The sequence below is a fragment of the Salvelinus sp. IW2-2015 genome, linkage group LG19 (assembly GCF_002910315.2).
Source record: "Salvelinus sp. IW2-2015 linkage group LG19, ASM291031v2, whole genome shotgun sequence".
Lineage (NCBI taxonomy): Eukaryota > Metazoa > Chordata > Actinopteri > Salmoniformes > Salmonidae > Salvelinus > Salvelinus sp. IW2-2015.
Genome location: NC_036859.1, coordinates 16,081,233 through 16,153,321, shown reverse-complemented (window position 1 = coordinate 16,153,321; position 72,089 = coordinate 16,081,233). Strand labels below are relative to the sequence as shown.

Here is a 72,089-nt window from a genome sequence, read left to right as displayed (position 1 = left end):
TGCGGTAACACTCCACTAGGTGTCATCATTGGCATATCAAACATTAACCATGATTCTAACCTTAATCATGTCCACACCCTGGCTCAACTACTTCAGTCTTCAAGTATTGACGGACCTCAGCGCAATGAAAAATGTAACCGTTATTTACTGTACCTCTAACTTAGGTGGAAACTCTTGGCAGTGAGACTTTCTAGCCTTGCAATTCATGTTTTACCAAGGACCTTGTTGTAAATGATATCAAGCATATTGAACAGGTTGAATAAAGGTGTGTGATATTGTGCTGAACCAATGTGAAGATCTGATTAGGCTTATATGTTCAAAGTTTGGTACTTTGATTTTCTTAATTATTAGCCAAAATATTGAGGCATTGAAAGAGAGCGCCCTAATGAGGTCGTCATTGTTTGTGTGAGTCTGTAAGTTGTTGGTCGTATAAGTTTGTATATGGAGAGCGCCCTACTTCTCCACACATTAAACTCTATACTCTAACAGCTGCCAAGTCTGGCCAGCCCTTAATCTGAATTACTAGCTCCCAGATCAAAACATGATAAAGAGGAATAAACAGATGTTCCTTTTTTCTCTTGAGTCTTTGAGGCAGTGTTTCCTGTCCCAGACAGACACACAGTCATGATGACTCAGGACACTCACAAGACTATAAAAGTAGTAAGCTTCTTGGGGTATGGTAATAGCATTCAAGTCTTACCTTGCATTTTAAAACCAGAAAACATCTCTTTCATCCAGTATCATCATTACAGCATGGAAAACTGCGTGTTTGTATTTTGGTTACACCTACTGGTTACACCTACTCCCTAAGTCTGGAGTGTTCATTGTATCTAACCTGCTGAATACGATTAGCACTCCCATGAAAGAAAGACTACAGATACTGATATTCATAGGACAGCACCGTTTTATTTTGCGACAAAGAATGTATTCTGAGGTAAATGTTACAAAACAACGGTTTTTGACAATACTGTATTGTTGTTTTATTGACATTGATACAGCGTGAATTGGAAAACCAATGACGTCATTTAAAATACTCACATAATTGTTATGTTTCTAATATCACTTATGGTCTTCAAGACATAATCGAAACACAATGAAACGCAGTAGTGGTAGTTTTTAGGCTAAACAGCTATAATATATCTTGACGCGACGATAACTCGTCTGCGCCTCTATCCTTCCTTAACTATTGATCATTTAAAATGACTGGTGGATAACATACAGACTGCTGTGCTGCTTCTGCCCGGCATCCCTCAGTGGCGGACATCATGGTGCTGCTGGACATCCTGCTCCTCATCTTCCAGCTCGTCTTCTTCGTACTCGCCAATCTCGTCAGCGGTGGCGTCCTGGTACTGCTGGTACTCAGACACCAGGTCGTTCATGTTGCTCTCAGCTTCTGTAAACTCCATCTCGTCCATACCCTCTCCGGTGTACCAGTGAAGGAAAGCCTTACGGCGGAACATGGCGGTGAACTGCTCAGAGATCCTCCTGAACAGCTCCTGGATGGCCGTGCTGTTGCCGATGAAGGTGGCGGACATCTTGAGGCCACGGGGCGGGATGTCGCAGACGGCCGTCTTCACGTTGTTGGGGATCCATTCTACGAAGTAGCTGCTGTTCTTGTTCTGCACACTCAGCATCTGCTCGTCCACCTCCTTCATGGACATGCGCCCGCGGAAGATGGCGGCCACGGTGAGGTAGCGGCCGTGGCGAGGGTCGCAGGCGGCCATCATGTTCTTGGCGTCAAACATCTGCTGTGTGAGCTCGGGCACGGAGAGGGCACGGTACTGCTGGCTCCCCCTGCTGGTTAGAGGGGCAAATCCGGGCATGAAGAAATGCAGGCGGGGGAAGGGCACCATGTTGACGGCCAGCTTCCGGAGGTCAGCGTTAAGCTGACCAGGGAAGCGCAGGCAGGTGGTAACCCCGCTCATGGTGGCCGACACCAGGTGGTTGAGGTCTCCGTAGGTGGGCGTGGTGAGTTTGAGGGTACGGAAGCAGATGTCGTAGAGAGCCTCGTTGTCAATGCTGAAGGTCTCATCTGTGTTCTCCACCAGCTGGTGGACTGACAGGGTGGCATTGTAGGGCTCCACCACCGTGTCTGACACCTTGGGTGAGGGCATGACGCTGAAGGTGTTCATGATGCGGTCGGGGTACTCCTCGCGGATCTTGCTGATGAGCAGGGTGCCCATGCCAGAGCCAGTGCCCCCTCCCAGGGAGTGGGTAAGCTGGAAGCCCTGGAGGCAGTCACAGTTCTCAGACTCCTTCCTGACTACGTCCAGAACAGAGTCGACCAGCTCGGCTCCCTCTGTGTAGTGGCCTTTAGCCCAGTTGTTACCAGCTCCGCTCTGACCTGAAAGAACCATGGTGAACCTGTGTTAGAGACATAGCACCTTTGTGTGCTAATACACATCTACAGTTGAAGTCAGAAGTTTACATACACCTTAGCCAAATACATTTAAACTCAGTTTTTCCACAATTCCTGACATTTAATCCTAGCATAAATTCCCCGTCTTAGGTCAGTTAGGATCACCGCTGTATTTAAGAATGTGAAATGTCAGAATAATAGTAGAGAGAATGATTTATTTCAGCTTTTATTTCTTTCATCACATTCCCAGTGGGTCAGAAGTTTACATACTGTCAATTAGTATTCTGTAGCATTGCCTTTAAATTGCTTAACTTGGGTCAAACGTTTCAGGTAGCCTTCCACAAGCTTCCCACAATAAGTTGGGTAAATTTTAGCCCATTCCTCCTGACACAGCTGGTGTAACTGAGTCAGGTTTGTAGGCCTCCTTGCTCGCACACACTTTTTCAGTTCTGCCCACAAATTTTCTATAGGATTGATGTCAGGGCTTTGTGATGGCCACTCCAGTACCTTGACTTTGTTGTCCTTAAGCCATTTTGACACAACTTTGGAAGTATGCTTGGGGTCATTGTCCATTTGGAAGACCCATTTGCGACCAAGCTTTAACTTCCTGACTGATTTCTTGAGATGTTGCTTCAATATATCCACATAGTTTTCCTTTCTCATGAAGCCATCTATTTTGTGAAGTGCACCAGTCCCTCCTGCAGCAAAGCACCCCTACAACATGATGCTGCCACCCCCGTGCTTCACAGTTGGGATGGTGTTCTTCGGCTTGCAAGCCTCCCCCCTTTTCCTCCAAACATAACAATGGTCATTATGGCCAAACAGTTCTATTTTTGTTTCATCAGACCAGAGGACATTTCTCCAAACAGTACAATCTTTGTCCCCATGTGCAGTTGCAAACCGTAGTCCGGCTTTTTTATGGCGGTTTTGTAGCAGTGGCTTCCTTGCTGAGCGGCCTTTCAGGTTATGTCAATATAGGACTCGTTTTACTGTGGATATAGATACTTTTGTACCCGTTTCCTCCAGCATCTTCACAAGGTCCTTTGCTGTTGTTCTGGGATTGATTTGCACTTTTCGCACCAAAGTCCGTTCATCTCTAGGAGACAGAACGCGTCTCCTTCCTGAGCAGTATGACAGCTGCGTGGTTCCACGGTGTTTATACTTGCGTACTATTGTTTGTACAGATGAACGTGGTACCTTCAGGCATTTGGAAATTGCTCCCAAGGATGAACCAGACTTGTGGAGGTCAATTTTTTTTTTTCTGAGGTCTTGGCTGATTTATTTTGATTTTCCCATGATGTAAAACAGATAGGCACTGAGTTTGGAGGTAGGCCTTGAAATACATCCACAGGTACACCTCCAATTGACTCAAATGATGTCAATTAGCCTATCAGAAGCTTCTAAAGCTATGACATAATTTTCTGGAATTTTCCAAGCTGTTTAAAGGCACAGTCAGCTTGGTGTATGTAAACTTCTGACCCACTGGAATTGTGATACAGTGAATTATACGTGAAATAATCTGTCTGTAAACAATTTTTGGAAAAATTACTTGTGTCATGCACAAAGTGGATGTCCTAACCGACTTGCCAAAACTATAGTTTGTTAACAAGAAATTTGTGGAGTGTTTGAAAAACAAGTTTTAATGACTCCAACCTAAGTGTATGTAGACTTCTGACTTCAACTGTAGCAATACATATCAATTAGAATGAAAAGTCAGTTAACCAGTTAACAAGCAAATGCATCGGGCATATTATTTGTCAGTTTCCACTGAGAGAGACAATTCAATTTTGTTAAGAGTGGATAATTACAGTGGATAGAAACAGCTTAATTGAGCATGATCAAGAGTACCATTACCATGATCTAAAATATTATCGTGTAGAAGTCTGCATATACAATAGGATGTGAATGTAGACTTACTATACTTTATGCAGTAGAATTGGCAAGGTGTCGTGGGTGGATTTTATTTAACGCTATATCCCCATCTTGATGAGCACTGCAACAGTAGCAGTCTATGCCCTGTTTTCTGCTGCACAATGCTAGCTGTCTGTGCCTGACACAACCGCTCGCCGACCATGCATCCCCTTACTGGCACATTGCTGAACTGTTGCAGAAAAGTTGCACATTGAACACACTGTCTATCTATGTCAAAGTTAAACTAAGCTTGGATTCAGAGGACATGACAGTGAATGCTGACACTGACATGCTGTGGGTTGAGGATGGAAGTGCTGACAGGACATGATGATGACCCATTGGGCAAGACAGCACAGACAGATCTGGGACCAGGCTGGGCAAGATTGCATAAAACAATCCGGAACCCGGTTAGATAACCACTACTCACCAAAGACAAAGTTGTCTGGTCTGAAGAGCTGGCCGAAGGGCCCTGAGCGGACAGAGTCCATGGTGCCTGGCTCCAGATCCACCAGGATGGCCCGGGGGACAAACTTGTTACCTGTGGGGGAGGAGAGGCAGGGACATCATGTTTAGGGAGGGAAGGAGGATGGGCTCTCTCTCTCTCTCGCTTTCTCTCACTCACTCACTCAGCCTCCCTTGCAGACTGCAGCACAGAAAAACTGCTAGCTCCAGTTCAAGGAGGCTGAGCTAAGCTGAATTCATTCAGACCAAGATGGCATCTCCCAGTAGACATGACACATTTTCTCTCTTATCGTCATATCATCTTATCATGCTGCTATGCGGATTTCTCTATGAGTAGATATTAATCAGAGCCACGTTAACAAGAGAGGTCAATAGTGCTTAGCATTGCACGCACAGGAAATAGGATCGGTGCAAACCACAGGACATGTAGGCCTACTATAGGCCCCAGAATCTGCAGTCTGGCTGGTTTGCCATAGGAGACTGACTGTTCCGTATGAGAGAGAGACAGAAACAAAGGATGGGATTCTGCATGTCCATGACCTTCAAATGCCTGGGCAATAAAAAAAATCTGACCAACGCACAGACAGCAGGCAATCGTTAGGGTTGGGTTGGTTTTACAGAGACTGCACTCACTGCAGATATATACATGCCACCCCCCCGTGACGGGCTCTTAAGAGATGGAGAGAGAGCCAGAGAGAGAAAGAGAGGGAGAGAGAGATGATGCTGCAGAGAAAGAGGTGATACAGGGAGAGAAAGAGAGAGACCGGGAGGGAGGGAGAGATTGACAGGTCCCTGCTGCTGTCCTCATTTCCCCTGCCCTGCCACAGGGCCCACTGCACCCAGACAGATATTATGATCACAATGTCACATTCTCAATTTAAATTTGGCCTACAGTGCATGAGTTTTGCAAGTCAAGAAAGTTCTGCAGTTTTCATCACCAGGGAATATAGTTTTCATTCTGAGTTTATTTGGGGGAAGGCCAAAGCACACAGTGTACAAAACATTAGGAACACCTTCCTAATATTGAGGTGCACCCCCTTTGCCCTCAGAACAGACTAAATTTGTCAGGGCATGGACTTTACAAGGTGTCAAAAACGTTCCACAGGGATTGCTGGCCCATGTTGACTCCAATGCTTCCCATAGTTGTGTCAAGTTGGCTGGATGTCCTTTGGGTGGTGGACCATTCTTGATAAACACACGGGAAACTGTTGAACATGAAAACCCAGCAGCGCTGCCGTTTTTGACACACTCAAACCAGTGCGCCTGGCACCTACTACCATATCAAAAGGCACTTAAATATTCAAAGGCACTTAAATATTTTGTCTTGCTCATTCACCCTTTGAAAGGCACACATACACAATCAATGTCTCAACTGTCTCAAGACTTCAAAAAATCCTTCTTTAACCTGTCTCCTCCTGTTCATCTACACTGATTGAAGTGGATTTAACAAGTGACATCAATAAGAGATCACAGCTTTCACCTGGTCAGTCATGGAAAGAGCTGGTGCTTCTAATGTTTTGTACACTCAGTTTACATTACAGTGCTTATGGTTGATTATTTTCTTAGACCTGTTGTTTAGATGCATGCAGAGATTACTTAAAGACCAATCTAGATAGTAAATATATATGTATTTACCTGATGCTTCATTGTAGTACACGTTTATCCTCTCCAGCTGCAGGTCACTGTCACCTTGGTAACTGCCGGTGGGGTCGATGCCATGTTCGTCACTTATCACCTCCCAGAACTAAAAATGGGACAGAGAATAGGTCATGCAAACGTGATGCTTCATAGTTTGACCTAAGAGATCTGGCTATAACCTGATCAAGACATGGAAAAGTACTGGACGGTCGTTGTGCGTAGTCTATCGCTATGGCGCAGCTCCTTTGGCGACAGCCTGACGCGCCAGCCCCGCAGGTGCGCGACACCACTGCAGACCCTTTGGCTCCTAGCCCAAGTCCAAAAGCAACACACCCATATCATCCTAATGGCATCTTATATTTGTAAATAAATGAAACACTACATTTCCACGACACATTAGTACAAAAACATGACCCCAAAATACTGGATGGCTGATTTTGTTCTCTTGGAAAATGTAGTGCGATTCATTTTGGGACAAAAGCATGCAGGTCTCAAAATTGTAAACATCTAACAAAAAAAGGGATTGCTCTATAATAACCTCTGCGTCTAGACAAATATACACATAACACCTACCTTCGCACCAATCTGGTTCCCACATTGCCCGGCCTGGATATGAACAATCTCCCTCATGATGATGCCTTTTGGGTGCACGCAGATAGCAGCCTTTTAACAACAGTGTCCTCAACCTGGTTGCGACCACTGTGTTTCTCGCCGCTCAGCAGTTGTTACATTCTTATGGCGATCGGTAAACCAAGGGAGACTCATCATGTTGATGCTGATTGGGTGACGTCACACCTGTGCTGCATCCCAATTTTGCGCACCAGCCTATCAGCGGGCACCGGTTTGATGCAGTGGACGGGATGAGGATCCTGCTGCATCACTCTCCAATGACATCACCCTGTCCCGGGCCAAAATGCGGGTTGTTGCCAAGCACTTTTGATCTAATACGTGGCGCATAGGCCTAGCTGTTAGTTTCCAAATTAAGGAAATACAGCTTAATTGTCGATAAATACGTCCCCTCTCAATATAACCTAGGCATTGCCCATGTACCTTGCAGTCCTGAATCTGCTTCAGGTGTAGCCTATATATTGTCCAATAGAGGTCAGTTTGGAGCTTTGCAACTATACCGTCCACAACGTTCCCATCAAAGACAGGTTACTTATTTGTTCTTATTAATCACTTGTTTAGCAGAGACAGGAAAATCCTTCACCTAGGAGCACGTTAGCCATGTATTGCTTTATTGTATGACATCACACAACAGGAAGTTGTTAAAATCAGAGTATTCCAAGCAGAGAAATCTTTTGGCAGCATGAGTGAGTTATTTTGGTAGGTAGTATGGTCTTAACATTTAAAGATCAAATCAAATTGTATTGCTCACATACACATTTTTTATCAGATGTTATTGTGGGTGTAGTGAAATGCTAATCAATACAACTATTTACTGAATCAAATTTAGGGGATGACTTTCCAGCACAGCAGTACACCAACATGAATCCACAATTCATTAAGAATGTGAATATTGATAAGTGATTCATTACATACAGAATTGACACACTTTATGCCCTTGTCATTTCATTATCTTGGGTTAGAGGACATCAAGTGGTAAAAATAAATAAAACGAGAACCTTTCACACAAACACCTCAAGATTCAAGAGGTGGCTTGAAAATTGTCTGAATACCAATTAACTCAACCAAGACCCAGAATGCATCATTGATCAATAAATAGTGAAGTTTATTACGACACATATGGCTTATATACAAATGCATTATTCAAGTTAAAACAAAAAAGGGAAAATTTAAAACTGGTAAAATCCATGTTTTTACATTCATTCATTCATTCAAATCATGCAAAAACAGAAACTGTTATATCAGGATTATTTCTCATTTCCGCAACATAGTTTGGCTGCAGTGGGGACAATTTAGGATGATGTGAGTCATTTGATCAGTTGAGAACCATTTCCAGACCCCTGTATAATAGCAAAACCTATCAATGCACAGCAAATCATAGTCAGTTTACATAACATCAGCCTGCTTTTCCATCTCTAAATGCCTTTTCTTTACAACTGTATACTCAATGTATTATATTGTCCATCTACTTGTACTGTTTTAGTATAGCCACTTTCCAAGCCATCACCCCACTCTACCCATAGAAATAGAATGAATCATTATACTTCTGACTAACCATACACCATTGCTGGTGCGGATGTTGCTATTACATATGAAATCTGAGACTGTAATGTAAGGTTGCAATGTGTTGCATTGTGACATTTTAAGATAAGAGTGGTTGCAGTTCAAGAAATGTGGGGTGAGAAGTATTGCTACAGCTGCAGACAATATACTCCAACATTTGTACGATTGACCTCTTATGTTGTTCCAGTGTCAATAGACTATCGTGCGTTAGTAACACCATCCTCACATCACAGCTAACCAAATGTACTAATCTGACTTGACAGGAGTACAGGAGACATTATGGTTTGAGGCATGAAGTCTATTAGATATTAAAAGAAGCTAAGAGACTCATACAGGGGTGTAATGAAGTTTTACTTGATTCACATATCCTTTCTCCACCGTGCTTGAATTTTCTGGACAAGGTGTATGTAGTATTAGGAATGAAGACCACAGCAACAAGTATATCTTCTTTAACAGTGTGCTTATTTACCAGGAAATAACCAGAGAATAAACAGAAAGTAGGTTGTTATACTTTTAGTATTTTTATATCCATAGAACTACATGACGGTGTGTGTTGTGATGACTACTGTATGATTAGTGTACAGTAGAGTGATCAGTGGCTGCTATTGCATGATACATAATACTTTGGTCACCTCCAAAGCCATTGTATTTTCCTGTTTAAATATATATTAAACACACTGTAAAAGACTGGACTCCATGGCATTTGAAAGGGACAAGATGTCAAAGATAAAAAATAAAAAAAAGCTCTACATCACAATAAGTGATGTTGTATTTGTAAACAGTGGTCTAACAACAACACAGATCTCATCACAATCTGATGCAATTGCCTGACCAGTGAACTGACAGCCACCATTTTGTTTGCCCGGTATGTACTATTGTCAATAGTCAGTCAATCACAGACGTTGGTAAAACAAGACGTTGACACTAGACATTTGGGTTTTTCAAAGAAAAAGAAAGCTCTTCATATATTTTTGTTTTAATTAAAATAATCAGAGACATTTGTTGTAGTTTTTTCCAATAATGACGACAACATTTCGCTATCATGTCTGTATTGATTACAATGAAAGTAATTCAAGTAAATGGTAGTTAAGTTTTGAAGTAAAAAACGAACAAAAACAACGAGGGATAAGCCTACATTTCAAAACGCAACAGAATTTGAGTCAATATCACAAATATCAATTTTGCATACTTTGGTGAAGTTTAAATATTTTCTGGTATATTATTTGGGAAATATACTACAAATATTTTTACGGCACCAAATATGCTAATTACATGAAGAAAACACACAAGATGGTGGCAATGACAGATGCATTTGTAATGAAGACAAAATCCTTTTGTCATTCATGTGTCCATTTCAGAGAGATAGCTCAAGTGTTTTTTTAGGTAACATTTGAACATCACCTCTTTGTTCCATGGAAAAGTTCACATTTTTGTTTACATGCTGTCCCCGTAGCGAAGATTAAAGTGCCACTTACATTCACACAAATAATGTTAACAGTGCCGCCTATCTTTATACACTAAGGACACCCCCCCCCCCCCCCCCTGAAACAATAGCAATATTTTTTTGTTTTTGTGATCAAGCGCAACATCAGTAGCACAACAACAAACTACGCAATTTGACCTAGAGTATCACATTAACAAGATCCAATTGCATACAGTACAATTCATGAACGTTTTTAAGAGTGGAAACAAATGTCCCATGAAACATTGATATAGTCTGTAAATTCTCAAATGTTTCACTTACAGGACCGTAACGTCAACAAGCACAACAAAGTCCTAAAGTGCCAACAGACCTCTCACTTATACCACGTCACCGGTACAGCTCTCCTTCTCTCAACATAAACAGTCCATTGTCCTTTTAAACGTATGAACATGTCTCTTCAGTTCACGACATTCTCTTTCTCTAGTACCTTTTCATACACCCATGCTTGTATAACACTAAGGACTGAAGTCTTGAGATGTTTCGCTTGTCATTTTTAACTCATTGCATCATACATTAAAACACCTCCAATACTTGGGGCAAAACTTTATTGCCCTTCTTTTGGTTTTTCATATTTGGCAAATTGCTCTTTTCCCTACACAGATTCCATTCAGTTTCTGAGAACTCATTTCAGCGACAACAAAAACAATTGGGTGACACTCTAAACTCGGTTTAGATATCTGGCACTGTTGACATTCAAAATTCTGCATTGTATTCTTAAAGTATTTTTTTTTTCTACATAAGGCAAATGTACATCAAACACATTGGGCGTACATCTAAGTCTGCAATTGAGGCAAATGTACAGTCAAATGGTTTTTAGTGGTATGTATAGCATCTCCAACTAAGCATTGGGATAAAGTGTCAGAAGAAGTCAAAGGGAGTTTTGGCTGGTAGTATCTCAGTCTAAAATGACACATACAGATTCCCCCAACAACAGCTGTGTAAAACGCTGATGATGTCACTTATTTACAGTTCCACACTGTGGCAGAGTAACCACTCATTACTGTCACCGCAGCACAGTCCTCCTGTCCTGTTTTCTGGCTGTTCCCAGTAAAAGGTGTCACAGAGATACACTCGTCCCCATATCAAGCTGTTCCCTCTCCTGTCTGTCACCTATATTCTCCCTACAGAGCAGCCAAAATGTCTGAGGCCTGATCAGCCAGTTAATGACTCCATACATGTGACCTGGATGTCCAGGGCTTCTTCCTCCACGAGGGAGGGGCACACCTCCTTGTTCCAGAGGTAGAGCCTTGGATCATGACGACGCCACCCCGTTGATGACGCGGTTTTCTGAGATAGTGCAGTCCATTATAGGGAGGATACCCGAGTCTATGGGGGAGGAGATGGTGCAGTCCATTATTGTGGAAGCGGTGGCCGCCTCTGTGGTCTCAGAGTCTGTTACGTTGGGGTGCTGAGAGTCTATGACAAGCGGAATGGTAGAGTCCAATGAAAGGGGTTGAACAATGTCTGTGATGGGGAGAGTGGTAGAGTCCACAGTGGGGCTGTGAACAGTGTCCATGACAGGGGGCATGGAAGAGTCCACTGTTGTGGGGATATGACCTGAGTCATTGGGTGGTGGTGGTAGTGGGCGGATGGGGGGGTGAACAGGGGAATGAGCTATGACAGGGTAAGCGGGAGAAACAATAACATTATTAACACATGGGGATGAAGAGTCCAACTCTGGAGTATGGACAGAGTCTGTGAGAAGGGGAATGGTACGGTCTGATGTAGGGGGAAGAGGAGCGGGGAGTTTGTCATCTAGAGAGTATATGATCGGGTCTGTGGTTATGTGGTCAGCAGAATCAATAGGAGTCGTACAGTCCACCATGGGGGGAGGGAGAAAAATGTCATTGATGACAGGAGTAGGGGAGGGTGTTGGAGAGGGGGGTAGAAGGTCAAGTACAGGGGGAGTGGTAGAGTTCAATGTAGGGGTGGTTTCTATGACAGGGGGAGAGTCCAATGTGGAGGTAGGGGGAGCTTCAATTACTTCTGGAGCATCCAATGAAGTGGGGGTGGATTCTATAACAGGTGGCGTGGAAGGATCTACTACGGAACTAGGGGTGGTTTCTATGACAGGTGGAGTGGAAGGATCTACTACGGAACTAGGGGTGGATTCTACGACAGGCGGAGTGGAAGGATCTACTACGGAACTAGGGGTGGATTCTACGACAGTCGGGAGTGAGGAAGATCTACTACGAACTAAGGGGGTCGTATTCCTATGGATCAGGGAGTGGAAGGATCTACTACGGAACTAGGGGTGGATTCTATGACAGGGGGAGTGGAAGGATCTACTACGGAACTAGGGGTGGATTCTATGACAGGGGGAGAGGAAGGGTACAATGCGGAGGTAGGGGTTGAATCAAGTACTGGCGGAATGGTTGATTCCAATAAAGAGATGGGAAGAGTTTCAGTGACAGGGGAAATGGTTTTGACCAAGATGGATGTATGGGTATCTTCTGTGAGGGGGTCAGTGGTAACGTCTTTAGTAGGGGAGGGAGCTGTCTCGTCATCAACAATGAAAGTGGATGAGGGGGAAACAGAATTAATGAGGGGTATATCAGTGGAGTCTTCAGTGGATTTGCCATCAGACTCATGCTGGTGTGACCTTAACGTCCTAGTGGAGGGCGCCGAAATATCAATAGCCGATGGTGCTGTGCGGTCAACAGCGGAGGACGCCGTGAACTCCATTGTGGAGACGGCGGTGGCGGCCGCCTCGTGCAGCGGCGTGTCATGGACCCGGGTGTAGTCCCTGTTGCTCTCCAACTGGGACAGGAGGAGGCGCTGTTCGCCAGGCTTCCTGGGGGGCAGCAGGGGCTGGCGGGTGTAACACTCCCCGTCGGCCAGGGTCTCGGGCAGGGGCTGGTAGCGCGTCTCGGGGAGGAGGAGAATGCAGATGATGCAGATGAGGGTGCAACAGGCGAAGATGATGTGGTGAAGGAAGTAGCCCTTCTGGTTGTGGAGCTCCATGATGGGGGCGGTCAGCATGCCGAAGCCAGCGCTGGCGAGCACCAGGCCCAGACCCCCACCCCTACGGAGAGAGACAAGGACCATCATGTCAGTAATCACTTTTTAAGCCTACACGTCTAAACCAAATCTCAAACCCACCCTTGCCCCCTACTCTCTAAGCTCTCATGTAGATTAGAGAGGATACAGACCACCACCCCATACAGAGATAGTGACTTCCTAACTGATGTTCCTTGTCTATCTCTGAAGAACATGGCTACACCTGATCCCAAACCAACCTCCAAGCCCCACTGTCTTTAAACCATATCCATCCTGTAGAAAACGTGTGCCCTGAAACCTCTGCCATTTCCAGTGCAATGTTCTACTTTGTTACATTCCAAGTCTATTCAATTTCAATGCTTTCTTTTATATTCACATTCAAGCCCCTACTATTCTCATTTCCTTATGCAGACGCACGTGGTCTGTGTTACTGACATGTCCTTGCCATTTTACGCCCACAGCAGCAGAGACTGCTGCAATACCATGTAACAGCATCCTGCCAAGGCAGTAACCTCATTTCTCTCCTGTCTGCTCTGTGACTGGCCACCAGGTGGCGATCCACAGTCACTCTTCAGGCAGTACAGTGCACCATACCTTACATAACACAACACAGCATCATGATGATGATGATCCAAAGCTGTGTCAGTTTGTCAAGAGAGGGAAAGGCTAATTCAAAACCAGGCTGATCTGTAAAAGAGACCTCGGTCTCAGCATGACTCCCTGTCAAAATAAAGGTTAAATAAATTAATAATAATATAAAAAATATGGATATTGAACTACACCTTTATTATGGTTGTGCATATAACAAGAGATCCACGATCAAACACTCATTTTAAGTGCTTATAGCAGGGTAGTAATATTCTGGTGATATCCTGGCAGGTCAGAGAACCATGAACCTCTCTATTGAGATCAAAGACTGCGACTACATTCTATTAATGATAGTGCTCATCATAAAACACAGGCTATTTTCCCTTCACACTACGTGATGACAGCAACCTTCAAAACTCCACACCTTTACCTTCCTCCAATTCCAGATGTGTATACAGTATGTTTTTCATAGCTTGACAGAGTGAATGTTCTGTAAAATGTTATAAAATTAACCAGACACTGGACCCAACCCATCTCTGAATAAAAGGGGAAGAAAATAGAACCCTGTTTTTGATTTCCATTAAGCTTTCTCCTCAACCCTGGCCTGCACATATCCTGACTGACAGCCCCCTCCGAAACCTATCCCTCACCTCCCCCTCGTCCCCCCTCTGTGGTACGCTCCAGTGGTCCGTTCCGAGCCTGTGGGTGGACTTACCTGATGACGGTGGGAGTGATCTCAGCGCAGAAGAAGATGCTCAAGTTGCTGACAGCGTGGGAGGAGAACATGCCGATGATGGAGAAGGCGATGGAGAAGTTCTTATTCAGCGTATCCGAGCGCTCTGTACAGACAGACGACAACACACGAGTCAGCCATTAAACACGACTCAGTATTAAGTTGAGATGTGTGTATCCGAGTACTCTGCATAGCAAGAAAACAAACATAATAAATATCCAGCCATCATACAGAGAGAATACATTCTAATGTACTGTAGAAAGGTGAGATTAACTCAAAAGAAAAATACTATATCTAACCCTGAATGAATGATTCTCATATGAGAAGGCTCCGTGCACTGATGAACAGTACCTAATACATTCTCCTAAGAGCAGGTTGTTATTGAAGTAGTAGGATGATCCTATTAAACGTACTTAGACTGTTACATAATTCCCATGAGGGTATGTTGTTGTGCATCCTGTATGTTGTCCATCACCCTGACCATGTTATCCATTTAACTAAACTAGCCATGAAGGATTACGCTGACATTTATCTGTCTGATCCTCAGCTAAACAGCAGCAAAACAATCCTAGAACTCACACGGTGCTGCTGAATGAAACATGTTAAAAATTGACAGATGATCATCTGATAGTGGTCTCATTTGAGTTTGTTGCTGAATGAGACATGTTTAAGTTGCCAGAAGAGCATCAAACTGGTCTCAGATTAGTTTGTTGCTGAATGAGACAAGTTTAAGTTGCCCTAAGTGGATAATCTGAGGCAGAACTCAGATCAGTTTGCTGCTCCTCTCTAATCCTCTGGCTGTCAGACAACAGGCCACGCTAATTTTGCTGCCAGGTGGAGGATTAGGGATAGAGAGAACGGAGAGAAGAGAGGAGCTAGATAAACACACAAGGGGAAGAAGAGGGCTAGAGGCTAGTTAGGTTAGCTAGGGTCAATGAGACCGAGCCAAACAGAGAGGATCATCAGAACAAAGCAAGGATCAGGAAGTGAAACACAGACAGGAAGACTTCTAATAGTTGTAAGAAGTTACATGAAGACCAGGCAAGATCAAAAAATGTTCTGATGAACGATGTCGATAAAACCATTTAACGTACTATAATACCATGCAGTAGTGTGGTTATTACACAGTCAACATCAGGTTCATTTGTTATAATGGAGTGTAGTACTACCAAGTTGTACAACTAGCCTACTGCTGGTTCCATGTGTTAGCTGTAATGTTTCACTGTGAAGGACAAGCAGGATGGATCTGAATGTGTGTTTATGCAGTAAACAGAATGCAGCTAGCTTGTCCTTGAGAGATGTATTTATTCCTTGATGCCTACGGGCGTTCTGAGCCACAGTCACATGGTGCCTGTGTTTGAACTGTCACTCATCATAGTCGGCAAACAGAAATGACACGCCATGGTTTGCGCTATCGGGATCTGACTGAACTCTGCAATGAGTTTGAGTTTGTTGTTCTTAGGGAGTGGGTGGGAGAAGGGGAGAGATAGGACAAGTCACAGTATTTAGGTCGCAGTGATAGTGAAAGCCCCCTTGTTTTTCTGCTACTATGTTGGAACACTGACATTTTCTAAGTGTCCTCCAATCTTACACAAATGTCAGAGTTCCTCCAATCTTTGTCTAATCATATCAAAGAAATCAAGTTAAGACATCTGCAGCTAGCCAGCTATCATAATGTGTTTCTAACGGCTTGAACCACATTTAAGACAGTAGATTGGTTATCAATTTATTGTGGAATTCTCTCATCTGCCTAGGATCTTGTTGGTTTTTTATCGAGCAGTTACAGTATTTCCAGTAAGCGGATTATAATGGAGTAAACAGTTCAGATCTAGAATGATGGGCTATTGATTAGTTAAGAGTCTAGTGTAGAGCAACTGCAACCAGGGAAATATGGGCTGAGTTCCCACAAGAATGAATAGGAGAGAAATCGATGGTTGTACTGTACCTATATTCAGATGTACACTGTATTTCCCCAGTACTATAGGAGCCAAAGGGAGAGAGAGGAAAACAGAAACAGGTTAATATGTAGTCAAATGAACTCTCTCTCACACACACACACACACACTGCCCACAGTGAGATTTCCAGTCACAAAAACACACACTGGTTACACCATAGCAATAACAAGACAATATGTTTGCTGTTTGAATGATCTCAAGGTGTATTTGTAGGTCTAGGTTAAATATATGTTCCCTCAACATTTAAGCAACTCTTTAAAAAGTACTAGATTTCGGACAACATCCGTCCTTGTTACACAGTAAAGAGACCACCTCCCACAGACCTACATTCAAACTCAACATCAAAACAACTATACAGTAGCTAACTATAAAGACTATTTCACCTCCACCCCCTGGAGGTCAGAGCCCCTGAGCACATGCCTGCGTACCCGGATGTCGGTAATTTGGTGATGATTAGGCCTACTAGCTGGCTAGACTACCTTACCTAGCAATGTTAGCTGCCACGGGCTAATTGATTGACTGACATAAGTGGAAAACTGCTGATGCACTACCACATTTCGAAATGAGTTAGAAAAGTAGAACCCACAACAGAAAAATATGTTTTTTGGTCAGGGGCCCCCTAGTGGCCACGGGGCCTTATACGCAGTGCATAGTTTGCTTATAGGAAGAGGCACCTGTGTGTGTGTGTGTGTGTGTGTGTGTGTGTGTGTGTGTGTGTGTGTGTGTGTGTGTGTGTGTACTATACCATATGCGTATTATACTGTAGGCTACTCACAGTTGAGCAGGCCTAGCTGCAGCAGTGATGCCAGTGCAGTGATTATCATGAACATGAGCAGGCCACCCCTCCTCCCCATCAGGGACACTGCCGGGCACAGTGCAATGCATGATGCCACTGCGATGCCCGCCATGGTGTAGTAGTCAGCGTAGAAGTTGTGGAACATGGTGGACTCGTGGGTCTCGTGGTGGTCCATCATACTGCGGGCAAAGCAATGGTGGATCCCATAGCCCGTCAGTCTGGATATAGGGAGAAAGGAGAGCATGAGGAGGGAGAGAGAGAGAGAGAGAGGAAAGGTAGATAATGAAAACAGGGATAATGGGTGTGTGGTAGTGCAAGAGAGGGGGAAAGAAGTAAGGAGATGAGTGTACAGAGGACAGAGAGAAAGAAAGAGGGATATTGGGAGAGAGGACAAAGAAAGACCATATGAGTTCAGAAGAATAAAACAAGAGGAAAGTGAATTTCTATGAAACAAAACTAAAAGCACACAAACCCTCTTGCTCGTCTCCAGTTCTCTCATAAGAACACAGCTCATGAAAAATGTATGGTCAGACTACAGCCAGGGACACTGTGCACTGAAATAGCCAGGGCTGTGTCTAAGTCTGCTGTCTACAAATGACTGGGTTACGTGAGTGAGGTGAAGCTTGTTCTGAAGGCCAATGGACAGAAAGACCGGCGGACAGATGGACAGACAAAAATACAGACAAATGGACAGGACTGCAAACAGCACAGAGACAGGAAGACAGAGGGATGGACAGACTGATGGATAGACAGACAGACAGACAGAGACAGGCATGCTAAAAGCACAGACGGCCACTGCTGGTTGATGCTGCATCGAGCTGACAGGTCAATAGTCCCATAATCACGGCACACCGGTTTATAGGTAGTTTCAGGAGCCAATGCTAACGAGTGTTACCACAATGACTGGAATTCTACAGGAATAGCCAGCATGCTAGCTGTTATGCTAGCTGTTCCCATAGACTTCCAGTCATTGCGCTATAGCAGTTGCGCAAATGGAAGTGAGAAACTTCCTTCAAACTGAACGCAGAGACAAACATGTTATCCACAAGTTCATCTGACTCTTGGGAAGTAGACAAAGGGCCTCATTGCCAAAATCCAGAAGTATCGCTTTAACACCCAGAGTCGTCTGACTGGCAGCTGCGTCATGGACACACGCACACAATACTACATGAACTCACACAGGAACACACACAAACAAAGATACTTACGAGTTCACGCAGAGGACCACAATGTTTTTCCACAGGTTCCTTGTCCCCACCATCTTCACAATACATGTCTTTTTGGGCTTCTTCTGAAGAGCTTTCTGCAACTCTGAAACAACGTAGAGAAATCAGGTAAATATGACCACAATGCACTCATCTACAGGCTGTACACAGCCAACCAAAGGGCTTCATCTAAGTCCACGTGAGGATAAGAGACTAAGGACACTTTCAGCTGCAAACTGATTCATACCAAGACATTTTATCACTTATCTCTGTTAGAAAACATGTATGACAGGGGGAAAGAGTGAGTGGGGAGGGGACAAGTGAGTGAATAAACAATTGAAAGAGGAATGTTTTCAGAAGACAACGCCCCAGGACAGCGCAGATCATAGCATGGGGCATGGATGTTTTGAAGTACGAGGTGTTGCTATGAAAACAAACCTCTGATTTCTTCATGTGCACACACACGTATGCACGTGACGGGCAACATTCCAAGTTTTTACTTAATGTTTCGCTCTATACAATCACGGAGCTTTGAAGTCATCCTTTGGCCTAGCGGCATAGCCATAATCCCTTGTGTAAAATTGGCCCTCAAACGGCAGGCCCTTTTCTGGGGTTAGTTATGTTACATTCAGTATGCTACATAATGTGTGTGTCATCTAATCTTTATCTTGACAGGGAAGATATATTGAGACCGAGGTCTCTTTTCAAAACGCGCCCTGTATAATAGAATATAAAACACAGTACCAGTCAAAAGTTTGGACACACCTACTCATTCAAGGGTTTTCTTTAACTATTTTCTACATCATAGAAAGAAATAACACATATGGAATCATGTAGTAACCAAAAAAGTGTTAAACAAATCAAAATATATTTTATATTCTTCCAAAGTAGCCAGCCTTCGCCTTGATGACAGCTTTGCACACTCTTGACGTTCTCTTAACCAGCTTCATGAGGTAGTCACCTGGAATGCATTTCAATTAACAGGTGTGCCTTAAAAGTTAATTTGTGGAATTCTTTCCTTCCAAATGCATTTGAGCCAATCAGTTGTGCTGTCCAAGATAGGGTTGGTAAAAAGAAGATAGCCCCATTTGGTAAAAGACCAAGTCCATATTATGGCAAGAACAGCTCAAATAAGTGAAGAGAAACAACAGTCCATCAATATCTTAAGACATGAAGGTCAGTCAACCTGTAAAATTTTAAGAACTTTGAACGTTTCTTCGAGTGCTGTTGCAAAAACCATCAAGCGCTATGATGAAACTGGCTCTCATGAGGACCACCACAGGAATGGAAGACCGAGTTACCTCTGCTGCAGAGGATTAGTTCATCAGGAGTTACCAGCCTCAGAAATTGCAGCCCAAATAAATGCTTCAGAGTTCAAGTAACAGACATCTGAACATCAACTGTTCAGAGGAGACTGAGTGAATCAGGCCTTTGTGGTCAAATTGCTGCAAAGAAACAACTACTAAAGGACACCAATAAGAAGAAGAGACTTGCTTGGGCCAAGAAACACAAGCAATGGACATTAGACCGGTGGAAATCTGTCCTTTGGTCTGATGAGTCCAAATTTGAGATTTTTGGTTCCAACCACCACCGTGTATTTGTGAGACTCACAGTAGGTGAACGGATGATCTCCGCATGTGGTTCCCACTGTGAAGCATGGAGGAGGTGGTGAGATGGTGGCTACCACAGCATTCTGCAGCGATACACCATCCCATCTGGTTTGGGCTTAGTGGGACTATCATTTGTTTTTCAACAGGACAATGATCCGACACACCTCCAGGCTGTGTAAGGGCTATTTGACCAAGAAGGAGAGTATCAGATGACCTGGCTTCCACAATCACCCGACCTCAACCCAATTGAGATGGTTTGGTATAAGTTGGACTGCAGAGTGAAGGAAATGCAGCCAACAAGTGCTCAGCATATGTGGGAACTCCTTCAAGACTGTTGGAAAAGCATTCCAGGTGAAACTGGTTGAGAGAATGCCAAGTGTGTGGAAAGCTTTCATCAAGGCAAAGGCTGGCTACTTTGAAGAACCTCAAATATATTTTCATTACTACATGATTCCATGTGTGTTATTTCATAGTTTTGATGTCTTCACTATTATTCTACCATGTAGACAATCGTAAAAATAAAGAATGAGTAGGTGTGTCTAAACTTTTGACTGGTCCTGTACTGTAAACTAATAACTAAATATAAATAAGTAAACAAATACATAATCAGTGCAGGCTCCTCAGAGGAGGAAGGGGAGGACCATCCTCCTCATTGAAATGTAATATCAATAAAAATAGTGAAACAAAGTTAGCCTTTTTAGATAAAACTATACTAAATATATTAATGTGTCACCAAATAATTGATTAAAACACACTGTTTTGCAATGAAAGTCTATGGTAATTTCAACAGCACTCACTGGGGTAACACCATGGTGTAGCCAGAGGACAGCTAGCTTGCATTCTCCTCTGGCTACATTGACTTCAATATAAGACTAAGGAGGCTCGTAGGCCTCACCCCCTTTCATAGACCTACATGGCAATTATGACCAGTTCCGTTGGACGATCTCCAACCAATCAAAGCTTTTGCAGTATGAAGTGATATGTTGTCATCCAATCATAGGATTAGGATCAGAGAATGAACCTAGTGCGTTTTATTGGGGTTGTGCTGCAGAGCATTATGGGGGGGGTTCTATGTGTTGAGAAGCTTAGTGAGCTGGGGATGTTATGTTTGTTCCTTGTATAATGACAAACCAGGGCATAGGTTTAACTTCTTTTAATGAACATATACCAACCCCCCCGCATAGCCTGCTGGGTGACGTAGTCTAAATGTTATTAACACATAACATATCTTCCTTCCTTTAAAAAAAAAACTACTTTTCTCTGTAACTACACATGTCACATCACATTTGTTTACTCAACCTGCATAACACGCAATTTTCAAATAACACACATTTCTTTCCCCCAATATTTTTACATTGCTCTCATCACTTTGAAAGGCAATGAACATATTCTGATGTATTTTTCCCCCCCAACTAAATATAGTCTGTCCAACAATACTCTATTGTGGCTCTATTTCTTTTCACATAAACAAAACATTCAGTCCAGGTGCCCATTTAAAAAGCAATTCTCAATAAGCCTTTCAGGGGCTCTAACAGTCCTTTTTGATCATTCATTACATTACTTCTCATACTCATGGTTCGCAGTTTTCCTCACCCAAATGGCCCTCGTGTGTTTTCTGTAGCATTTCTTTGCGTAGTGTCATGGGAATGACAATCTTGTTGCCTTTGAACACTGTCATCCACAATGGTGAGCTCTGCTCTGCACATCCAGTAATCCTGTATTCTCCTTGGACAGTTGTTTTTCTGTGCAGGCCATCCTATCAGTGTTGTTTCTTTCAACTCTATCATTGTTTGGTCAGCTGCGGTCTCTCTTTTGATCTGCTCCATTCTCTCAGAACACACAGGAAGGGATGCTACAATCATGTCGACGTAGGCCTGAATCTGTGTTTTTCTGTGTGTCGAAGCTCTCTGTCAACTGCTCGAGAAAGAATGTCGGCAGCAAACATTAACTTTCTCGGGGTATAGATCATCTTCACATCATACTTTTGCAGTCTGATCAACATTCTCTGGATTCTCATTGGACAATCATTCAGTGGCTTAGACATGATTGACACCAATGGTTTGTGGTCGGTTTCTACTTCGAAGTGTTGTCCGTAGACGTATTGGTGAAACCTTTCGCATGCGTATGTGCTCGCCAGTAGTTCTTTCTCTATTTGTGCATACCTTGTCTCTGCGCCTGTCAAGGCTCTGGACGCATAAGCGACGGGTTGCCATGTCTCGTCATGCTGTTGCAGAAGAACTGCTCCCAGGCCAAACTGTGACGCGTTTGCAGAAATCCTTGTGCTTTTCTCTGGATCATAGAACCTGAGCAATGGCTCTTCTGTGATTGTCTTCTTTAGGTTTTTGAAGCAGTTTTCCTGTTTATGGGACCCTTCCCATTCGTTTTTCTGTTCCAGGAGACATCTGAGTGGAGTGGACTGTGCTGACAGTTGAGGTATAAACTTTGCAAGGTAGGTGATCATGCCCATGAAGCGTCTCACGTCGTCCTTGTTCTTCGGGCGCTCCATGTTGTTGATGGCTGATGTTTTCCTTCGGTCTACTTTGACTCCATCCTGTGAAAGTACGTCTCCCACGAAGCTAAGTAAGTGTTTTCACACCTAACTCACATTTGTCCTTGTTTAGTTTTAGGTTGACCTTCCATGTCAGGTCCAGCACTTGTTTCACACTCGCGTCGTGTTCTTTTGTGGACCCCCAGACGATGATGTCATCCATCATAGTCTCTACTCCTGGAATGTGCTCGAAGATCATGTGGATTGTCTTGTGCGAGACCTCTGGCTCTGAGAGAATCCCATATGGTAGATGAAGAAATCTGTACCTGCCCTCAGGTGTGTTGAATGTGCATAGCCTTGAGCTTGCATCATCTAGCTTCATTTGTCAGAATCCTGATGAGGCATCAAGCTTACTGAACCACTTTGCTCCAGCAAACTGCGACATTATCTCTTCTCTGGTTGGCAACTTGAAATGCTCTCTCTTGATTGCTTTGTTGAGATCTCTCGGGTCTAGACATATCCTGAGATCGCCGTTCTTTTTCACCACAATAACCAGTGAGCTTACCCAGTCTTTAGGTTCATCCATTTTTGTGATGATGTCCATCTTTTCCATGCATCAGAGTTCCTCCTTGAGCTTTTTCCTCAGTGCAAATAGAACTTTTCTGCATGTATGCCCAACTGGAGTAATTTTGTCATCAGTACCTTTGTGTTCTCCTGGTAAACATCCAAGACCCTCAAACACATCCTCATACACAGCCAGTAGTGATTCTTGGTCATTTTCAGTCTGTGATGTCACTACATACACTCTTTTCAACAAATTGAGCTTTTCACATGCAATGATTCCTAGAATAGGCTGTACACTCTCTTCCATTATCAGCAACTGTGCTTTGAACTGTTTTCCTTCGTGCTGTAAAGTTACTATGCAGCTTCCTTTGACTGATACGTTCTCCTAAGTAACCTTCATTTTCATCTGTGTATTTTGCTCTTCACTTTGTGTTTTGTAGTCATCCAGAGACAACAGGTTTACCTGTGCTCTAGTATCAAGATTGAATGGTATTATAGTTTCATTCACAGTCAATGGCACATACCACTCAGCTTTTACTGCATGGCATATTTCCACATATTCAACAAAGAATTCTTCAATCTCCTCCTTGACTGTGTGAACCTTTTTCTTTGTAGTCTCAGCTTTGCAGCATTTTGAGAAATTATTTTCCCACAGTTGTTACATGCTTTATCCAAAGTTAAATCTTTCTCACACAGCAATCTCTCCTTGAGTCCATTATCAAGTATGCCACGGACTATCCCATCTTTCACTAGTGAGTCTTTCAGATTCACACGTTTTGCTCAGTGTGTTCAGCTCAGGCAAATACTGGTCAAAACTGACTCCCTGTTTCTGATCATGAGAGAAAAACTTCTCTCAAACGTGACGTTCTGGCTTGGTACAAAGTACTCCTCAAATGTAGCCATTAGCACAGTCAATGTCAAGTTTTCCTCGTCTTGCTGAAAGCTATTGTAAATGTCCAATGCATCCTCTCCAATAACATGCAGAAAAATGGAAGCTTTCAATTTCTCATCATCTCCCCCTGCTCCACTGGCTGATAGGTAGATATTGAATCTGCTTGAAACGTTTCCAATTGTCAGCTAGATTGCCTGTTAACTGCATAGGAGTAGGAGGACTAAGCCCATCTATGACGGGGAACAGGAACAGTGTCAATTTCTCTTACTTCAGTATGTTGCTCATCAACAGGTTCCAATGCAGCCTCGCTCTCGCTGCTGTCACTCGTTGTTGCGGCTCGTTGCCCTAGCTCTTGCAAGCTAGCATCTTTGACTACTCACGTCACTTGACTTGTGGTAGAATGAAAATTTCTGGGATGAAAATTGAACAGAGTAACTCCTTTTCTCTGTCTCGTCATAGCGACTACCAATCTGACACCATGTTATGTTTGTGTTCCTTGTATAATGACAAACCGGGGCGTTGGTTTAACTACTTTTAATGAACATAGACTTTAGCTAGAAAGTCCTTGTTTAGCCATGCAAGGCATTCTTCAACCACCTGCCCCCCCCCCCGCATAGCCTGCTGGGTAATGTAGTCTAAATGTTATTAACGCAACACAGGTGGCATTATTGGATAGAGATTGAAAAGTGACAGTTTAGGGGATATTATTAAATTCAAATTAGTTTCTTCAAATTACAGGTGACGGAAAAGGTAGATTATAAATAGTTTTCTTGGTTTTAGAACTTTATTTGTGTGACCAGTTGGTGCAATTTATTTCAATTTGCCTTGCTAACTACAGTAGCATTAGCTGGCTAGCTAGCTACTAGCTCGAGTGTGCAGTTGTCGCGGCCAATGCTACCACAAATCATTCTCTTGGGTACACGGAAAAGGTGCGAATTAAAAGCGAGTGTCGACCTCTGCCTGAGATCATCTTCATGAAGAAGGATGACAAGGTGAGTGCGTTCAATACCACCTTGTATCAAAAGAATAGCTGGTTAAGTGGGAGCCTTTCATCAAGCCGCCTAATCATGTGGACGAAGGTCTGCGTATTCAAACTGCGCAACACAACGAGAAAGGAAGAAGAAACATGGATATTCTTAACTGCTTATCGACACTTATCGAATTGGCTTTTAGAGGACACGACGAGATGGAAAGTTCCGCTAACAATGGCAACTACAAGGAGCTTGCATCGGTAATTGCACGTTACAATGCTTTACTTGCTGAAAATATGGAACTTTCGACTGTCTTTTCTGGGATGTCGAAATCAATAAAGAATGACTTAATAGCTTCCATCGCATCATCCATTAACAGTGAGATTAAAGAGAGAGGCTGAGGCAGCACATTTTTTCCCCGCACGTGCTCAAGTAGGCTTTCCACTTTCTTTCTGTATTTATTTAGCATAGGTGAGAATACAATCACTCCGGACAGACACAAGCGAAAACTAATTTCATAAATGTTGCAGCAGCCAAGGCTACCTAAAAAGAGATCTGACATGCTGTATTGGATGAAAAAGAGACTATATTTCAGTCTGATCAACTGTAGGCTACAAATAATAGCAGCTGCATACATACTAATGTGCCCTGCCCATCTGGTCAGGGTGAACAAAATTGGTCACATTACGTATTTATAGTCCATTTGTGTGTCAGGAGAAAATGTGAATGTGATCAAATTTGGTTTATATTCAAACCCGGGCTGGCTATACGTTTTCAATCCCAAATTATTAATTGGAATGAATTAAATCAACATGATAGTGATGACAGACGAGTAAATGTTTCATTAGTTGCATAGGCCTGCATGATGCAAACATGCATAAAACAAGCTCAGCCCTGTGAATTATATTGTCTATCAGTTGTTGTCTCTATGTCTTCACTATTATTCTACAATGTAGAAAATAGTAAAAATAAAAACCCTTGAGTAGGTATGTCCAACCTTTTGACTATTAATGAGGGCACACACACAAAATCACCCAGAAGAACAGTTACATTTAAAGGGGCGTCAATACCATGACCTCTGTCAATACCATGACCTCTGTCAATACCATGACCTCTGTCAATACCATGACCTCTGTCAATACCATGACCTCTGTCAATACCATGACCTCTGTCAATACCATAGTTCTCTCTTGTCCACTGCAGGAATATGGCACTGCCTATGGTTGTATCTAGTCACTATCCAAAGTGATTGACCTGGCCCCATCTGTTGTCTGTGAGCAATGCCTCTCCCCCTCCACCCACGAAAGGCCCTAATAAAGTTAATTAAGGGTCCGGAGGGTCCCATCCGGAAGGCCATGGTGTAGGTTTACTACCCTGCCAATTTCCCTCGGCCCCAGGAGAGAGGACTGTTACTATGGGAACCAGGCATAGAGGAAGGAAGGGGATTTCCCCCGTCAGTCAGATCCATTCAGACTGACCAAGCACTTCTGTCTCAGAGACAAGGCAGCTGATCTTGCTAGGGAAATAGTAGATGTAAAGTCCTTTCCCTTCAGAAGACAAACTCCTCCACTTTTAAATAACCAAAAGCACAGCAAATACACAGAGAAAGAAATTCAAGCCCGAAGACTGACGTCTTGAGCTGAGTAGTTAATATCACCAGTTCTAAAACTGAGATGAGTGTACCTGTGAGTAGAGCAGTTAAAAAAGGAATGACCTCTCCCCTGTGTACTATACCTGTGAGGATGTGATCAGTGTCCAGCTCGGTGTTAACCTGGTTCTTCTTGGCAATGTGTCCCATGATCCACTTGGAGCGGCCATACTGTTGAGTGGCCAGCAGCCACCGCAGAGACTCGGGGAAGATCCTACATGGAAACAAGAGAACAATCTGCTCAATAAAATAAGAACTGTTGAATCAATTAAATTAGTCCCTTTTTTCCCCCATTGGGATTTAACGAGGCTGAAAGGAACCTCAATATATTATCCTCCTTCCTCAGGCTCTGTGGGAATCCCCGGGTACTGGAAAGTATGTGTGTGAGAGAGTGTGTGTGTGCATTCATGCTTTCTTTCTAGCTGATAATAACTGCAATACTGTACTCTCGTTCTTAACCACTATGCTACCTGCCGCTCATCAGGTATACAGTGTGAATACAAGGTAAATGGTGGTTAATGAATGAGTATTTATTGCCCAGGCCTTAGAGACACCAGCTGTAGTAACATGTACATTAGAGGTCCTTTGAATGGATGTTAAGCTATTAATTATCATACGCTATTATGGCTGTTACTACTGTGGGGAAGCACCCCTGGAAGATTCCCTTGGGTCCAAGAAGCTTCCCTCTGATTCTACACAGATAATGTCCAATTCTATGTTCTCCCATGCCTCGCTATTCCCACTTTCATTTCATACATACACTTCCGGTCAAAAGTTTTAGAACACCTACTCATTCAAGGGTTTTTCTTTATTTTAACTATTTTCTACATTGTAAAACAAAATTATGAAATAACACATATGGAATCATGTAGTAACCAACAAAAAGTGTTAAACAAATCAAAATATATTTATATTTGAGATTCTTCAAATAGCCACCCTTTGCCTTGATGACAGCTTTGCACACTCTTTTCATTCTCTCAACCAGCTTCATGAGGTAGTCACCTGGAATGCATTTCAATGAACAGGTTTACCTTGTTAAAAAGTTCATTTGTGGAATTTCTTTCCTTCTTAATGAGTTTGAGCCAATCAGTTGTGTAGTGACAAGGTAAGGGGGTATACAGAAGATAACCCTATTTGGTAAAAAATTATGTAAAGAACAGCTCAAATAAGCAGAGAAAAACAACAGTCGATCATTACTTTAAGACGTGGTCAGTCAATACAGAACATTGAGATCTTTGAACGTTTCTTCAAGTGCAGTCGCAAAAACCATCAAGCACTATGATGAAACTGGCTCTCATGAGGACCGTCACAGGAAAGGAAGACCCAGAGTTACCTCCGCTATAAAGGACAAGTTCATTAGAGTTACATGCTTCAAATTGCAGCCCAAATAAATGCTTTGCAGTGTTCAAGTAACAGACACATCTCAACAACAACTGTTCAGAGGAGACTGTGTGAATCAGGCCTTCATGGTCGAATTGCTGCAAAGAAACCACTACTAAAGGACACCAATAAGATGAGCTTGCTTGGGCCAAGAAAATCGAGAAATGGACAGACCGGTGGAAATCTGTCCTTTGGTCTGATGAGTCCAAAATTGAGATTTTTGGTTCCAACCGCTGTGTCTTTGTGAGAGACGCAGTGTGGGTGAATGGATGATCTTTGCATGTGTATTTCCCACCGTAAAGAATGGAGACACTGATTTATTTCCAATTCAAGGCACACTTAACCAGCAGGGCTACCACAGCATTCTGCAGCGATACGCCATCCCATCTGGTTTGGGCTTAGTGGGACTATCATTTGTTTTTCAACAGGACAATGACTCAACATCTCCAGGCTGTATAAGGGCTATTTGACCAAGAAGGAAAGTGATGGAGTGCTGCATCAGATGACCTGGCCTCCACAATCACCCGACCTCAACCCAATTGAGATGGTTTGGGATGAGTTGGACCGCAGAGTGAAGGAAAAGCAGCCAACAAGTGCTCAGCATATGTGGGAACTCCTTCAAGACTGTTGGAAAAGCATTCCAAGTGAAGCTGGTTGAGAGAATGCCAAGAGTGTGCAATGCTGTCATGAAGGCAAAGGGTGGCTATTTTAAAAATCGGTTTAACACTTTTTTGGGTACTACATGATTACATATGTGTTACTTAATAGTTATTTCATAGTTCTACAATGTAGAAAATAGTAAAAATAAAGAAAAGCCCTTGAATGAGTAGGTGTCCTAAAACTTTTGACCGGTAGTGTACATAATATAAGCATTGGATAAATAGAACCCACATTAGCCTACAATATAACCCAATCATGACCTCTAGTGTGTGATGATTGGGAGTGGTAGGCTATAGCAACTAACCAAGTGAATTAAATCAGTAGTATCAATCTCAATGGGATCACACGTATAATAAACAGCTAAATATATCAATACTAAGATGCCAAATTATAGCAGGTGGTGGGTATAGCCTGTCCCAGAACTGTTTTGTGCTTTGCCTGAGATGGGGAGTAAAGTAGGTGTTGTCCTCACCAGATATAAGAGACCATGAGGATCAGCGGGCAGATGATGACGGCCTGCAGAACCTGCCAGTCTCGACAGAGGTATGCCATCCCTGGCATAAGGAGCTGCCCGCCCAGCACCACAAAGCTGGCAACCATGGTCATGGAGAAACGCCAGGCTGGTAGGCACAGCTCAATCCCTGGAAGAGAGAGCGAGAGAGACATGAGTCAGTAATATTACAATACAGACATAGGCACAGTCACAGTTCCAGACAGAGCTCGACCGCAGGGGGGGAGAAAGAGAGAGGAGAGAGGTTAGCCTACGAGTCAAACTAAAATACAGATAGACACAGATTCTGATCACAGACACAGCTCCATCTATGATAGACACAATTCTAATAGATACAGACATACAGTTTTATCTATGATATAGATGGTGCAGAGGCAACAAAAGGCAAACAATGTCACCCCCACATATACACAACTTGACATAGAGAGTGGACAGGGAGAGTGGTGGCACTAGCTCCACTACACAGCTCCATCCATGGGAAGGAGAGGAGGTATCCTGATACCGATGCCACTATCGTGAACATTGTCTAATTACCTTGTCTGGAACTGATGCAATACCGAGGTAAGATCAGGGACATTGTATGACTGACGCCACGGCATAAATCGGCAATTATCATGCAGAGAATATGACGTCAAATATTTGCTTATTTTGTCTTAAGAGCACTGAAGAGTCACTGCCCTGAACTGAGCCCATTGCAGTGAACTAATGATGACCAACTTGTACTTACTTCTCCTCAGCTACGATAAGAAAGATCCTGGTTCATTCATACAGTCATTAGCATGCATGCCACCACCTCGCTAGCCGGCAGAAACACACACAACTCAGCCCCTTAGCTAGCTAGACGCTGCAGCAGCACACATTATACAATATATTAAAAGCAGGCAAGGTGTCTAATACTGTAACAGTTGCTCTGCCTCTTTCTTCCCCGTTCTCTCCCTCAGCCTTTTGTCCTCCATTCATTCCTTCCTCTACATCTCCTCCTGTCTTTTTTGACTTGTGTTTTCTTTTCTGGTGGCCGCATTCTGCAGCCGGAGCACGCGGCCCAGCTCCAGATGGGTCTTTCAAGGTGACAGGGCCGGGATAATACAGTGTCTGCAGGCTGTAGCTCCGCTCCACTCCCAAAGAAAAGCCTGGAATTTCAATTAGGATCTGCCCCCCTCCTAGCTAGTATGAATAATGCTCTGTGTTCGTGGAACAGTAACACAGCTGGAACGACCAAGCTAAGAGGGGGAGAGCGGAGACGGGGAAGAAAAGAGGGAGTGTTGGGTTTGGTGTAACTTCAAACTGACACTAACAGTAACACAGCTGGAACGACCACGCTAAGACTGAAGAGGAGTGAGGAGAGGGGGGGGGGGGGAAGAGGGAATGTTGGGTTTTGGAGTAACCTCATCCTGTAGCTCAGTGGGAGTTTTGTGAGTAAAGTCATGGGTCAATGGGAATAGCATTGGTTTGGTGTTATGTGGTTGTGAGGATCACACATACGGACGCACTAACAGAACATTCTGTACAGAATTACTACGTATGAAAACATGTAAGACACTCATGCAGAAACACACACATCCCCTGACACACACACAAACAAACTCCTGAAGGGGCAGAATGGGGGTTGAGGGGTGAAGGTGGGGGCCACCTGAGCACCTTACTCCAGCTGACCCTAATCCTCCCCACCCCTCCTAAATCAGCAGTCCCACAATTCCCTGCTCCAGACCCGAACCGCCAACCATTAGCTCGGGCCGTTCCCTGCCTGCTGACACAAAGAAGCGCTCAGCTGATGTCAAAAGCAAAACACTCACAGAAAGCCAGGGTGACAGGAGTGACCAAATGCACTAATAAAGGGCTTTGGTGACAAGGTGCTCATTGAACGCCAGGGTGATATCATCGAAGGTTGACTAGGGGTAGCCTTACCAACAAAAGCGATAATCTTCTTATTTTGCTGCCTCTACCAATACAAGCAGTTGAGTAACACAGTGTGGGATCCTAATAGAGCATGCAACTTCAAGAACTGAACGTCCAGTGAGCCAAAGAAGGCCCATTGTTCTGAGAACACTACAATATCTGACCACTGACTTTTCCCCAGCAATCACATGATCTCCTCATGCCCTCCCCCCCCCTTGCCTCACTGACCCCGGCTACTGGGTTTGTGTGTGTGTGTGTGTGTGTGTGTCTGTGTGTGTGTGTGTGTGTAACACACTTGTGTTCCCAGGGCCCGCTCCTTCTAAATACAGTACACACGGACATTCAGTTGAAGTCGGAAGTTTACTTACACCTTAGCCAAATATATTTAAACTCAGTTTTTCACAATTCCTGACATTTAATCCTAGTAAAAATTCCCTGTCTTAGGGAATTGCCTTTAAATTGTTTAACTTGGGTCAAACATTTTGGGTAGCCTTCCACAAACTTCCCACAATAAGTTGGGTGAATTTTGACCCATTCCTCCCATGTCCCTATGTGCAGTTGCAAACCGTAGTCTGGCTTTTTTAATGGCGGTATTGGAGCAGTGGCTTCTTCCTTACTGAGCGGCCTTTCAGGTTGTGTCGATATAGGACTCATTTGACTATGGATATAAATACTTTTGTACCCGTTTCCTCCAGGATCTTCACAAGGTCCTTTGCTGTTGTTCTCGGATTGATTTGCACTTTTCGCACCAAAGTACGTTCATCTCTAGGAGACAGAACACGTCTCCTTCCTGAGCGGAATGACGGCTGCGTGGTCCCATGGTGTTTATACTTGCGTACTATTGTTTTACTGATGAACGTGGTACCTTCAGGCATTTGGAAATTGCTCTCAAGGATGAACCAGACTTGTGGAGGTCTACAATGTTTTTTCTGAGGTGATTGGCTGATTTCTTTTGATTTTCCCATGATGGCAAGCAAAGAGGCACTGAGTTTGAAGGTAGGCCTTAATCCATCCACAGATACACCTCCAATTGACTGAAATGATGTCAATTAGCCTATCAGAAGCTTTTAAAGTCATGACATACTTTTCTGGAATTTTCCAAGCTGTTTAAAGGCTTAGTGTGTGCAAACTTCTGACTTTGAATTGTGATACAGTGAATTATAAGTGAAATAACCTGTCTGTAAACAATTGCCCTAGTTGCCCTAACTGACTTGCCACAACTTTGGTTTGTTAACAAGAAATTTGTGGAGTGGTAGAAAATTGTGTTTTAATGACTCCAACCTAAGTGCATGTAAACTTCCGACTTCAACTGTATACTGAACAAAAATATAAATGCAACATGAAACAATTTCAAAGTTTTTACTGAGATACTGTTCATAAGGAAATCAGTAAAATTAAATAAATTCATTAGGCCCGAATCTACAGATTTCACATGACTGGGAATACGGATATACTTTTTTTTTTTAAAGGTAGGGGCGTGGATCAGAAAACCAGTCAGTATCAGGTGTGACCACCATTTGCCTCATGCAGCATGACACATCTCCTTTGCATAGAGTTGATCAGGCTGTTGATTGTGGCCTGCAGAATATTGTCCCAATCCTCTTCAATGGCTGTGCGAAGTTGCTGAATATTGGTGGGAACTGGAACACGCTGTCGTACACGTCGATCCAGAGCATCACAAACACGCTCAATGGGTGCCATGTTTGGTGAGAATGCAGGCCATGGGAGAACTGGAATATGTTCAGCTTCCAGGAATTGTGTAGAGATTCATGCGTTATGGGGCTGTGTATTATCACTCTGTTCACAACGTTAACATCAGCAAACACAATGCCATACATGTGGTTTATGGTTGTGAGACCGGTTGGACGAACTGCCAAATTCTCTAAAACGACGTTGGAGGCAGCTTATGCTAAAGAATTGAAAATGTAATTCTCTGGCAACAGCTCTGGTGGACATTCCTGCAGTCAGCATGCCAATTGCACGCTCCCTCCAGACATCTGTGGCATTGGGTTGTGTGACAAAACTGCACATTTTATTGTCCCCAGCACAAGGTGCACCTGTGTAATGACCGTGCCGTTTAATCAGCTGCTTGATATACCACACCTGTCAGGTGGATGGCTTACCTTAGCAAAGGAGAAATGCTCAGTACCAGGGATGTAAACAACTTTGTGCACAACATTTGAGAGAAATAAGCTTTTTGTGCTTATGGAACATTGGACGGTACTGGGCAAATGTTACGTATCCAAAGGGTGACTACATCCTTTGGATACATCATGAAAGTGTGAGTCATGTCTCTGTACATTGAATAAAACTGAGTCAGCAATATGGGCCTACTACAGTATCAAGCTATGGGATAGAAAGTCCCCATCCATCCATGACTCTGGGACTTCTGATAGGGAGGGATATCGCCCCAGGGGAGAGGAAGGGGGCTAGGGGTGAGAGATAAGAATGAAGAGAAGGAGGAAAGGAAGTTTGCAGATCAGCCAGTGGGAATGTACACCCAGCACAAAAGTGAACTTTACCCTGCTCAGAGGAAGCACTGAGTCTGCACCTTAACTCATCTAGAGCAGAGAGAGAGGGGAGGAAGGGAGAGGGGTAAGAGGAAGACGTGAAGAGAAGGACGGAGGGGGTTCCGTGGTAGCCCTCGCTGTGAATCTCCCAGCCAGTCACAGATTTCCTCCTCTCTTCTGGCTGAGAAAATCCACCATTTATCCTGCCTAGACATCCTTATCTGTCTCTGAGAAATAGGGCTGATCTCAGCGCTCATTAATGTCTAGTGGGCCAGGTCTATACATCACTAACTGATCCATGTTCAGTTAAGCCTTTATAAAGCCTTTATTCCTTTGTACCTCCATCATTCAGCACAAACTGATCCTAGTTTAGTCAGATAGTTAAACCTGTGTCCTCCATGGCCCCTTCATTCTGCTTCAACTGATCCTAGTGCAACCCTAACTCATCCTAGTATAGTCAGCTAGCTAAGTCAGGGTCCTCCATCCTTGCCTCCATCATTCAGCTTTAACTCATCCGGTTACATTTTTGGGGATAGTCTGGATAATCCATCTGTAAATGCTCTACAGATGGTCACACCATCAACATACTATATGTTGATAAGAAACTGCTTGCTAAGACCCATAGACAATCAATTAATGAAAAATATAAAATGACATGAAAGCTACAGTATACGGATCCCAGACTCGTACATTCTGCACCATGGGAGCTCCTACATTCACATAGGGTCACCGACATGAACTCAGTCTCAGCATTACCACAGACACATTCACTCACTCAAACCCACCCCCCTCCATGTCTGTCTGCACTTCAGTCTCTTCTCTCCCTCTGTACTGGGAGATTAATCATCTGGATACGGACGGATGCACACACACACACACACACACACACACACACACACACACACACACACACACACACACACACACACACACACACACTAATTACCGACAGTCAATCTGTCCGAGCAGCAGAACCCAGCCATACATACTGCAGCAGGAAGGGGAACAGAGCTGGCCCAAATCCTGTCTGAATAAACCAGCTTTACTATCCCATCACCAGAGGGGAAACAGACCAGGATAGAGCATGGCAAACAGGGGATACGCCGTCATCCATCTACTTTTTAGAGTAGATAAGTGTTTTCCTGTGCATCTTCTCAGTTTCTCTGTGCAATGCTAAATGTATAGCAATGTGGATGTACAGCAGATTCTTATCTGTACATTAGAGCTAGGAGTAGGACTATGTATGTAATTAAGTTGAAGTGAGTGCAGACTCTAGTGTCTCTAAGTTGTAACTACACAGAATAATCGATACAGTCCAGTAAGGGTTGTAAGCATAAAGACTACAACACGTCAGACTGGAATGAATGGACTGATCAGATAGTCAATAGTACATTTCATTTAATGTCACTGCTTCACAGTGATCAAGATACAACTCTGCTCCTTTAGCACAAAAAGAGCAAGAACGTGATGAAGTCACCTCCTGATGAAGTCACAAGACTAGATTTCCCGGTGAGAATATCACATGACTTTCATCTGGAGGTGTTGAATTCTGAATAGATGAACAAATATGGTCACGTAGAGGACACAGTGATTCAAAGTAACTGACTTAACTCATTCCATCTTTATAAACATGAGGAGAGTATAGACGAGTTAAATCAATCAAATAATCACAATTATTTTTAAGTTATTTCTTAATGAGTGTAAAAGTTGACTAACTTAACCCTTTGTGAAATACAACCCAAGTGTTCAATAATAAGGAAGTGTTAGGCATTTGGCAGCAACATGTAGTCAAATCTGGATAATTCTACACACACAAACTTGTGATTCCTACTAGTACACAGGGCTGGGGCACTCCTAGCTAGCTGTTTGGTGACATCATCAGCTCTACCAGCTCATCTCTCAACAAGATGCCAGAGTCCTGAGACAACACGAGTATGTCGTGAGCGTGGCAGGCGGGGGCAAGCCTGGGGAATACACTGCAGCCAGAGAGTGATATCATCAAGTATCGTCTGCTTAGACACTGTTCAACATCCCAGGATCACATGTGCTCTGGAATGATACAGTATATGAAGCAACAATCTGAGGCCTATGTTCAGGGTTGATATGATTTCTATGTGCTGTAGATATACAAAATACTGAGATCTCCCTAATACACTGTATACTTTTGTGATTAGCCTAATGAATAAGAGTATGGTCGTCAACATTTACGATTCATTAAGTTAAAATAATAAATTGGCAATATAGGCAACTAAATGTATCCAATGACCTAACTAAAACAATAAAAATTAAGACTAGTTAAATAGTTGAATTCAAATCGCAACACAGGCTGGGAAAGAAGTAAAGTGACCTACATAGCTGGGGCAAGACATGAGCTAACAATAACACACAGAGAAAGAAACAAATCTAGCTTGCTAAGTCTACCCACAGCACCTGAGCACAATAACCCTAGCAAAAATGCTAACATACTGTATGGCTACTGATGCTACAGCGCAAAAATGCTAACATACTGTAGGCCTTGTCAGTGATGGAACTCTGAGGTAGAAATAGCACTGCATTTGATTAGTGATTCTGCTATGTTTTAAAAATAGGGTGGATATGGATGTGCTAGTCTTAATATGGCCCACTGCTTTGGAGTGCACACAACCTGGCCTTTGCAGATAAATGCACACATTAGCACAGCAAACATTCACACTTGTGCCAGCATTAAAAAAAATAGATTGATAACATCAAATCCTCACCAAAAGAGTAATAAAGAGACAACACATAGATAGTGAGCTATATTCCTATCCCTCGCTCCATTTTCCCCACCCTCCGTCTCTCTAGAGCGCTGCCTTTGTCTCTCCCACTGCTCTCCCTCTCCCTCGTCTGGATTGTGATAGAGGTTGTGTCAGGAGCCTCACATCAGCCCTGTCCGCCCCTGCAGTATGGCTGAATCTGACAGGCCAGTGCAGCGGAGCGAACAAAGGCATTTATACAAACCTCTCCCCTACCGGGGCTTACCGCCCACCGTACAGCTCACTGAATGGCTGGCTGGCAGGCACTGGGGATATAGTTAAGGGAGGGAAACAGAGGAGGTTGGTTATGTTCTCTTAGTAACCATACCCTCAGTATTTCCCCATACAGGTACAGTAAGGCCCCTAACCAGTGCCCAAACATACCATGTCCAACACTTTCAGGTGGGGAATAACAGATGGAAGCTAGATGGAAGGGAGCACCTTTCCTACGTAATTAAAGGGGAATTACTGTCATACACACTCCAGAGCCTTGAGTCACAAGCGGAAATCACAAGTCACACAGAGAGTATGTCAATGAGCTCTATATAGTGCAGCACTGCGTCCTGTCTCTAGGTAAGATGAAACCACACTGACAAGACAGTAGCTTACATGGTGGTTTCCATGGGGAAATATCATTGTTGACAGTGAACCCTGCAGGGTTTTACCTGGATTACAGTCCCTCTCTTTAGATCGACGTTTGTGTACGATTAACAAAGCAAAAATCAGACTACCAGGATTATGACTATGCAGTCACAGCCACACTTTAGGAGAAGTACGAAGAAAGAATTCCATTGATGTGGGAAATCTTGGAGTGCAAGGCAAGTTGACATAACCACGGTGAAATACCTTTAGTGTATGGTCATTCCCTTGGTCCAATCATGGTACCCTTGACCCAGCACATTCATAGACGGTAACGCGTTAGAGTCTATTCACTTACATATCTGCCATATACACCGATGCTCCAACACTGCCCCGAAGCTCTGTCTAAACATTAATAGGCTATGCCTCGCTTGCGATACGGTTTTGTAAACATTTGGAACTTAACCATCATATCAGCAAGAAAGAATTGTCAAAACTAAAAGAAAAGGTTAAATTACTACACAGCTTCATAGGGTTAGGTTCCCACACAGCCATATTTCCATGTTAGAGCACTTGTTTACGGAAGACAGAGGTGACCACCTGTTCTAATTAGCTATCTAGCATCTCTGAATACCTGTGTGTAACGAAAGAAGGAACCCAGAAGTGTTGTAACTGACATATTTTAATACTGTCGGCTGCAACTGTGTTAAACAGGTTAAAACAGTTTACACTGTGTGTGGAAAACATTAAGGACACATGCTCTTTCCATGACATGGACAGACAAGGTGAACGCAGATGAAAGCTATGATCCTTTATTGATGTCACTTGTTAAGTACTTGAAATGAAATTATGGGCAGAAAGACAAATTCAACTCCATCTTTCATCGAATCAGATGGCTTATTCATCACGAATCCATTTGATGTTGCCAATTATTTTTATGATTATTTCATTGGCAAAGTGGGCAAACTTAGGCAGGAAATGCCAACAACGAACAGTGAGCAATTGTATTCATGCATAAAAAAATCTAATAATGAAAGCATTGCAATTTTGAAAAGTTAGTGTGGGAGAGTTGGAAAAGTGTGGGAGAGTTGGAAAAATGATCAATCAATAATGACAAACCTCCTGGCATTGCCAACTTAGATGGAAAGCAACTGAGGATGGTAGCTGTCTCAATAGCCCCTCCTATCTGTCATATTTTTAATCTGAGCCTAGAGGAAAGTCATTGTCCTCAGGCCTGGTGGGAAGCCAAAGTCATTCCGCTACCCAAGAGTGGTAAAGCGGCCTTTACTGGTTCTAACAGCAGACCTATAAGCTTGCTGCCAGCTCTTAGCAAACTGTTGGAAAAAAAATTGTGTTTGAACAAATACAATGCTATTTATCTGTAAACAAATTAACAACAGACTTTCAGCATGCTTATGGAGAAGGGCACTCAACATGTACTGCACTGACACAAATGACTGATTGGTTGAAAGAAATTGATAATAAGAAGATTGTGGGAGCTGTACTGTTAGATTTCAGTGCAGCCTTTGATATTATTGACCATAACCTGTTGTTGAAAAAAAACTTGTGTTATGGCTTTTCAACCTCAGCTCTGAATCCACGATATGGCAATCTAATAGAACTCAAAGGGTTCTCTTTAATGGAAGCTTCTCTAATGTCAAACATGTAACGTGTGGTGTACCACTCTCTAGGCCCTCTACTATTTTCACCAATGACCTGCCACTGGCATTAAACAAAGCATGTGTGTCTATGTATGCTGGTGATTCAACCATATACACATCAGTAACCACAAGCACAGCTAATGAAGTCACTGAAACCCTTAACAAAGAGTTGCAGTCTGTTCTGGAATGGGTGGCCAGTAATAAACTGGTCCTGAACATCTCTAAAACTAAGAGCATTGTATTTGGTACAAATCATTCCTTAAGTTCTAGACCTCAGCTGAATCTGGTAATGAATGGTGAGGCTGTTGAAGTTGAGGCTAAATTACTTGGCGTTACTTTAGATTGTAAACTGTCATGGTCAAAACATATAGATTCAATGGTTGTAAAGATGGGGAGAAGTCTGGCCGTAATAAAGAGATGCTCTGGTTTTTTGACACCACACGCCAAAAAGCAAGTTCTGCCGGCTCTAGTTTTGTGTAGTCTTGATTATTGTCCAGCTGTGTGGTCCAGTGCTGCAAGGAAAGACCTAGTTAAGCTGCAGCTGGCCCAGAACAAAGGCGACACATTTTGCTCTTAATTGTAATCAGAGGGCTGATATAAATACTATGCATGCCAGTCTCTCTTGTCTAAGAGTTGAGGAGAGACTGACTGCATCACTTCTTTTTATAAGAAACATTAATGTGTTGAAAATCCCAAATTGTTTGCATAGTCAATTTACACACAGCTCTGACACACATACACTTATCCCACGAGACATGCCACCAGGGGTCTTTTCACAGTCCCCAAATCCAGAACAAATTCAAGAAAGTGTACAGTATTATATAGAACCCTAATTGCATCTAACTTCCATCTCATATTGCTCAATTAAACAGCAAACCTGGTTTAAAAAAAAACTGATAAAGCAACACCTCGCGGCATAACGCCTCTCCCCTATTTAACCTAGATAGTTTGTGTGTATGCATTGATATATAGGTTACGTGTACCTTTTTTAAAAATGTATATAGTTCTGTCTTTGAGCTGTTCTTGTCTATTGATGTTCTGTATTATGTTTCATGTTTTGTGTGGACCCCAGGAAGAGTAGTTGCTGCTTTTGCAACAGCTAATGGGATCCTAATAAAATACCCCCCAAAAATACACCGAAAAAATATGAAGGGGAGGATACAGGTTAAAGAAGGATTTTTAAGCCTTGAGAAAATTGAGAAATGGATTGTGTATGTGTGCCATTCAGAGGGTGAATGGGCAAGACAAGATTTAAGTGCCTTTGAACGGGGTATGGTAGTAGGTGCCAGGCGCAACGGATTGGGTCAAGAACTGCAATGCTGCTGCGTTTTTCATGTTCAACAGTTTCCTGTGTATCAAGAATGGTCCACCATCCAAAGGACATCCAGCCAATGTGACAACTGTGGGAAGCATTGGAGTCAACATGAGCCAGCATGCCTGTGGAAAGGTTTTGACACGTTGAAGAGTCCATGCCCAGACAAATTGAGGCTTTTCTGGTGGGGGGGGGACTACATATTAGGAAGGTGTCCTTAATGTTTTGTACACTCAGTGTATTTAGCAAATTTGAAATTATATTGATGTGATATGAAAGTAGAGGGATTTATGTTTCTACAACCGTATGGCAATTGAGAATCGATTCACGTTTTGATTGAGTATTTGACTGTTGGTTGCCAGAGCCAGTTACCTCAGAACAGAACATAAAGTCCTTGGACGTTAAAGGAGTAGCCTCGCCTACACTCCTTAACAGTACATCTTGAACTATCCTTGACCCAAATACTACATGGTTCTTCCCAGGTTTTCCCACACCCCAAGTCTCAGCTGTGTTGATATGAGAGCCTAGATGCCTGGCATCCCCAATTCTACCATTTGCCCTGAAAAATGTAGATGTTTTGTGAATATAACTTTTTTGGAAAGTCTAAATATGCCTATCCTGTACATAGCAGTATTATGTATTTAGTGATATAGAGGGTTAGGATAACAACAGTGCCAATATCTGAAGAGAACCCGCATTAGTAGAGTTGTGGCAATACAGAGGGGAGACGCAGAATGTGACGTATACCGCCTCCACATTAAGAACAACAATATAGGCAACGGTATAGCTAAATGACTTGACTAGCTGGTAAAAAATTAAGAAAACTCCACCCATTCCATAGAGTAATTATTCCAAACTGTATTGGTTGGCATTTGCACAACTTGAATGGCGAGTTCAGACATAATCTAGACAAATCTGTAAAGCAAATATAGTACAGCCAAACCATGGGTATGCTACAAATCAATTATACCAATCATTCTAAATGCGTGATGACCGTGTGAAAGTGTTAACAAGTAGACAGCCAATGTCGTCCCGACATGATGAATCTTCTCAGCACATAACCTTAATGGAAAATCCCCATATCCTTGCTCTGCCTTTCTGCTGTGTGTTCCTCAACAACACTGATGGAGAATGAAATGCAGTCGGTTTGAACTCCAGGTTCGTACATAGTCTTTTACCACCGTTGCCGGAGTGATTCAGTGGCACTCCTTAAAGCGTACGTACACTCTACAGTATTTACTCAGCAATCACTGATGGCAGTTGATAATGAGTGGAAAAACAGGATAGAGAAAGACAGGGCGGAGAGGTGGAGACTAGAGAGAGAGCGAGAGAAAAAGAGGGTGGAGATGGACAAAAGAGTTGGCGAGACAGACAAAAAGAGGGTGGGCCTTAATTTAATTGTGTCCATACATACACAGTATCTAGTCAGCATACAGTGAGACGACTTTGCGAAAGCTATGTAAACAACCAACCATTGAATGCAATTATCAAACACAAAACAAACTGACAGAAGGTCCCAGCCGTCTATTTTGGGAACGCTGCGAGGCTTTTCAAGGTAGACAGTGTGGAGTAAATTAGAATGACAAGGGGCCCTCTGGCTCTGCCCCCCTTCCGTTCCGTCCCCCCACGCATCAACCACAAGACTAGTTATCAGGACGCTATCATCTCCTCCTCCTCACCCCATCCCCCCACCCTCTCCTCGCTAGCTGGGTAAATGCATTTCAATGGGAATGAGCGCCAGGACCGACCGGAACGGCTTTCTAGGGCAGATTATCACTCATCAAACCTTTACTGTGGAGAGAAAAGGTCACAAGGATTCATCTCTCTGGCTGTTATGAGTGTACAGTACACACAGTTCCAGTGAAGCACTGCAGTGGGCAAGGCCAGCGAGTACAGTGGAGCAGACAGATGATCAACTTGCCACCTCCTCTGTTTCTATCTCAGTATCTGTCACTCAGTCTATTGGTTAACAGTAATGAGAGGACAAACCAAGGAAGTGAGCTTGATTTAGAAAAACTGCACTCATTTCAAAGCTGTTCTGCACTTGTTGGGAGTGCTTCGGAGGGACTTCCAAAAAGTGGAAAGTCAGCAATTCTCTGTCAGTTGATACCTCCTCAGAAGGAGGTCACACCCTCTAAAATAGAAGCTGAATGCTATCAGAGGCTACATTTACACTGAAAGGCACTTTGATCAAGGGTATTTGCCTCCACAGGAACACAGGCAAAGTCAAGCTGGGATGACCTTTTTTTAAAAACCTTTTGATAACTTTCCACTCTGTCTACCAGTAATGCGATGTCGCCTTTCCTAGAACTATAACCCAGACCAAAACAAACCTAGTGTAACTGACCCTATCAAAAGTGTGAGCCTGACACAGCTCTGACAGTGTTCCATGTAATAGACCAGACAGGCTGCAGGTACCTTATTGCTGCTTTGCCTCCCTCTGTGTTTAGTACATATTCAACAGCCTCTGACCCTCTGCTGACCCTCCACAAACATGACCCACATTGGAAAAGCTAGGGCTGCGTCTGAAGTGGTACTCTATTCCCTATATAGTGCACTACTATTGACACAGAGCCCCGGTTCAAAGTAGGGTACTACATAGAGAATAGGGTGCCATTTTAGACACAACCTAGGTTTCCACACAGGTACATATACTTGCAGTCATCTCTATCAACGCAGAGGCCTGGTGGAAATGGGGATGAGTGACAACACAGATCGATAGCTAGGACCTATGGAAGCTGCTGCAACAGCATCTACATAACCCACATCGGAAAGGCAGTGTCTCTCTCTCTATGGGGCGATAGGTTTCCACAGCTCCTTCTGAAACGCTTGCAGTCATCTCCAGTGATACAGAGGCCTGTCCTAACAGTTTACAGGCAACTAGAACGAACAGCAGCTGTTGGAAAGAACACCCCTCACACCATATTTACACCTCGTCACTAGGATTTTCCCTAGTCTGTGTCCCAAATGGCACTATTCCCTACTGTACATAGTACACCACTTTCAACAAGAGCCCTAGAGAATAGGGTGCCATTTGGGATGGAGCCCCTAGTCAGGTAATATGGCCCTACTCATAGTCATAACACCATCTGTTGATATATAGAATCTCAACGCCAACTCAAGACATGGGGGTCTGTTTAATATAACACACTCCACAAAGACAAGGCTATGGAAACCAACAACTGCCCACACTGCAGCACATCCATTACCACAACACTAATTGAAATACTCACTAAACAGATAAATCAATTGACTGTACAGCATAGCAAAGGCATGGAGAAAAGCATGGTGTACTAGGCCTGCAGGACTTACTGAAGACTTACTGAGGATGTAGAGGGAGAGGATGATGCCTGCCAGGCAGAAGCCCTCGAAGAAGCGCAAGGTGCTGAACATGGGAACGTTGACCGAGAATGCCACGGTCAAACCGAACACCAGCATGAACAGAACCGAGATGATCAGGACCGGGTGGCGACCAAACCTGAGGATGGAGGGAGGATGGGGGGTGGGGAGAGAGACAAGGGGGGGGCGATGTCCCATATTTAAACAATACAAGCTAAAGACTTCGAGTCTGCCCCTTAAGGTATTTTATTGTTTCAGTGCATTATCAAGAAACACACTGAACACTCCTGAACTGAACGTCTATTCAAATATATTATGTAATAACTTTATTATGAAGTAGTTAGAAATAAAACTCACCAGTCTGCCAGGACCCCAAAGACCAGGTATCCGAATATGGAGCCCACAAGCAGAGAGAACTTAGCGATGTGGACCTTCCATGCCGAGTCACACACCAGACTCCACTGTAAAGGAAGATCAGGAATATATGAAGGTTAGGCTACTATTGGCCATCCAATGTAAAGAACAGATGTTTTCTGCTTTATCCGGACCCCTCTGAAACACACACACACACACACACACACACAGAGGGCAGCCATAATACGGTGTAGGGAGAAAGAACACATTAACATCAGTCATTTCGTATTCAGACTGGAACATGTACATTAATTATCTCAGCCAGGGTGAAAAAAAGCACCACCTGATGGTTGGTGAACTCAGAAAGGTGCTGGTTTAAACTACAGACAATCGACTCGGGTCCCCGGTCACAGGGGCAATGACGCAGCAGGAGACATACTCAAGTCATTCATTTATTGCCACAAACACACAGCATTGAATTGTTAGTACTAGTGTTGATAATGGTGGAAGTTTTTATTTTTTGTTGCATTGATGCACTAGCACCCCACCATGTTAGGAGAATTGTCCAGAGTTTGCAGTCCAGTATGCACTCTTCTGCTAAAGTGTACTCCACTTGACTGAAGGTATCCACATCTCTCTTGGAAGAACTAAGACCCGTTAGGGTGGAACTATGTTTTTGTAATTGTCCCTGCCTCACTCGCCCATTGACCTGGGATCAACAGGTGGGCTGGGTCAACAGTTGGGAGAAATGTCCTAGCATGTTCTTAGAGCAGAGGGCAGCCGATCCTCCCTCCAGCAGGCCTTACAACACAAAATAATAAACAAGTCCTGACTATTAATTTTGTATTTTACCTTTATTTAAATTAGGCAAGTCAGTTAAGAACAAATTATTATTTACAATGACGGCCTACCAGAAGGCAAAAGGGACGACTAGGAGGATTTTCTACAGCCACCCCAAGTTTTTAATTCTGACACAGTAAATCCACCATTGTCACTTGAGAAGACAAAGAAGATGATTGTGGACTACAGGAAATGGAGGGCCGAACACACCCCCATTCACAGACAGGGCTGTAGTGCAGCGGGTTTGAGAGCTTCAAGTTCCTTGGTGTCCACATTACCAACAAACTTCAAATGGTCCAAACACACCAAGACAGTCGTGAAGAGGGCATGACAATGCCTATTCCCCCTCAGGTGACTGAAAATGTTTGGCATGGATCCCCAGATCCTCAAACAGTTCTACAGCTGCACCATCGAGAGCATCCTGATCGGTTGCATCACCGCCTGGTATGGCAACCTACCATAAGGCGCTACAGAGGGTAGTGAGTACGGCCCAGTACATCACTGTGGCCAAGCTTCCTGCCATCCAGGACCTCTATACTAGATGGTGTCAGAGGAAGGCCTCCAAAAAAATTGTCAAAGACTCCAGTCACCCAAGTCATAAGCTTTGTTCAAATACTCATACTAACAGCACTATTTGTGATGTGATTGAGTATATAGTATGTTTATTGGTCATAGTATGGATATAGTTAGTATGACAAAAGTTTCCGGATGTCGTACTAAATTCGCCAAAATAAGAAGCATACACGCAAAGGACACTAATTCTGTAGTTTAGAACCATAATTCAATTCTTCATGAAAAGACATGGCTTCACATCGTTTCCAGATTTGAAGAAAATGGCGGAAAATATGCAGTCGAAGTACAATGAGAGCGGTTACAAATTCATTGCTTTAACTAATTATGACAAATGTTATGAAAATGTTGAGCAATGTAATAAAGTAATGACTTTTCAAATAAGTTACCTTACATGTTAAATGGACTAACAATTTGTTAGCTACAATGTCCTTACGAACCACATAGCGTATCAGTATAGCAGTATGTACTGGTATGTTGTAGCTAGCTACCTAATGTTAGTTGGCTACTTAAACACCAAACTTGCCAGTATATTAACTATAGGCTCACTACCTACCCAAATTCTATTGGTATAGTCACTGTGCCTTCTCAATGGACATTCGGGTGCTTTCATAAATTCGCTCTGGCTATTTACTCCGATTTCGGAGCACTCTCGTTTGAGTGTACCACAGCGCAGAATAAAGAATTTAAAAGCGCTCAACACCTGTTGAATATGGCCAGTGTCAGTAAACGTCGGCAAACAAAAAACTAATTCAATTGTTGCCAGCAGCACAGTTAGTCACCAACACTCTGGAAAACATGAAAACTGCCTAACCAAATCAAATTTTATTTGTCACACACACATGGTTAGCAGATGTTAATGCGAGTGTAGCGAAATGCTTGTGCTTCTAGTTCCGACAATGCAGTAATAACCAACGAGTAATCTAACCTAACAATTTCACAACAGCTACCTTATACACCACAAGTGTAAAGGGATGAAGAATATGTACATAAAGATATATGAATGAGTGATGGTACAGAACGGCATAGGCAAGATGCAGTAGATGGTATAGAGTACAGTATATACATATGAGATGAGTAATGTAGGGTATGTAAACATTATATTAAGTGGCATTGTTTAAAGTGGCTAGTGATACATTGTTTACATGTATGGCAGCAGCCACTCAATGTTAGTGGTGGCTGTTTAACAGTCTGATGGCCTTGAGATTGAAAAACAGCTTCTGCCTCTCGGTCCCTGCTTTGATGCACCTGTACTGACCTCGCCTTCTGGATGATTGCGGGGTGAACAGGCAGTGGCTCGGGTTGTTGTTGTCCTTGATGATCTTTATGGCCTTCCTGTGACATCGGGTGGTGTAGGTGTCCTGGATGGCAGGTAGTTTACCCCCGGTGATGCATTGTGCAGACCTCACTACCCTCTGGAGAGCCTTACGGTTGTGGGCGGAGCAGTTGCCGTACCAGGCGATGATACAGCCCGACAGGATGCTCTTGATTGTGCATCTGTAAAAGTTAGTGAGAGCTTTTGGTGACAAGCCCAATTTCTTCAGCCTCCTGAGGTTGAAGAGGCACTGCTGCGCCTTCTTTACCACACTGTCTGTGTGGGTGGACCAATTCAGTTTGTCCGTGATGTGTACGCCGAGGAACTTAAAACTTTCCACCCTCTCCACTACTGTCCTGTCGATGTGGATAGGGGGCTGCTCCCTCTGCTGTTTCCTGAAGTCCACGATCATCTCCTTTGTTGACGTTGAGTGTGAGGTTATTTTCCTGACACCACACTCGAGGGCCCTCACCTCCTCCCTGTAGGCCGTCTCGTCGTTGTTGGTAATCAAGCCTACCACTGTAGTGTCGTCTACAAACTTGATGATTGAGTTGGAGGCGTGCATGGCCACGCAGTCGTGGGTGAACAGGGAGTACAGGATAGGGCTCAGAACACACCTTTGTGGGGCCCTAGTGTTGAGGATCAGCGGGGTGAAGATGTTGTTACCTACCCTCACCACCTAGGGGCGGCCCGTCAGGAAGTCCAGTACCCAGTTGCACAGGGCGGGGTCGAGACCCAGGGTCTCGAGCTTGATGACGAGTTTGGAGGGTACTATGGTGTTAAATGCTGAGCTGTAGTCGAGGAACAGCATTCTCACATAGGTATTCCACTTGTCCAGATAGGTTAGGGCAGTGTGCAGTGTGGTTGCGTCGTCTGTGTACCTATTGGGGTGGTAAGGAAATTGGAGTGGGTCTAGGGTGTCAGGTAGGGTGGAGGTGATATGGTCCTTAACTAGTCTCTCAAAGCACTTCATGATGACGGAAGTGAGTGCTACGGGGCGGTAGTCGTTTAGCTCAGTTACCTTAGCTTTCTTGGGAACAGGAACAATGGTGGCCCTCTTGAAGCATGTGGGAACAGCAGACTGGGATAAGGATTGATTGAATATGTCCGTAAACACACCAGCCAGCTGGTCTGCGCATGCTCTGAGGACGCGGCTGGGGATGCCGTCTGGGCCTGCAGCATTGCGAGGGTTAACACGTTTAAATGTTTTACTCACGTCGGCTGCAGTGAAGGAGAGTGCGCAGGTTTTGGTAACGGGCCGTGTCAGTGGCACTGTATTGTCCTCAAAGCGAGCAAAGAAGTTGTTTCGTCTGTCTGGGATTGCCTACACGGTTTGTATTCAGTCATGTTTCCAGTCACCTTGCCCTGGTTAAAAGCAGTGGTTCCCGCTTTCAGTTTCGCCCGAATGCTGCCATCAATCCACGGTTTCTGGTTGGGGAATGTTTTAATAGTTGATGTGGGTACGACATCGCCAATGCACTCGCTCACCGAATCAGCGTATTCGTCAATGTTGTTGTTTGACGCAATGTGGAACATATCCCAATCCACGTGATCAAAGCAATCTTGAAGCGTGGAATCAGAATGGTCGGACCAGCGTTGAACAGACCTGAGAGCGGGAGCTTCCTGTTTTAGTTTCTGTCTATAGGCTGGAAGCAACAAAATGGGAGTCGTGGTCAGCTTTTCCGAAAGGAAGGCGGGGGAGGGCCTTATATGCGTCGCGGAAGTTAGAATAACAATGATCCAGGGTTTTACCAGCCCTGGTAGCGCAATCGATATGCCGATAGAATTTAGGGAGTCTTGTTTTCAGATTAGCCTTGTTAAAATCCCCAGCTACAATGAATGCAGCCTCAGGATATGTGGTTTCCAGTTTACATAGAGTCAAATAAAGTTAGTTCAGGGCCATCGATGTGTCTGCTTGGGGGGGAATATATTCGGCTGTGATTATAATCGAAGGGAATTCTCTTGGTAGATAATACGGGAAAACATTTGATTGTGAGGAATTCTAAGTCAGGTGAACAGAAGGACTTGAGTTCCTGTATGTTGTTATGGTCACACCACGTCTCATTAATCATAAGGCATACCTTATGATTAATGATTAATGATACCTGCCCCTCTTCTTACCAGAAAGATGTTTGTTTCTGTCGGCACGATGTGTGAAGAAACCAGCTGGCTGTACCGACTCCGATAGCGTGTCTCGAGTGAGCCATGTTTCCGTGAAGCAAAGAACGTTACAGTCTCTGATGTCTCTCTGGAATGCTACCCTTGCACGGATTTCATCAACCTTGCTGTCAAGAGACTGGACATTTGCGAGTAGTATGCTCGGGAGCGGTGCGCGATGTGCCCGTCTCCGGAGCCTGACCAGAAGACCGCTTCGTCTGCCCCTTTTACGGCGTCGTTGTATTGGTTCGCCGGCTGGGATCCGATCCATTGTCCCGGGTGGTGGGCAAAACACAGGATTCGCTTCGGGAAAGTCGTATTCCTGGTCGTAATGTGGTGAGTTGACGTTGCTCTTATATCCAGTAGTTCCTCCCGACTATGTAATAAGACCTAAGATTACCTGGGGTACCAATGTAATAAATAAAATAAAAAATACTGCATAGTTTCTTAAGAATGCGAAGCGAGGTCGGCCATCTCTGTCGGCGCCGGAAGTAGCTCTGCTAAGGCGAGTAAAATGGTCAGTGGTCTCATTTGTGTCTGGAAGTAGCTAGCAAGCTACCTTGGGTGCTTGACTGCCGTTGTATGGGCAGAACGCTTAAATCAGCCCTACTCCTCGGCCCGAGCAGTCAGTGTGCACTCCAAGAGCGAAACACTGAATTTAAAAACGGACAATCTGACAACGCTCTGAATTTACGAGCGCACTCTGGCATTCCAGATTGAATTTAAGATCACACCCGAAGTCGTAAAATGTCTAACTAATAATATGTCAAGCTAACTAGCTAGCAAGGGGCCTCCCGAGTGGAGGTCTAAGGCACTGCATCACAGTGCTAGCTGTGCCAATAAAAATTCTGGTTTCGAATACAGGCTCTGTCGCAGTCGGCCGCGACCGGGAGACCCATGGGGCGGCACACAATTGGCCCAGCGTCGTCCGAGTTAGGGGAGGGTTTGGCCGGCAGGGATGTCCTTGTGCCACCGCGCACTAGCAACTCCTGTGGCGGGCCGGGCACAGTGCATGCGGACACGGTGTTTCCTCCGACACATTGGTGCAGCTGGCTTTCCGGGTTAAGTGGGCATTGTGTCAAGAAGCAGTGCGGTTGGGTTGGGTTGTGTTTCGGCGGACACGCGGCTCTCGACTTTCACCTCTCCCAAGTCCGTACGGGAGTTGCAGCGATGAGACAAGACTAACTACCAATTGGATATCACGAAATTGGGGAGAAATAAACTAGCTAGCAAGAGTTTGCAATGCAACAGCATTAACTTATGTTAGACAGGCGAAGAGCTAGTACGCTCAACTGAAAGCACACTGTTCGTTTACAGTATACTAAAATTAACTAATAGTATATACTCATTAAGTATGTAGTATACAGTATGTTAGTATGTGTATTCAAACACAGCTATAGACTATTCTCTCTGCTACCGCACAACAAAGCGGTACCGGAGCGCAAAGTCTAGGTCCAAAAGGCTCCTTAATAGCTTCTATCCCCAAGCCATAAGACTGCTTAACAATTAATCAAATGGCCACCCAGACTATTTGCATTGACCCCGACCCCCCACCCCCTTTCTTTTTACACTGCTGCTTCTGGCTGTTAATTATCTATGCATAGTCACTTCACTCCTACCTACATGTACAAATTACCTCAACTAACATGTACCCCCGCACACTGACTCAGTACCCCCTGTATAAAGCCTGGTTATTGTTATTTTGTGTTACTTTAGTTTATTTGTTAAATATTTTCTTAAAACTGCATTGTTGGCTAAGGGATTATAAGTAAGCATTTCATGGTTAGGTCTACACCGGTTGTATTCGGGGCATGTGACAAATACAATTTGATTGTCTCTAGAAGCGCTGCGCCGCCCTGTGTGATCAGGGTGATTGCAGGCTGGTGTCCATTGCCTGGATAGGTGCCCTGTGAGCACAGCAGGGGGCATTTGCTGCATTTGCTGTGGGGAATCTCGTCTGGTGGTGGTGGTGTTGCCTTTGAGCCTTAGCAGGGCATGACGGGACAGGTTTGCCAGGCTTAGCTCCTTTGCATTGAATTCGTGTCTGATGGAGAAGGGCCTGGAGAAGGCCCTCCTGGGTCCCTCCAAGGGACGGCACCTGAAGCTGAGAGATGAGCCTTGTAGGGAGCTCTCATCTTGTTGCACTGTCCAGACGGTGAGGGACTCTTCTTCCCCGTCATGACCAAGCTTGAGGCTTCAGGGAACGGCATTGTGCATTCCAACCCCGTCTCCCAACACTTCATTGTTCTCCAAGGTTCCCGTCCTTGTTTTGCAGGAGAACCTTGAACACTTTGAGCAGTGTCCGGCCTGAGGAGCTCACCTGACTCATCTGAACAACCGCTGGATATGAAGAGGTGTCGGGATATTTGGACCTACACTTCTACGTGTGCACTTAATGGGGTACAACGAGGTGCTATCCACCACAGATATCAGTCTCCTGAAGTCACACCAAGCCTCACGGTGAGCTTGGCTGCACCGCCGACAGTGGCTCTTGTCCTTCAGCCACTTGAGGCTCTGCTCGACAGTCATTGAGTTGAATCTAACACCTGATGAGGTAGTGGTCCCTGATTTTGCACAGGGGCAATATGCGTTGGCCTCTGCTGTGGGCTGTGTAAGTGGTAGTTCCTGTGCAGGTGTCTTTGTTGCCCCATAGTATAGCGGCACCGGAGCGTTTCTGCTCAAAGGCTGCAGGCTTGTCCCATTGTGTAAGGGCACTGGATGCTCTGTCGTGGCTCTGGCACTCTGCTTCCATCTTCAGCCATTGTGTTAGGTACAAAAGGGTATGGGGAGCATGTGTGTATGTATGTATGTGTGTATGTATGTATGTATGCATGCATGCATGAAGTGGGCCCGGTATTCAGAGCTTCCCCAGAAGACACTCAACTTTGGAGCCACAGGACTCGATTACCCCTGGGCCCGAGTGAACAATGCATGCTCACTAAGGTCTGGATGAGAAAAGAGAACTGACAGAAGCCGGGTGTCCCCTGGCCGGATGTCTTGCAACTTCATGATGACAGATCTCCAGGGGAAGGTAATGTGGATGGCCCCATTGCTGATCAAGGTCTGCCACGGCAGCGGTGTATGGCACTGGGTCATGGAGTGAGATGGCCATGAGACGGGGATCAGGCACCTTGAGGTGGTCGAGAAAGTGGTGGAACTTGACCAATGCGTCCTCATCTGGAAGCAACAGGTTTTTGAGGGCCATCTTGAAGAGAGCAAAGATGGTGGGTACGTGTAGGCGGTAGCACCTAGATACAGCTACTGGCTCAGGGGTTGTGCTGACCATCTCTGCTTTGGCAGCTGCTGGCTCAGGGGCTGTACTAGCTGCTGAGGTGGGTACGTGGAAGCCACAGCGGCTGCATCCGGGTGGTAAGAGTAAGCTTCTCCAACTCCTTCAGCGTCTCCAGGAGACCTTGGTTGCCTGAGGCCTGTGACTAAGGATTGGGCCGGTCGAAAGCTTCAATGAGCACGTCAAAAGATCTCTCCAGGTAGGTGAGCCTCCTGAGCAGGCCGCCGTCATTCCCGCCATCCTCTTCTCGCCGGTGTGTGCTTGCATAACTCTGGTCAGGACCGCCCTGATCCAAGACCAAGAGTTGGCTGGGGAGCTGAGAGGACGGTGACTAGCCCCTGCTGGTAATTTTCTCCAGGTTAATCTGTCTCGAATCAGGATGCCGGTGAGCATACACGCGAAGGCAGACCCGTGAGTCCCTATACTAACCAGCCTAGCTTTGTCTTAACAGCTACAGGACTGTCTGCAATACATGATCGAACAAGCTGGACTGGGGTGATGAGGTGCGAGTAATCTGCACTGATGAGAAGCAGAGGTGTCACTTGGTTCAGCTCCTGGAGTGGCAGTCACCTGAAGTGGTGGTGTTGCCTTTGAGCCTCAGCAAGGCAGGCAGGGATAATCGTCTCTAATCCGTCTCGAATGACCATGAAAAAAAAGAGTGCCACCTGTTGGTCGGTGAACTCAGAAAGGTGCAGATTTAAACTAGAGACAATCGCCCCGGGTCCCCGATCACAGGGACAATGATGCAGCAGGACACATACACAAGTCACTCATTTATTGCCACACACACAGCATTGAATTGTTAGTACTAGTGTTGATAATGGTGGAAGTGGAAGTGTTGGAAGTAAAAGTGAAAGTATAATTATACTTTTTTCCCCGCATTGACACACTAGCACCCCACCATGTTAGGAGAAGTGTCCAGAGTTTGCAGTCAAGTATGCACTCTTCTGTTATGGTGTAAGAGCAGTGGGCAGCCCATCTAGCAGGCATTGCACCTCAAAATAATAAACAACCCTGACTATTACTAGAAGGAGGATTTTCTGCACAGAGTGTGTTACTCAATAAATCCAATAACTAAATGACGCACATACATTATTTGTCAGACAGTATGGGGACCAAACACATTAGCTACCTTGCTATAGGGATTTGAAACGCGAAACAAAACCCCTGATCGCAATCCAGTTTCCCCTAACCAAACTCTCACTTTGCTAACACTGCCTTAACCAGAGAGACTCAGCAAAACACAGAACGTTGCTTTAAAGCCTCCATTAAAATTGTTCAGCCATGTAAATGTACTATAGCCTATTATGCAGCATTTCCTCTTCCAGCGCCTAGATCTCCCTCTGTGTGTAGGCTATAATTACATATACCCTCTGTCTGTGTGCTCTCCCTCCGGCTGTGTACTGTAGTCCACTACCCCAGCAACAGTGGGATTCCCAGAATGCAAAGCATACTGTTCCACTCTAGATGATTTACAATAGCATTGTATTTATAGATATAGTAGGTGCATACATACGTATATGAACAGAACAAATCAACTTTGAACAAATCTCGCACAACATTGATGAAGTAGATAGTTGTACATCATGTCTAATAAATTAAATCGTATACTAAGTCATAGCTCCTGTACAAGTACTGTATGTGTACAGTACATAAAGTAGATGAATAAACCCACTTTTGAGAAAACTGATGATAATTTCACCCCAAATCGGTTTGACTTATCCATTCCACTATCACCCGACAATTTGAGTCCAATGCAGCAGTGAATGAACTGAGAAGCAGGCTATTGGGGACGGTTACTAGGTTCCTGGTACTCTGGTCTGGAGCCCCCTCTGTGCATACAAATATTATGAGGAAGGAATATAACAATGGATATGAAATGGGGACTGGGTTTGCACTTCTCCTTTGAAACTCAATGTCTTTAGGCTAACCTCTTATAACCTCTGGCATAGTGACCTGTTGTGTTCAGAGTGGAAACTTCTGGAGGATTACTCATTGCCACCATGCAGTGATCATGAGACACACATGCATGCCATGTCATTCATACCTTCAGTATCGATGTCACTATGGATCAAGACCAAGACAGGAGGCAAACAAGTTACATAATGTTGCGCAATACCACATAAAAAAGCCAAGGAAGTCTGCTCTGTCTTGGTCTGTGTCAAACTAGCGTGRTGAAAGTGTGGTATGTGTGTTTGCGCTTCAGAGCTGGGACTGAAGAAGACCATGGGATATGGAGAACTCATGACTGTGCAGAATGGGGACCAACCAGACCACGCGGTCGAGGTGACCGACTAAGCATGACCGATTAATGCGGTTCAAAGCAGTTGATGACTGCAAGGTTGAAAGTAACCTTAACCATTAAATCAGAAAAGAGATGACTGGGCAAGAAGCCTGACCACATCTTAGTTAGAGGAACAGCATGTCTTAATGCTAATCTTAAATGTTAGCCATGATAAAAAGCCTAACCATGCTTCCTTTCGTGCACTCATTCACTCACACACTATTGTAATGGTCATTGCAGAGAGCTGAATTGAAGGCTCTGTGTTAGACAGAAGGCAATGCCTTATTAATCCATTAGTTTGACAGGCAAGTGGAAGGACAAAAGGCCTATTTGTGCTCTGGGTCTGTGTGTGGCAGCAGGGGAGGGCATCAGGGCCTGAACACTGGCCCCGAGTGACAGCCCCAGTTCAGGGAGGAGACAGAGGGGGACAGGAGCCTCCCTGTATAAACCCCACTGCTGTGTCTGTCGTTTAACCCCAACGGTCACCCTGCATCAGTGATTCTGATGCGTTTAACCCCAATGGTCACTCTGCATCAGTGATTCGGACTGGCACTGACAAGGACGCTATGCACCAACTACAGCTACATGTACAGTACATGTCTAACTAAAGAGAGGGAGGGAGGGAGGGAGTAGAACGAGGGAGGTGGGAGAGGTAATCAAATGCTTGACAGTGAATGAGGATTGGAAAGAGAAAGAATGAGAAAGAGAATAAGGAACTATATTAAGGGAAAGAGCGAGAAATTATATGCCTGACAGGGACTGTGAAGAGAGGGAGTGGAGTAAAGATACTGATGCATAGTTACCACCTAGCAACAAACTCACCTTGGTTATCAGTTTTCTTTCCTAATTAACAGTATAAGTTTAGAAGGATTCTTTCATCTCTGGGATCAGGGAGAGTAGGAGAGTAGGTGGAGGTGTGAGTGACAGAGAGAGAGAGAGAGAGAGAGACACGTCAAAGACATTCCATTACCGGCACATCTGTTATAGAAAGAACATCCAAAAATATAAACCCACAACCGTACCATCAGTGAGATCATTTTGATAATTAATATTCAACTCATTGAGAAATCCCCTAGGTTAGAAATGCCATATTCTAGCGCTATTATGTGAAGGTTTTGATGATATATCCCAGATAAATATCATACCAGAATCAATTCTCAAGTTACACAAAAGTTAAACAAATTACAGAAATGTTCAACGGGACTGTCTGGGACATACAATTTACATGCTGAGCAYACAATGGTGACATCCATTCAAAAACCAACTCAGGTCAAGTCTCTACTGTTAACATTCATGGAAATAAAATGGGGCACCTTTTCTCTCGGGGGCACAAATAAATGAACAGTCTGAAGAAAAGTACCATTATTCCGCTACTGAAATGAGATTTTAGCCTTGGAGAACAGTGGCACGCTCAGTGACAGCGGAAGGACAACAGTCTTCCACCACACCACAATCTCCTTATGAAGGCCTGCTGTGTGTGTGTTTCCATGACAGAGCACACAGTGAAAAATGGTACCAGTGTCCATCAGACCACTTTCTGAGAGAGAGAGACTTGATCAGATCAAACTAAAGAGTTGTCTTTGAGTTCTGCAGGAAGCATGACGACACTCTTACCGTATCCTGAAAGTGTACACACAGACATACTCAAACACATCAAGGATCAGAAGACATTCTTCAGTTTGGGTGTGTGTACACTGTAAGGTAATAGCATATTGGGTATGAGTCACCTTGTACTGTGTGGAGAGAGAGACAAGACAATATTATTGGGCGGATAGTGGGTGAAACGAGAGGCTTTTGTCCCTTACCTTCTCCCTTACCTCACCTCGCTCATCAACTCATCCRTGACCGCTGGCTACGTCCCTTCCGTCTTCAAGAGAGCGAGAGTTGCACCCCTTCTGAAAAAACCTACACTCGATCCCTCCGATGTCAACAACTACAGACCAGTATCCCTTCTTTCTTTTCTCTCCAAAACTCTTGAACGTGCCGTCCTTGGCCAGCTCTCCTGCTATCTCTCTCAGAATGACCTTCTTGATCCAAATCAGTCAGGTTTCAAGACTAGTCATTCAACTGAGACTGCTCTTCTCTGTATCACGGAGGCGCTCCGCACTGCTAAAGCTAACTCTCTCTCCTCTGCTCTCATCCTTCTAGACCTATCGGCTGCCTTCGATACTGTGAACCATCAGATCCTCCTCTCCACCCTCTCCGAGTTGGGCATCTCCGGCGCGGCCCACGCTTGGATTGCGTCCTACTGACAGGTCGCTCCTACCAGGTGCGTGGCGAGAATCTGTCTCCTCACCACGTGCTCTCACCACTGGTGTCCCCCAGGGCTCTGTTCTAGGCCCTCTCCTATTCTCGCTATACACCAAGTCACTTGGCTCTGTCATAACCTCACATGGTCTCTCCTATCATTGCTATGCAGACGACACACAATTAATCTTCTCCTTTCCCCCTTCTGATGACCAGGTGGCGAATCGCATCTCTGCATGTCTGGCAGACATATCAGTGTGGATGACGGATCACCACCTCAAGCTGAACCTCGGCAAGACGGAGCTGCTCTTCCTCCCGGGGAAGGACTGCCCGTTCCATGATCTCGCCATCACGGTTGACAACTCCATTGTGTCCTCCTCCCAGAGCGCTAAGAACCTTGGCGTGATCCTGGACAAACACCTGTCGTTCTCAACTCACATCAAGGCGGTGACCCGTTCCTGTAGGTTCATGCTCTACAACATCCGCAGAGTACGACCCTGCCTCACACAGGAAGCGGCGCAGGTCCTAATCCAGGCACTTGTCATCTCCCGTCTGGATTACTGAACTCGCTGTTGGCTGGGCTCCCTGCCTGTGCCATTAAACCCCTACAACTCATCCAGAACGCCGCAGCCCGTCTGGTGTTCAACCTTCCCAAGTTCTCTCACGTCACCCCGCTCCTCCGCTCTCTCCACTGGCTTCCAGTTGAAGCTCGCATCCGCTACAAGACCATGTGCTTGCCTACGGAGCTGTGAGGGGAACGGCACCTCAGTACCTTCAGGCTCTGATCAGGCCCTACACCCAAACAAGGGCACTGCGTTCATCCACCTCTGGCCTGCTCGCCTCCCTACCACTGAGGAAGTACAGTTCCCGCTCAGCCAGTCAAAACTGTTCGCTGCTCTGGCCCCCCAATGGTGGAACAAACTCCCTCACGACGCCAGGACAGCGGAGTCAATCACCACCTTCCGGAGACACCTGAAACCCACCTCTTTAAGGAATACCTAGGATAGGATAAAGTAATCCTCTGACCCCCCCCCCCCCCCTTAAAAGATTTAGATGCACTATTGTAAAGTGGCTGTCCACTGGATGTCATAAGGTGAATGCACCAATTTGTAAGTCGCTCTGGATAAGAGCGTCTGCTAAATGACTTAATGTTAAATGTCCTTGTAGTGTGTCAGCATGCAGTGAACGATTACTGTACTGCCTGACTCTCATAGCTCCTTCTCTCTGTCTCTTACACACAAAGTGCTCCAGTCTATCCAGTTCCAGTAATATAGCTGATGAACCATATAATTCAATGTTGTTTTTAAAAATAAATCTGACTGTTTGTCATCCTGCAGAGGGGTGAGAGAATGGGCGTGATTAGCTACATCTCTCTGATCCTTGCATTACATCAATGAATCCTAAAACCACTGTGACCAGGACCAAAGGTTGAGCCGGGTCACATATTTAGTTGCATGTTTACTGCTTCTCTGCTCAAAAACACCTCTTATCAGAATCTAACTCCCGCCAGCACACACATACAACGCCTGTACCAAGCTTTATCTTTCAGTGCCACAGGCAGGCCTGTTTTCCTCCCACCTGACGTGTGTGCGTGCGTCTATCCAAACAGATGTGTCGGTCTCCTGCTGTTCCACCCTGATCCTGGGTCTGTGGATAAGACAGGGCAGGCCAGTATATGGAAGATAGAGAATCTCTAAGGCTAGGTGTTCCTGTATTCACTCACAGGGCATTGTGGGGGCCATTATCCAGTCCTGCTACTCTATCACTACAGTGGAATTGGGTGCAAACCTTATCTCGCCGTACTTGTATGAAAGTGAGGTGTCATGACATACAGTTTAATCTTTTTCTACAGGTCAAGAATACAGACTTTCGTAAAAAACGAAAGAGATATCTGCTTGGACATATACACTTAACAGGTAAGGTGTATGAGAGAATAGGGGTGCAAGCTTGGGGAGCTGTATATTCTAACATTTCTTATTTAAATGAGGAATTACTGCATGTTGTTATACTAAACAAAAATATAAAAACGAAACAACAATTTAAAAGATTTTACTGAGTTACAGTTCATAAGGAAATAAGTCAACTTAAATAAATAAATTAGGCCGTAATCAATGGATTTCACGACTTGGAATACAGATATGCCTCTGTTGGTCACAAATACCTTTAAAAAAAAAAGTAGGGGCGTGGAACAGAAACCCAGTCAGTATCTGGTGTGATCACCAATTGCCTCATGTAGCACAACATCTCCATCGCATAGAGTTGATCAGGCTGTTGATTGTGGCCTGTGGAATGTTGTCTCACTTCTCTTCAATGGCTGTGCTAAACTTCTGGATATTGGCGGGAAATGGAACAGGCTGACATACAGAGCATCACAAACATGCTCAATGGGCCTCAGGATCTCATCACAGTATCTCTGTGCATTCAAATTGCCACTGATCAAATGAAATTGCGTTTGTTGTCTGTAGCTAATGCCTATCCATACCATAACCCCACCGTCACCATGGGGCACTCTGTTTACATCAGCAAATCACTTGCCCACACGCCGCCATACACGTGGTCTGCGGATGTGAGGCCGGTTGGACGTACCGCCAAATTCTCTAAAARGATGACTTATGCTAGAGAAATTAACATTTTCTTGCACCACAATACAACAGTCCCACCTAGATACTTCTACAGCTACATTTTAAGAAGGGCTGTTCCCCCTTCTCTGCCTTCTCCAACCACTAACTCTGCAATTAATATGGACAACCACAACATTCCTTGAACACACTGGGGGTTTTAGTCAGTATAGTCTAGATCAGTGGCCACCAACATTTTCTAAGTCAAGATCATTATCACAGTCAAAAAGCAAGCTGAGATCTAACCCTCAGATTTTATTTTTTACATGACTTAAAAAAACTAAATAAAACAGTTCTGTAGAAATGGGGTTTGGGCAGTAGGCTTAATTCATGATCACAGCATATTGGCTATATGCCTGGCCTGCCAATGTTGTTATTCTCAGACCATATTATATTTAAAAACTCGTGCTTTGATAACAAAATAAATCAGTTAGTGTAGCATTTGCAAGGAACTGCAGAGGATGAATTGAAATAACTAGCTTTTTTTATTTTACTGGACTGAAGTTACCTGCTTCTGATGGTCATGGTGCTTTCAAGATGTCTGGTGATCAACTAGGAATGTCTTGAAGATAGACCAGTCTATCGTGATTGACCGGTGGGCGACCATTGGTCTAGATAGAATGTGATGAGAGTTTTATGGCTCTACTCCTGGCTGTGTGATGCTACTGCCATCTGAATGTAATGTAGAGTATATGAGCGGCGTGAGATTAAGTAGGGAGAGTGCGAGACCCTCTGTAATGATCCAGGCTCGTTTTATTTTATTCAGCTCAGTCCAATTAACCGAGTCCCCGAGGAGCCCAAGGTCTCAATTAGGATGGGCCTCCACATCCACACCAGCCAGTCTGGATCACCCATCAGCCCCTATCCGCTCCTCCTCTGAGCCTAGCGTTATCAAATCCTTCTGTGAACATAGCTATGAGGGGAGAGTTGCACTGAGGAGCACAGTTACTATGCCATGACTATTCAATGAGACGCTACCGTGGAAATCCATTCTGTTGCTCTACTATTAATATTTAAAGACGATATAGCCAAAGCTCTCATTGCATTATTACTATGTTGTACTATTACTATTCAAGGAGATATCCTCTTACTGTATTGCTATGCTATGCCAAGGCCTACTCCAAGAGACGTAGCGAAAGTAATTCCTTTGATTTCTCTTAGAAAGCGTTAACAGTCTGAGATAAGACGTTAACGGTGTGTTCCGGTACATTGTGACAGGAAAACGACACCACCTTTCCATGGCGTCGGCACTCTGCTCCACTCCTGAAGGATAGGGAGACACAGAATTTCAACAGARGCAATCTGGATAGGGAGACACGTGCTTCTACACCTGCATTGCTTGCTGTTTGGGGTTTTAGGCTGGGGTTCTGTACAGCACTTCGAGATATTAGCTGATGTACGAAGGGCTATATAAAATAAACTTGAAACTTGAATCATGTGCCGTTATGCCTATGTAATCTAAACACACCAAGGACTGCGGTGTCATCACTTAATGTCATTGTGTGTCACTTCCTGGTTATCGCATGTCGGACCAGGAGTCTAGGGAAAGGGAGTGGGCTTATAATGAAGTCCTTTAGTGGGATTGGATTCGTCCATTAGCCTGAGAATCAATTCCTTCTGGGGACGACCTTGTTGGTTTGTGGAATGCTTGCTTGGGAAAAGGGACACTTCTAGTTTTTGTCACCAATTGCTCGGCCGTGTCAAGAACTGCCTTGCCCTGGTGCCAGTGTCAACAGGAAAACCAACACAAATATCAGTAGCTATACTACTTAGTCCAAGAGAGGATATGGAATGATGCAACATTTTGTTAGATATTGTAAAAAAAAAAAAAAAAAGTCCAATGCAGACATTTGTATCTCAATATCAAATCATTTATAGGCCACAATTAAGTACCTTACTGTGATTGTTTTCAAAAAATGTTTGTCGTCAGAAATGGCTTCTTAGCAAAGAGCAATTTCCCAAACAAGAATTCTGAGTGGCGAGCGGAAAACTAGCTGTTACTTATTGTCAGAGAGGTTTGGAATGTGCTTTCTTAATTGTCTATTAAATAATTTACCTTCTGGTGATGTCCACATMCAAGCCAAAACTCCATCCCACCAAAACAGGCTGAAATTTCAGGCGGTCTTTTCAAACAGCTCTTACACTAAAAGGGCATTATCATAATTTTCACAATATTCCTCCATATTTTGCAAAAAACACAGGGAAATCATGTTTTTSACTGCACTGGGACTTTAATATTGTGGTAATACTACTTTTAGCTGCTGTTATACCTGTGTAGTAAAGCTGTAATTACTTTGGTAAAAGAACTTAGRAATAGCCATGTAATTAATGACTTAGCGATGCTTTAAAAAGTTTCAATACCAACTCTACCAATCAAAGTGGTATCAAAAAGCTATGCAGACAGCCTGCTGTCCTCTTCGCATACAGGCATTCCCCCATCAGCCTCCCTTGAGACACCACAGTAAAATGTGGTGTCTCAAAGTCTCCCTTGGCTTGTTGTGGAATGAAACGCTGTGCATGCAAGGGTGTGCAATTAAATGCAATTATAAATGTACAGCTTTTATTATAAAGGTGCATTTATGGTGAAAAATTATCTTCCTCAAACTTGAAACTCACGCACTGCTTATATATGCCAGTTAGACTCTACACCCCTTGTAAAGCAGATTATTATGCTTAATTTTAAGAATTAATTTGGCCACTTTAGTTATACAAACCGTATTAAAACATATAGACCTATGGGCTAGGCAACATGAGATGTGTGACTCTGATTTAAAAAATTCACACAAAAAAACACATTGTTTCTTATGCAGGACATCATTCAAGTGATAATATATAACTCACAAGTGATAGGCTAATGTTGGCACCGATCAGACTATTCGTGATTTAATCTTGTCTTTACATATACTAAAGAATATATATGTGTGGCATTTGTTTAGATGTAGAATGGACCATTATCATGCACCTGTATCGAAACGTGCAGGGGAAAAAATACATGTCATCTATGCACTTAAATAGCGAATGGAGGACTCTTTCCCCATGGTTCATTTTCATGCCAGCCAGGTAAGCTATTCTCCTGTTGTAAATATAAGCAATGTGCTTAATATTAGGAAAGTTGATAAATAAATAGTAGGCCTATAGAAAGCTGATGGGATCCTCTTTTTAATAGCGCCCATCAACTCGGTTTCCTTCCGCAATTGCATAGCCTATAGAAATGTTGCACAACATGAGTTCATGGGCTCTCATGAAGTGTTTGAATAGATTTTCAAATGCAATTGCATTGATGTCAGAGTGCTGCGTACCAGGCAGTTATCAAGTTTGGTAGGCTACTAATTACCAGCAGCAGCATCAGAGCTTGGAGAAGTCTTATTACAGTGACTAAACGGTCATGTGGAATTTGACTGCCTTCATGACTCGTGACCACCGGTGTGGCGGTAATACGGTCACTGRAACAGCCGTAGGTACAACCACTTTGTATAGTACTCAGAGGCTTCAAACSCAGCCTCTTTATCAAGCTGGTCCTCTTATGCCTTTGAGAAGCAAAATGTCAGGTCTAGGTCAATATAGAGCAGACTAGTGTTTCCAACTCCAGTCCTCAAGTACCAACAGTACATTTTTTTTGTAAGCCTCAACAAGCACACCTGATTCAACATGTGAACTAATCATTAAGCATGTATTGAGTTGAATTAGGTCTGTTTGTCCCCGGGGCAACAACAAAAATGTGTACTTATGGACTTGAGTTGAGAAACACTGGACTGGATGATGCATCTGTGGGTAAACGGGTGTATTTGAAGTACAGTGTTTGATTACGAATGTCTACCTTCAACAGAAACCTATCAAACTCTACTGCCCCTTCCTTCCCTGCCCCCGCGGAGATGGATATACTAGGCTACTTTTTTTTAAAGTTTGCTATCGACAGGTGTACACACACACACACCTTTGACTCACATAAAACACAAATGACAGGGACACAGGACATAGCAATTAGAATGTAGCAATACGTGACCTTAAAGTTCAGTTACCAAACTTTTTGATAAAAATATAAATCATTAACTCAGTCCAGAGAATGTTTAGTTTATCTATGTAGAACTTACTACACATCAAAAAGGAATCACTGGGACAAAGTGTAACTACAAAGCCCAACAAACAATTAGAGGGTGTCCAACATTGGCCTACAGTCGTAGTTTTGTTGCTGATGTGCAGCCCTCCAAAAACGACAGAAATGGCCACATGACTGGCATCTCTGCTATGGATGTACTTTTATACCGCTAGGGGTCCATGAGAAGAATGCCAAATAATTTCTCAATATCTTCTCACAGAAAGACACCCTTTTGGCCTCATAGGCCTTATGAGGTCTATTTTGAAAGTCCAAAATCATGTTTTTTGTCACTATTTGGGTTAAAAAGGTATATCTAAGCCTATTATATAATAATAATAATAAGAAGAAATAAATACATTTTATTTGGTGGGCACCTTCCAGGGCACTCAATGACATCTTATATTAAAAGTAGGGCTACAWAAAATCAAGTGCAGTTAATACATAAGATCATCAAATCAAGTGCAATTTAAAATTAATGGACCAGACAAAACAGGACAGATAAAAAGAGGGGTTGGGTAGAGGATACAGTTTAGACTAGAGGGTAAGGGTTTAGGTTTAGGGGGTTGGGAATAGGTTACAGACTGGGTTTAGGGTAAGGGTGTGGGCTGGGGGTACACATAGGTATACAGAGAAGACACAGCAGGGGGGCGGGGGGGCAGAATCAACCCTAAACTATAGGCCAGGGGTAGGCAACCCTTAGCTCTGTTGGTCAGGTGTGGTGACTAGTTGGAACAAATTCACGCAGTCTACAGCACTCCATGAACAGGGTTGCCTACCCCTGCTATAGGCTTAATGTTATCAACATCCTTGAAGAGGTGTGTTCTTAGGAGGATGTTGAATGAGATGACTGTCTCTGCATGTTGTATGTGTGTGGGGGAGTGCATTCCAGAACCTGGGTGCCTTTCAGCTGAAAGGCCGAGCACCCATGTTGGAGAGGGGGGTGACAAGGAGACCAGCAGATGAGGAGTGGAGGTAGTGGGAGGCATAGACTGGGAGGAGGTCAGAGAGGTAGGTGGGTGCCAGGTTGTGGACAGTTTTGTAGGGGAGGAGTGTCTTAAAGTTAATACGGGATTGCACAGGGAGCCAGAGTAGATTGATTAGGATTGGTGTGATGTGTTCGGTTGGCCTGATGCGGGTGAGGATTCTGGCAGCAGAGTTCAGTTGAAGTCTTTTGGTGAGTTTGGTAGGGATACCAGTGAGGAGTGTTGCAATACTCCAAACAGGAAGTTCCGGAGTCATGGGTGAGGGTTTCGGTGCTGGAGGCTTAGATCTAGGCCTGTCTGGATCGATAAACACCAGAGGCAGAGGAACTGAACTACAACAGCAAATTAACTAAGCGGTATACCATATTTTATGATATACCGGTATTGATGCAGGGACCGGTATGGGTTTTACTTTACCTTCTATACCGGTATTTGAATGTTTGGTTTGTTAAATGTGATACGCCATGTGTAATGTCAATTTTTATAGTTTACTTCTCTACTTGAGTCATCTCTCTCCGTACCACTTTCCACACAGACCTAGCCACGCCCCCTGTCTTACAAGGAGCACATTTGATGTTCCTCAACCACGAGAGACTTGCGTTCAGTCTGCATGGTCAATGAAGCACATGTAACAATGTTGATAACGATGCTTTTTTCACTTTGCTTCTTAATATAAATCTACTAACATTCTATAATTACACTATTAGTTTGTGTTTCTTACATAAGCAAACAGCTAGTTTGTCTTTTCTTAGCAAGTTGTTCCTAAATCTTCTGAGATGCTAATAGCCACTAATGCTAATAGCTAGCTAGCTAATAAATGTATATATTTCCACGATTCCAACTGTTTTTCTCTAATTCGCAAGTCGAATCGCATTTGCAACATTTGGTTAAAAATAGTTCCTAGATTAATTGCCCATATCGTGCAGCCCTACGTGGCAGTGGGGAAATTACCTCAATTGAGCAGTGGTGTAAAGTACTTAAGTAAAAATACTTTCAAGTACTACTTAAGTCATTTTTTTTGGTATCTGTACTTTACTATTTTTGACAACTTATACTTTACTACATTCCTGACGAAAATGTTGTACTTTTTACTCCATACATTTCCCCTGGCACCTAAAAGTACTCGTTACATTTTGAATGCTTAGCAGCACAGGAAAATGGTTCAATTCACACACTTGTCAAGAGAACATCCCTGGTCATCTACTGCCTCTGATCTGGAGGACTCACTAAACACAAATGCTTTGTTTGTAAATTATGTCTGAGTGTTGGAGTGTGCCCCTGGATATCCATATATATAAAAAAAATATTTTAAAAATGATGCCATCTGGTTTGCTTGATATAAGGAATTTGAAATTATTTAAAGTTTCACTTTTGATACTTATGTACATTTTATAAATTACATTTACTTTTGAAACTTAAGTATATTTTAAACAAAATACTTTTAGACTTTTACTCAAGTAGTATTTTACTGGGTGACTCACTTTTACTTGAGTCATTTTTTATTAGCGTATCTTTACTTTACTCAAGTATGACAATTGGGTGCAGGAACTGCAGAAATGATAAGTGCTGACATTTGTTTTTGTTGAAGTTGAATTGACCAGTATAAAACAATCAGAATGGAGAAACATTCTAAGTTATTTCAATGAGTCTATGTGTTACCACCCTAGGATCACTAACTACACAAAGCAAATGTAGACCTTTCATTATTCAAAAACTGAAAATACCGTCCTACCGTCCTTTTTTTTTTAATACCATGATATTATATTTGGGCCATATCACCCAGCCCTAATCTGAACTATCAACAACTAAAAATAAAATGGAACTGGGCAGAAATTCCATTACCTGATGACTACAGTCCTTGATACAGTAGTTTAGTGTATATTTTTCAGATATAAGTTCAGAAAGCCAGACTAGTGTTGGCGTGTTAAATTAGATATATGGCAGGTGACAATAGCAAAATCGTTATTCTCGGGAGGCGCGCGCGGAGGAGCACTAATGAGCGTGACAGTACATGCCCTTTGCTCTAAATCAAAGCTCGAGTATCACTTTGGTCTGGGTCTTTATGACCACAGGCACATTCCGTCGTGGTCAGAGATCTCTCCACTATAGCTCACACCTCGTCAGCTGCTCCGAGAGTAATGTCATGCAATCTCGTTTAAGAATACTGTTGGCATGTTAAAATTAAGATCACAACTGCCCACATAGTGCTAGTTATTGACCATTATTATTCTTAGCCCCGTGAACAGGTTATTAATGCACTCAGTGCAGCAGCTAATTTTATAATACGGGGATAGCCCATTGTGGAAAAATCCTTTCCTGGGCTTGTTGCGACAGTAGGATATTGGAGGCTGCAATGCATGAACCAGCCATATGTTTTGACTCGTATGAAGGTGTGACGGTTAAGCCAGGTGCTGGTCTGTATCAAAACAATATTATATTATGAGACCACAACACATGGAATAGGTCTATAGTCCTACAATAAAACAATGTGAAAACGACAAAAGCCCTATGGCTGTGGGTAACCCGCCACAATATGCTGATAGCCTACTATAAATCAATTGGCCCAATGTACCTCATCTGAAAAGAGGGAGGAATGTATATGACATAATATAAACTATGGAAATACAGTCCTAATTGTTCAATGTCAGGCCACGAAACTTACCTTGGTAACCACATTCTGAATGAGTCCGGTATGCAGCTCAAACGTCCACTCTTTGCACATACAATGTTGCAGATGCCTAGCCGTATAATTGTGGGTGCCATTGGTATAAACGTACGCCGCTGTTCGCGGAAAACTATTATTTGCACCATGAAATAAAGGACTTCTAGTCAAATTAGTCGTGTTTGCCATAGGCGGAACACATGTGTTGTTCGGTTGGGCAAGAAGGAATTCATCAGAGTACTGGCTGAATCCAATAAATAACGCCGGAATCCATGTCAGCACGATTAGCTGTCTCTGGTACTTCCCAAATCCCCCAAGAAAAGGCAAGACACAACTGTCAATGCGTGTGAGCAATCCCGGCGACTCTGTTTCGAGGGACACAAAGCCGTTCTCCGATTGATGGTCTTCGGTATCTAGCTGTACCACGGCCATCGCGGTTTTGCTCATGGATGCGTCTGTAGTGCAGCCGAGTTGGCAATGCTGCTGGGAGACTCCACACTGCGTCAATAACCCCGCTCTGGTGGTGACTGCGGTGCGTAGGCAATCACTGAAATTGAAGCAAGACACACTTCTTTATGACCAGGAAGCTGCTCACTCCCTGTGATCCTGTTTAGGTGGACTCCGCGCACTATTATCACTGAAGGAAGAGCGCTTATTTGGCCGACTGCAAGCAGGTTTAAATGCAGGCTAGCAAATGTCATATATTAGAACAGACAAGCGCGACAACATGCGGCGAGGGAAGTTTTTAATCACCAGTATTTCCCATCTGCTGGATACATCTCATTTGCATAGAATTTGATCAACCTATCTGTGTGAGCTGTGCCGGAAGAGGTAGTAAACAAAGGGAGGGAATACAACCTTGCCCCTTACACGGTTGCACTTACAGGTAACACACCTGCCCAAATACAGTCCGTTAGAGTAGCCTATAGCGTTTAGAGTTAAATAGTCACATGTACAAGGTTGCAGATGTAATCACAGAGTACAGTACACTCATTGAGCTCTGACTTCTTGTAAACACAAGCCTATTCCCTCTTTCCTGTCAAGTCATCCGCTATATCGAAAGTTGATGCTTTTTAAATCATTTACACAGCGGTGGAGTACCACGGATTCTGTTTGCAGTATAAGATAGGCGGAACTTTGAGCAACCCTCCAACCTTGTCCGTCGCATACACCTACAGGGTGCATAATAATAGACTAGTGGTGGGTCGTTTGCGAAGAACGTCACTTTTTTTAACAGCTGTTTTTGGTGAACGTCGGGAACAGAATCGCATCTGTGAAAAAGCCTTTCATTTGGCTTCCGATTTGCATATTGTTACTATTTCGTTTTGAGCTCCAGATATCGATTATCCGCAGATAAATTAGTCTATATAAAAAACATTGATTGTAAATTCCTCAGCTCAGGAAAAATAGTGAGGAGAGCGTCATTCTGGTCTGCACAAATTATTTCAGTAGGCTACCTTAAAAACAAATCTCTTTTTTACAGGCCATCTAATAATTTGGTCAGGTAAACATGTATTTATCTCACGATGTGACATCATGGTCGGCAACCTTTTATACTTTAAATTAGAGATTGCCATTTCTTTAAGAATAGTCTACTGAAGGAAGAGCGGTTTGGGAGCAAAATTAAGGTCTATTTTAGGGMAATGGAGCCAAATGATCCGGCTCACAGAAAAGACCCAGAATGCCCACCACTACATAATAGAGGTCTCCAATTTGTAGTCCTAAAACACGGAAATGAGTTACCTCTGTTTCGCTCGGCCGTTCCTATTGGGTAAATGAATGGGGATAAATGCTGAAAATAAGGTCGGATGTTAACACAGGCTTAGGAGATCATACGTTTTTTTTCTCTAAGAGGTAATATTAGTCAGTTAACATGACCTTTATGAATTATGAGTATTTTATGTGCTTTATGTGCTTGTTTTGATTACATACATTGTTCAAAATTCAAAAAAGTGACGTTAACTGATGAAAATTATCTCATAGAACAAAACGTATAAGATTTCCTAAACCTCTGTTTGCCACAGACCTTATTTTGGGCTTCAATCAAATCCCCCCTAAAAACATACATTTCCCCATAGGCTTTGGCCAACGAACCATGACGGAGTGAGTGTCCACAAAAATACACCATTACTATTGCTCCTACTGCTCTCACCATTACTAGGCTTTGGCACTAGATAGCAACAAAGGTCCCCATTGTAATGTGTGTAGGAGACGTTTAGAAGGCCATACGCCTGCCCTTTATTGTTCTGTGACAATAGGACTGTCATAGTGGAGGGAAAGGAGAAGAGAGTATGCAATTGAGAGTTGAGAAGAAAAATGTAGGGGTATAGACCTACTATCACACACACACACACACACACACACACAGGGGGTATTTTATTATTACCACAGATATACAGAGAGAGTGATTAATATCACCTGTGCAATACAGTCAGTCAACCACATTATTTTATGATCTTATCACATTATTATTTCAGTAATGATTAACTGTAACTCTCAGCTACACTGTCTTGTGTGGTCATATAAAATACTATAATCTATGAGGAAATTACTTAATTGAAATCAACACAACAAAATCAATATGAAGTACAGTACCAGTCAAAAGTTTGGACACACCTACTCAATCCAGGGTTTTTCTTTATTTTTACTATTTTCTACATTGTAGAATAATAGCGAACACATCAAAACTATGAAATAACAGCTTTGCACACTCTTGGCATTCTCTCAACCAGCTTCATGAGGTAGTCACCTGTAATGCATTTCAATTAACAGGTGTGCCTTGTTAAAAATGTATTTGTGGAATTTCTTTCCGTCTTAATGCGTTTGAGCCAATCAGTTGTGTTGTGACAAGGTAGGGATGGTATAAAAAAGATAACCATATTTGGTAAAAGACAAGGCAAGAACAGCTCAAATAAGCACAGAAAACAGTCCATCATTACTTTAAGACATGAAGGTCAGTCAATCCGGAAAATGTCAAGTACTTTCAAAGTTTCTTCAAGTGCAGTCTCAAAAACCATCAAGTGCTATGATGAAACTGGCACTCATGAGGACCGCCACAGGAATGGAAGACCCAGAGTTACCTCTGCTGCAGAGGATAAGTTCATTAGAGTTATCAGCCTCAGAAATTGCGCCCCAAATAAATGCTTCACGGAGTACAAGTAACAGACACATCTCAACATCAACTGTTCAGAGGAGACTGTGTGAATCAGGCCTTTATGGTCGAATTGATGCAAAGAAACCACTACTAAAGGACACCAATAAGAACAAGAGACTTGGGCCAAGAAACACAAGCAATGGACATTAGACCAGTGGAAATCTGTCCTTTGGTCTGATGAGTCCAAATTTGAGATTTTTGGTTCCAACCACTGTGTCTTTGTGGGATGCAGAGTAGATGAGTGAATGATCTCCGCATGTGTTGTTCACACAGTGAAGCATGGAGGAGGAGGTGTGATGGTGTGGGGGTGTTTTGCTGGTGACACTGATTTCTTTAGCATGCATGGCACACTTAACCAGCATGGCTACAACAGCATTCTGCAGCAATACGCCATCCCATCTGGTTTGGGCTTAGTGGGACTATCATTTGTTTTTCAACACCTTCAGGTTGTGTAAGGACTATATAACCAAGAAGGAGAGTGATGGAGTGCTGCAGCAGATGACCTGGCCTCCACAATCATCCAACCTCAACCCAATTGAGATAGTTTTGCATCGCAGTGCTAGCTGTGCCACCAGTGATTCTGGTAGCCGGCCGTGACTGGGAGGCCCATGGGGCGGCACACAATTGGCCCAGCATCGTCCGGGTTAGGGAGGGTTTGTCCGGCAGGGATATCCTAGCGACTCCTGTGACGGGCCGGGTYCAGTGCACGCTGACCAGGTCGCCAGGTGTACGGTGTTTCCTCCGACACATTGGTGTGGCTGGCTTCCGGCTTGGTTGGGTTGTGTTTTGGAGGATGTATGGCTCTCGACCTTCGCCTCTCCCGAGTCCGTAGTTGCAGCGATGAGACAAGACTGTAACTACTACCAATTGGATACCACGAAAAGGGGTGAAAAAAAATAGGTATTCTGGGTTGAGTTGGACCGCAGAGTGAAGGAAAACCAGCCAAGAGTGTGCAAAGCTGTCATCAAGGCAACGGGTGGCTACTTTGAAGAATATAAAATCTATTTTGATTTGTTTAACCCTTTTTTGGTTGCTACATGATTCCATATGTGTTATTTCATAGTTTTGATGTCTTCACTCATATTCTACAATGTAGAAAATAGTAAAAATAAAGAAAAACCTTTGAATGAGTAGGTGTGTCCAAACTTTTGACTGGTATTTATTTTATTTAACGTTTCACCCCTTTCACCCCTTCCTCTTTTCTTTCTATTTAGTGGCAATGCCACTCTCTGCTGGTTACAGTGTGTCACTACAGCATTGTCATTTTTAGTTTACACAAAAAAGTGCGAACAGTCATTCTAAATGACGTAGGCCTTGACATAGGCCTTGGATTGTCGGTAGAGATTTTGTTGGTATTGGAACTGTCCCCAAAATGTGATGTTTTTCCATGATTATTTTGGTACCACTTTATTTTACAGTACAGAAATTACAAGGTTTTTACTTTTAATGTAGATAGTAAATGGAAATTAGGCAAATGACACATAACTCAGTTACTTATTTCTTTGTTTGACATTTCAATAAGCAACACTAGCATAGGCTCCATTTGTTAACAGTCAGCCCCAACCAAAGATGCAACTCTCTGACTGTTTCCAAGCTCCTCTCCGCTACTGTAGAATACAGACCTACTGTAGTCTAACAGACCATGGAGCAGTTCCAGCTTGTTACCACTGACACACTGCTGACCTGCACTGCTAAACCTGAATAACAACTCTTGTCAACCTTGATCTGGGAATTATACAGCTCTTAGCAAAGATCAAAGACATATATCTACAAATGTAACTGTCATGTAGCATTTGAATGTTCAAGGTAATATTCTTACGCTTAATGTGGCTTAAGGCATAGTTTAAAAAAAAGATATCCTGTAAAGAATTTATTTTTATTTTTATTGTCATATGCACCGGACAAGTGCAGTCAAATGTGTTGTTTTACAGGGTCAGAAATAGTAGTACAGCACCCCTAGAGCAAATTGCCTCGCTCAAGGGCACATCAACAGATTTTTCACCTTTTGACTAACTTGACTAATTAACTTGGGTATTTGAACCAGCACCCTTTCGGTTACTGGCCCAACGATCTAACCGCTAGGCTACCTTTATTGTGTCTGCACCAAGTCTGGAACCAACAGGACCATGAACAGCTTCTACCCCCAAGCCATAAGACTGCTAAATAGCTCAGCAAATGGCTACCTGGACTACCTGCATTGACCCTTTATTAGACTCGTTTGCACTGACTCTATGCATACACACACTGGACATACTTACACTAACACGCCAACACACACATGCACATCCCAACACACACAAACAATTATTTGCACTAACTCTTCTGCACTGACTCTATGCACACACACTGGACTTTACCCACTCACTCAGACATACTCACACTGACACCCCAACACACTTACACT

The 72,089-nt window shown here is 43.7% G+C and overlaps 2 protein-coding genes across 2 annotated transcripts; both read right to left on the bottom strand.

Moving 5' to 3' along the window:
• Positions 1 to 881: 881 nt before the first annotated feature.
• LOC111979833 (tubulin beta-2A chain-like) lies at positions 882 to 7,131 on the bottom strand. The gene is made up of 4 exons (XM_024010550.2): positions 6,944 to 7,131; positions 6,368 to 6,476; positions 4,698 to 4,808; positions 882 to 2,344 (listed from the first exon to the last, which is right to left on the bottom strand). Exons 1-4 carry the CDS (start codon positions 6,998 to 7,000, stop codon positions 1,251 to 1,253), a joined length of 1,371 nt encoding a protein of 456 aa, XP_023866318.1. The 5' UTR covers positions 7,001 to 7,131; the 3' UTR covers positions 882 to 1,250.
• A 5,128-nt stretch (positions 7,132 to 12,259) lies between these two features.
• On the bottom strand, positions 12,260 to 67,518 carry LOC111979363 (solute carrier family 22 member 23). Its single transcript, XM_024009856.2, has 10 exons — positions 66,532 to 67,518; positions 43,474 to 43,577; positions 43,101 to 43,255; positions 29,007 to 29,175; positions 26,581 to 26,708; positions 18,325 to 18,427; positions 17,096 to 17,334; positions 16,310 to 16,342; positions 14,347 to 14,470; positions 12,260 to 13,068 (listed from the first exon to the last, which is right to left on the bottom strand). The coding sequence occupies exons 1-10, from the start codon at positions 66,976 to 66,978 to the stop codon at positions 12,264 to 12,266; spliced, it is 2,307 nt and encodes a 768-aa protein (XP_023865624.2). The 5' UTR covers positions 66,979 to 67,518; the 3' UTR covers positions 12,260 to 12,263.
• Between the last annotated feature and the right edge of the window lie 4,571 nt (positions 67,519 to 72,089).

Excerpts from the sequence above, each read along its gene's own strand:
- LOC111979363 (XM_024009856.2), bottom strand. The coding sequence starts at position 66,978 with ATGAGCAAAACCGCGATGGCCGTGGTACAGCTAGATACCGAAGACCAT. Across the intron at positions 26,709-29,006 it reads CTCATGGTCTCTTATATCTG|GATCTTCCCCGAGTCTCTGC; the intron begins GTGAGGACAACA and ends GTTTCCATGTAG. Across the intron at positions 16,343-17,095 it reads GCAGCTAGGCCTGCTCAACT|TACTGGGGAAATACAGTGTA; the intron begins GTGAGTAGCCTA and ends TGGCTCCTATAG.
- LOC111979833 (XM_024010550.2), bottom strand. The coding sequence starts at position 7,000 with ATGAGGGAGATTGTTCATATCCAGGCCGGGCAATGTGGGAACCAGATT. Across the intron at positions 6,477-6,943 it reads GGAACCAGATTGGTGCGAAG|TTCTGGGAGGTGATAAGTGA; the intron begins GTAGGTGTTATG and ends TCCCATTTTTAG. Across the intron at positions 4,809-6,367 it reads GTACTACAATGAAGCATCAG|GTAACAAGTTTGTCCCCCGG; the intron begins GTAAATACATAT and ends CCTCCCCCACAG.